The sequence below is a fragment of the Gossypium raimondii genome, chromosome 11, assembly GCF_025698545.1.
Source record: "Gossypium raimondii isolate GPD5lz chromosome 11, ASM2569854v1, whole genome shotgun sequence".
In the NCBI taxonomy this organism is placed as follows: domain Eukaryota; kingdom Viridiplantae; phylum Streptophyta; class Magnoliopsida; order Malvales; family Malvaceae; genus Gossypium; species Gossypium raimondii.
In genome coordinates, this window is record NC_068575.1 from 6,468,956 (window position 1) to 6,541,044 (window position 72,089).

A 72,089-nucleotide genomic window follows, 5' to 3' on the forward strand; every position below is an offset into this window, starting at 1 on the left:
GTTGTAGGTGTTGATGACGGTGGGCACGGTGGCGTTGGTGCGACGGCGATGACTTTTGCTTGCTGCTATTTTGATTTTTTTGGTTTCTTTGCTGTTTTTTCTTCCTTTTTTTTGTGTTGAGAACCCCCCTTGATTTTGGGGTTTAAACCCTTTTATAGTGATTTCTCTTTCTTTTTGCGGTAGCAAGTGGGCTAGGGAGAGGTAGGTCGACCGCATGCAATTCTGGCGCAAGTTAGGCTGATTCTTGTCAGAGGGACCAAAATGTAAATACAGTAAAATTTTTGGGGCCGAAACGTAATTTAGAGAAAGTTTAGGGGTTGAAATGTAATTTGAGAAAGTTTAGGGGTCAAAATGTAATTTAGAAAAGTTTAGGGGTTGAAATGTAATTTCAAGAAAGTACAGGGGTCAAAATGCAATTTTTTTATTTTTTTTAATTTTTTTAACACAAAATTATTCCCGGACAAAATTCAGTGACTACAGCTGCCCCTCTTTGCTCATCGCTGTGAAACAGGGATAGAGCAAAGACTTAAAAGCACTGAATTTTGTTCGACTGTCCAAAATTTTCTTTTTATTTGAAAAATAGAAATCGAGAATAGCTCAGTGACCAAAGCTCAACTCACCTCTGTATATGAGTTGATTTTAAAAAGACATAAATTAAAAATACCTCAACGTGACAGGAGGCTCAACTCACCTCAGTATTATGAGTTGATTTTTGAAAAAGCAAAATTAAAAAAATACCTCAGCGTGACCCGAGGCTCAACTCACCTCTGTATTATGAGTTGATTTTTGAAAAAGCAGAAATTAAAAAATACCTCAGCGTGACCCGAGGCTCAACTCACCTCTGTATTATGAGTTGATTTTTTGAAAAAGCAGAAATTTAAAATACCTCAGCGTGACCCGAGGCTCAACTCACCTCTGTATTATGAGTTGATTTTTTGAAAAAGCAGAAATTAAAAAATACCTCAGCGTGACCCGAGGCTCAACTCACCTCTGTATTATGAGTTGATTTTTGAAAAATAAAATTAAATTAAAAAAATACCTCAGCGTGACCCGAGGCTCAACTCACCTCTGTATTATGAGTTGATTTTTTGAAAAAGCAGAAATTTAAAAATACCTCAGTGTGACCCGAGGCTCAACTCACTTACAGATTATGAGTTGATTTTTGAAAAAGCAAATTAAAAAATACCTCAGTGTGACCCGAGGCTCAACTCACCTCTGTATTATGAGTTGATTTTTTGAAAAAAACAGAATTTTAAAAATATTTCTTGAAAGAAACAGGGTTTCAAAAAAAACATCAGGTGAAACTAAAAGCCTTCTTCCTTATTGATTCTGTGCAACTTTCTCCTAGTATTCCTTGCTCTACTGGTATACTTGTATATGTCATTTATGATGTTATTATGATATGCACATGTTTGTCCTAAATGCTTTTGTGTCTACATGATCATGCAATGCACCATGGGCTGTTTGTCACGTGCCCCACTTTTGATTTTTGTGAGGGTCCGTATTCATTTCCTCAATTCTTGACTTTTCTCTCCAGTTTTGTACTCATCTTCAAGTTTGGTGAGTAACCCACATTTCTTCGTATATCACCCTCTTGCCCCCTGTTGAACTTTGTTCTTGCTTCAGGGTCCTTGTATTTATGAAATTCTCATCCAGGTAATGCTCAACATTTCTTTTGTTTAGAGTATGACATCTTACTATTTATCATTTAAATGAAGCAAACACGAGATGCATGAAAAATCGCAAAGTAGGCATGAAAGAAACACCTCATATTCAAATTTTTCAAAAGCAACAAACAAAGAAAATTGACAAGGAAAAATTCAAATAAAAAAAACATCATAAAGAAAAGAAAGCGAATTCAATGGCCAGAAATGCTCTAGATATCCAATGCATGAACTTTCCACGTTTCTTCATCCTGGATCTTTTCGAGCACGGCTTCTTGTGTGAAGATTTTGAGCTTCTGAGAATGCTTCAAATATTGTAACCTCGCAATTCGACTCCCCGTTCAAGCCAATTGGCTTCTTCAAGCCCGAGCCCACTTCATTAGGACGCCCTTTTGGGTTTTCATCCTAATCCTTTCGTTTATCAAGACGCCCTTTTCGGGTTTTCATCTTGATTTTTCTTTTTCTTTTTTTTTGTTTTTTTCTTTCTTTTTTGTTTTGTTTTTTGTTCCTTTTTGTTGTTTTTTTTTGTTTTTTTCTCTTTTTTTTTCAGGCATAATATTTCTTCACAGCATCTGAGTTCACTAGATTAGGTAATTCTTTCTCGTCAATCTCGGTGAGAATCAGAGCCCCCCCTAAGAATGTCCTTTTTACAACGTATGGCCCTTCCCAATTTGGTGACCACTTTCCTCGAAAGTCCTTCTGTATAGGGAGAATCTTTCTTAAAACAAGCTCCCCTTCACGAAATTCTCTTGGCCGCACCTTTTTATCATGGGTCGTGATCATTCTTTTCTAATATATCTGTCCATGACAAATTGCCTTCAAGTGTTTCCCTTCAATAAGGTTTAGCTCGAGCTCGAACCCACTCTGATTCTTCTAATCTTGTCTCCATTAAGACGCGCAGGGATGGGATCTCTACTTCGATAGGCAGAACGGCTTCCATTCCATAGACCAGAGAAAAAAGAGTTGGCCCCATAGACGTCCGTACCGAGGTGTGATATGCATACAAGGTGAATGGTAGCTTCTCGTGCCAGTCTTTATATGTCTCAGACATCTTCCTAATAATCCTCTTAATGTTCTTATTAGCCGCTTCTACTACTCCGTTCATCTTCGGGCGATACGGCGAAGAATTATGATGCTTTATCTGAAATTGCTCACATATTTCTTTCATCATCTTGTTGTTCAAATTTAAAGCATTATCTGAAATGATTCTTTCGGGCAGACCGTATCGACATATGATCTCCTTTTTTAAGAACCTACAGACTGCAGCCTTGGTCACATTAGCAAACGAAGTGGCTTCTACCCATTTTGTGAAGTAGTCTATAACCACAAAGATGAATCGATGCCCATTGGAAGCTTTCGGGGAAATTGGCTCTATAACATCCATGCCCCACATAGAAAAAGGCCACGGAGAAGTCATGACATGAAGGGGTGACGGAGCTGCATGAATTTTATCACCATAAATTTGACATTTGTGGCACTTTCGTGCGTAACCAATGCAATCCCTTTCCATCGTCAGCCAATAATAACCAAGTCTCACAATCTGCCTGGCCATGGTGAAACCACTGGCATGTGTTCCACAAATTCCTTCATGAACCTCCTCAAGTATCTTTCTAACTTCAACAGCGTCCACGCACCTCAAGAGCACTTGATCTTTTCCCCTTCTGTATAGAATATCCCCGTCAAGAACAAATTCAATTGCCATTCTTCTGATTGTTCTTTTGTCATTCTCATTTGCTTCCTCGGGGTACCTTTGGTTCTTGATATACTCTAACATATCATGGAACCATGGTCGTCCATCTGACTCCTCCTCAATGCTAAAATAGTGTGCGGGGGTCTCATATATGCTCATTTGGATATGCATTATTTCAGTTTCTCTGTTTGCTTTGAACATTGAAGCCAGGGTGGCCAGAGCATCAGCCAATTGGTTCTCTTCTCGTGGAAAGTAGTTAAAAGTCACTTCCTTGAATTCTTTGACCAATTTCACAACGAGATCGTGATATTTGACTAATTTCAAATCCCTCACTTCCCAATCTCAACGAATTTGGTAAATGACTAAAACTGAGTCCCCGTGTACTTCTAAGATTTCAATTTTCTTCTCGATAGCTGCACGAAGTCCCATGATGCAAGCTTCATATTCCGCTATATTATTTGTACAAAAGAAATTCAATCTGGCAGTAAGCGGGTAATGGTCCCCATCAGGTGACACTAAGACTGCTCATATTCCATGCCCTAATGCATTTGATGCACCATCAAAGCTCATCTTCCATGACTTTCCTTTTGATGACTCGCCCTCTTTTTCTGAAATGCACATCAAATCTTCATCTGGGAACTCAAATCTCAAAGGCTCGTATTCCTCCGTTGTTCGACTTGCCAAGAAGTCGGCTATTGTGCTTCATTTTATCGACTTTTGGCTCACATATACAATGTCATACTCAGTTAATAGGATCTGCCATCAGGCCATTCTCCCTAAGAGTGCAGGTGACTCTATCATGTACTTTATTGGGTCCAATTTTGAAATTAACCATGTCGTATGATACATCATGTATTGCCTGAGCCTTCGAACCGTCCAAATCAATGCACAACAAAACTTCTCAATTGAAGGGTACTTTGCCTCATATTCTGTGAACTTCTTGCTGAGGTAGTAAATTACCTTCTCTCTTCTCCCTGACTCATCATGTTACCCCAGTACGCAACCCATTGAATTCTCAAACACGGTCAGGTACAATATTAAGGGTTTTCTATGGGTCGACAGTACTAGCACAGGAGGATTAGACAAATATCGTTTTATCTTATCGAAGGCCACTTGGCACTCCTCGATCCATTCTCCCGGGTTATGCTTTCGAAGGAGTCGAAAAATTAGATCACACTGATTCGTAAGTTGGGCAATGAATCGAGCAATGTAATTCAAGCTTCCTAAAAATCCTCTGACTTCTTTTTATGTGCGCGGGGGAGGCAATTCTTGTATAGCTTTTATCTTATCTGGATCAACCTCGATACCTCTTTCACTAACAATGAAACCTAGCAGTTTTCCTGAGGTAGCCCCAAATGTACATTTGGCCGGGTTAAGCTTCAACTGGAACTTTCTTAATCTTTCAAACAGCTTCCTAAGACTCCCAACATGCTCTCTTTCTTCCCGAGATTTGGCAATCATATCATCAACATAAACTTCTATTTCTTTGTGCATCATATCATGGAATAACGTCACCATGGCTCTCTGATATGTTGCCCCAGCATTCTTTAATCCGAACGGCATTACCTTGTAGCAGAAGGTTCCCCACATTGTTATGAATGTAGTTTTCTCCATATCTTCGGGAGCTATCTTTATCTAATTATAACCTTGCTGTCTTTCTTCGGTACCAGGACTATGTTAGCCACCCACTCTGGATATTTGGAGACTTGTAGGAAGGCGGCGTCGAATTGTTTCTTGACTTCTTCTTTTATCTTTAACAGCATTTCAGGTCTCATCCTTCTTAATTTCTGTTGAATGGGCTTGCATTTTGGTTTCAGTGGGAGCTTGTGGACCACAATATCCGTGTTCAATCCTGGCATATCCTGATAAGACCAGGCAAACACATCCTTGTATTCATGGAGCAAGGCGATCAAATCTTGCCTTGTGTTTTCTGAAATGGAAGTCACAATCTTCACTTCTTGTTTCTCTTCTTCATTCCCCAAGTTAACTACCTCAACAGATTCTTGATGGGGTAGGATTTGTTTCTCTTATTGTTCCACCATTCTCAGTAAGTCAGGAGACGAGACACAATCTTCAACATTTTCGTCAGCTTCGAATTCTCCTAAACAAACAACCTTCTCAAAATTGATTTCAGGGTTCATAACGGGATTATTCATGCCATTAATATCTGAGCACCTGAAAGGTGAATGGAAAAAGGCTATAGCAGAGTATTGAGGTATTGTAATCAACACACAATGATATGAGATGATATGAGATATATGCCAGAAAAGGATATGAACAGAAGGAGTAGTCGCAAAGTTAATGAAAAGAATATGACAATATAAAACAAAATGCATCTTTATTAATGTTCATTGAAATGATAAAGAGCAAACATAAGCTCTTACAAAAGGAACCCTACTGTTCAAGGACACACAAAATGAAGGGTTAACATTGAGCATTACTCTGAAGGGACTTAAAACTACAATGAGGTCCTCGGCAGTCCGATTGTTCAAAACATATCACGGAGGACAAGGCGTATCGTTGAAAGATCCTCAATTGTATCACTCTCATTGAATTCAACATCCATAGCCCTAGCCCTTAAACGCGTTCTATAAGAATGACGTGATTCCAGACTTGGAGTGTCGCAACTGTGGATTATATTGTTTTAGTCTCAGTGAATGATTAGGGTGATATGTATATGCAATGAATGAATGAATGAATGACCAATGGATGCTAGTCATGCGTAAATATGCAAAAAATGGTGTTGATTTCAAGATAGCCCCATATTTTGGCGTTTCAATTATCAAAAGAGTCGATTACAAAATATTTTGTCGATGAAGATGCTCATAGTGTTTGAGTCTCATTGTTTCCAGATCCTAGTCAAGTCTTCGAAGTTATTCTGTAAAGCGTTCGAAGTCATATGCTCAGGAAGATCGGAGATATATCTTTCTTTTAAACTATCCCCTTTTGCTTTTTGGGTCCTCAAAGACCAGTCTCGGACTACGGCATTTTTCTCAGTTACTTGTGTAATTGACTTCTCCATCAGAAACCCGTTTTTGGCAACCAATCTTTAACCAATACCTTCATAATGAGATGTCTATGATGCATGATAAAAAAATAAAATGAAGAACAAATAATCTTGGTTAGAGATCACAATAGAAATAAACAGAGGAAAAAAAGAAAAATAAAGACTATGGAAAATTTAACAAATTAAGCTATTCAATCATGCAATTTGGTGGAAAAGACCCACATTTTTCTTTTTCTTGCCCCAATATGCTTTACAAGAAACCTACCCACATACCATCGACAATCTATCCGCCCAATTTATTAAACAGACTCAATTCATTAAATAAGTGTAAATGCAAAAGAAATAAAAGGTAATAGGCGTTTCTCCGTGTACTTATTTTGGTGACTATTCGATGAGACGGAGGTTCGGCATGACTCTAATTGGGTGGCTCAGTGCGGTTCACTATATGTGGTTTTGGTTCTAGAAAGGTACTCGAATTGTCCATCTGTCACCTACTAAGGTTAGTACGAGCCTCGGTCATCACCCATCACAGCTCACGAGCTCAATTCGAGGATTACATTTACTTATGCCTATGCGGAGGGACGAGTTAACTCACGAAAGCATAAGTCATATGTAACCCGGAAGTATTTCATTAGCCTGTGCGGAGGGACGAGTTAACTCACGAAGCGTAGCGTTTACTTCCACTTAAACGGACGGAGCCCGGGTAGAGAGCTCATGTTATGCAAAAAATGCAAGTGCACGGTGTGTGGAGAGAAACTCACAAACCTTTTAAATTTTATTTTTACTAAAACAACTAAAAAAACGTAAAACTTAAAGCTGAAAAAAAAAGAAGAAAAAACAAGTTAGAAAAATATTAATTAAAAAAAACCGAATGCAAATGCATGACTTTTCAAAAAAAAATTCAAGGATCACGATTAAAAATTAATTTGAACAAAGGATTTTAAAAATTTGACAACACGCGTTTAACATCAGACTCGACTCTCAAAAACATTTTTTCCCCAGTGAGTCGCCAAAATGTAGCGACCTAAAAATTTTGAGTACGGGCGCTAATTGAAGTGATTATTGAAAATTTAAAAATTGAATCTCGACTTTATTTGAAAAGGAGTCGCCACCGATCTTTTTTTCAGGTGTGATCGGACACCTACAAAATTCTCTTTTCAAAAGAAAAATTTATTTTTAAACTTTTCTAAAAAAGAGGCAACTTTAGGTCCACGTAAAAATCCAGAGAAAATTAGGGTCCGGGAGTCGGTTACTCGCGAGGAAGGTATTAGCACCTCGCGACGCCCAAAATTGGTATCTCAGAAAGCAGGCGTTGTCTTAATTTTCAAAATACAAGTTCAATTTAATATTTAATTGTGATCCGATTGAAACTTGAGAAAACCTTTTTTTTTTGTTTTTAAACACGAGAACTTTGAAACAAAATAATAATTTTTGAAAACACGAAGATTTTTGAAACACGAAAATTTTTGAAAACACGAAAACACAAAATTTTTTAACACGGAATTTTTGAAAACACGATGACTTTTGAAACATGAGAATTTTTAAAACACAAAATTTTATTTTGAAAACACAAATTTTGATAAATTATGAAACACGAGGATTTTTTTTGAAACATGGAAATTTATGAAACAAGGTCAATTTTTTGAAAACACGAAAATTTTTGAAAGACGAGAATTTTTGAAAACACGGAGATTTATAAAACACGAAAGTTTTTTTTTTGAAAACAAGAAAATTTTCAAAATACGAGAATTTTTGAAAACAGGGGAAATTTTTGAAAACATGAAAATTTTTGAAACACTAGAATTTTGAAAACACGAAGATTTTTGAAACATGAGAATTTTGAAAACACGAGGATTTTTGAAATCTGAACATTTTAGAAACATGAAAATTTTTAAAACACGACAATTTTTGAAACACGAGAAATTTATTTTTAAAACATAAAAATTTTAAAACACGAGAATTTGTGAAACTCGAGAATTGTTGAAAAAAATTAAAAATAAAAATATTGAAAATACGAAATTTTTTTAAACACGAAAATTTTAGAAATATGGAAATTTTTAGAAAACACAAAAAATTTTGAAAAATGGATTTTTGAAAACATGAGAATTTTTGAAAACACGAAAAATTTTCGATTTTTCATTAAGCACGATCGCATTTAACACTAATCGGTGATATTCACTCAATATAGCAATGAAATCAACGAATTAGTGTCAAATCGATTCGTTACCTTATTTTGAAAACACGAAATTTTTTTGAAGACACGAAAATTTCAAACGCGAGGATTTTTTAAATACTAATTTTTGAATATTTTCGATTTTTAAAAGGCGATCGATTTTAACGCGAACCGTGATATTCACCCAACATAGCGATGAAATCAACGAGTTCATGTTAAATCGATTCGTTGCCTTATTTATTAAAAGTATTTAAAATAAAATAAAATTAAATAAAAATTGAATTAAATTAAATGAAATTAAAGATATAAATGCCAAAATATAAAAATGCATAAAATATTAATAATATTAAAACGGAAAAAAATACGAGCATTAAATTAAAATTAAAAAACGAAATTACCGAAAAATCTCGAGACACGAGCTTCGCCGAACGGGTAACACAAAATTTAACCCCTTTTTTCTTGTTTTTTCTTTTTTCTTTTTTTCTTTTTCTCTCTTTTTCTTTTTTTTTTTCTTCTTTCTTTCTTTTTTCTTTTTTCCTCTCTGCTGGGCTGGCGCGCGGGCCTGGGCTGCTGGTGCTGGCTTGGGGTGGCCTGCTTCTTGTTGGGTTGAATCTGCTGCTGGATTGGGCTGCACTGGGCTTGGTTTGGGCCTGCTTTGTTGTTGGCCTATTGTTTTTTTTGCTGTTTCTTTTTTGGTTTTTTTCTTGGAGCAGGCCTGCTGTTGCTGGTGTTGTGGCCTGCTGGCAGCACGGGTCGGGTCTACTATTCGGGTCGGACCCGGGTCGTCGGGTCGGGTTGACCCAGCTGTTGTAATTTTTATTTTTATTTTCTTTCCCTTTCTTCTTTCTTTCTTCTTTCTTCTTTCCTTTTTTCCTCTCTTTTTCCTTTCCTTCTTCTTCCTTCTTCCCTTCGACCTTGCTCTTCCTCGCCGTCGCCGCTTCCTCCGCCCGATGCGACGGTCTCCGGCGTCTCCTCTTCTCTTCTTCTTTCTTCTTCTCTTCTTTTCTCTTTTTTTTTGTTTTCAGTTGCTGTTTTTATTTTCTCCTTTTTTGCTTGTTGCTTTGCTTGTTTGAGTTGTAGGTGTTGAACGACGGTGGGCACGGTGGCGTTGGTGCGACGGCGGTGACTTTTGCTTGCTGCTATTTTGATTTTTTTGGTTTTTTTGCTGTTTTTTCTTCCTTTTTTTTTTGTGTTGAGAACCCCCCCTTGATTTTGGGGTTTAAACCCCTTTTTATAGCTGATTTCTCTTTCTTTTTGCAGGTAGCAAGTGGGCTAGGGAGAGGTAGGTCGGCCGCCGCCGTTGCAGGCGCAAGTTGGGCTGATTGCTGTCAGAGGGACCAAAATGTAAATACAGCAAAATTTTTGGGGCCAAAACGTAATTTAGAGAAAGTTTAGGGGTTGAAATGTAATTTTGAGAAAGTTTAGGGGTCAAAATGTAATTTAGAAAAGTTTAGGGGTTGAAATGTAATTTCAAGAAAGTACAGGGGTCAAAATGCAATTTTTTTATTTTTTTTAATTTTTTTAACACAAAATTATTTCCGGACAAAATTCAGTGATTACAACTTTTGGTGAAAATGAACTTGAACACTCAAAATCCTAAAACCTTAACAAAACTATTCGCAACATAAATTATTATACATATCAAAATCATGTTTATGACAACTTTTTTGTATATATCAAAATTATTTTGTTATAATTCTATATTAAGTTTTCTACAACAAGCAACATACATTTCAAAAGCTAAACAGAAAAAACTAGATAAATATAGCTAGAATTTTGTCCTCAAAGTTTTAAAAAGTAAATGAACAAATATGAAAAAAAAAAGATAACTAGCTTAGAAAATCATACAAAACTAAATTTTTTCAAAATTCAATGGTTGTTCTTGGGATTAAATTTTGAAGCCTAATTAAAATTTTCAAAATTTTAAGAGTTCAATTATATTTTTTTAAATGGAGAGTCGAATTAAAATTTCTCAAAATTTTGTAAGATTAACGAGAATTTCCAAAAAAAATAGAACCTTTTAGTTAAAATTTTCAAAAGAAAAATTGAAAAACATATTAGAAATTTTCAAAATTTAAAGTCTAATTAAAATTTTCAAAAAAATCTAAAAAATAAATCAAAATTTTGGTGGATTCCACACCATTACGGCTTGCCTGGCCCAAATTATTAATAAAATCACCTGCTTAATACAAGATCTCTTTATTCATCATCAACAAAGAAAATAAATAAAGACAAAGAATAGTAGAAACAAGATCGAATATTAAATGTGAAATGCTAAAAATGCTAACCCTTTTTTAGAAAAGTAACCATATGAGCCCATTTTTTCCCCATCTTAGCATGAAACTCAATAATAGCCTGGTCTTCTTCAGGAGAAGAGGATCCCTTCTTCATGTTTGGTCTTCAATGGTTAACCCCTCTAAGCCTACAACTATTCTCGCAATGTGCCAATCCTTTGTTCTTTTGCACAACATTTCAATTCCCTTCACCATGACTCCTCACATACTCTACCAACACCGCATCCTCCGTGCGGTTCACAGCCTCTTTTTTAACACTATGTCGACTTCTCATTCGATGTCAGATTACTTATTTTTCTTTTGAATTTGTCTTTAAAATAGTAAAGTACAACTTGACAATGAAAAGAGGACAGGTTCTACCCTAATATTGAATTGGGATAAAAAAGAATCAAATACAATAAGTACGAACTTTTAAAAAGAATCAAAATCATAAAATAACAATACTTTTTTTTTACAATACTTATTAGTGTTTAAAAGGGGTTTTTGATTTTGGAGGGCCTAAACTCTGTGCCATGAAAGGAAGAGTTTAAGACCCACTAAAAAAGAGATCAACAAAGTAGAGAAAGGTATATTACTTATTAAAAAATTTAGAGGTGAAATTCAATGGTAGGCCATAATGGGCGAGTTAATTTGACTTGAAAAGATAAGTTAATTTTTGTAAGATTAATGAGAATTTGCAAAAAAAAATTAGAACACTCAAGTTCTAACACCTTAGCAAAGCTATTCACAACATATATTATTATACATATTAATATTTTGACAAATACTAAACATTCTTGATTAAATTAAGTGTTATATTATGTCTATACAACCTTTTTTTTCGTATGTGTCAAAATTATTGTATTAGAATTGTAAGTTTTCTATAGTTAGACATACGACTTACATTCCAACAACCAAACAGAAAAGATTAGAAAAATATAGAATTTTTTTTGCTATCGAAGTTCTTAAAAAGTAAATGAACAAATTTAAAAAAATAAATTGATAACTAGCATAGAAAATCATAAAATATCACACCTTATACTTGGCCCAATCGTCGAGCCCGAGTAACAGGACACTACATCACCGTCTCATCATCAACAAAGTATAAAATATCTCATTGTCATGCGACTATCATGATCAAAACCAAATAAGAACATGAGGTTTAAGCGTAGTTTACCTTAGACGAGTTTAAAATTTACCAAACATACATTAATCGACCTTATAACAAGTTAAAAGCATGTTCAAAGACCATTTAACAAAAGTTGCCAAACAAATCACGTAGGTATTGATACACACCCGTAGGTATCGATGTTTCTCATATTGGTACCGATACCATTTAGAAAATCGTTACCTTTTCAGTATTCCGTTTCTCTACAAAAATTAAAACCCAGCAAATTATCAATAAATTCAATAAGTATCTATATTTTTACCCTGACTATTGATACTCGAGAAATGGTATAGATACCAAAGTGATCTACTGACTTCCTCCACATTCAAAATATCATGAAGGTATCGATACTAAATACCTAATTATCGATACCTCTGAATAAAAGACCAAAATTCACAGCAAAATAAGACATTTATCACAACCATACATAAACAAATTCAACAAGCATCTATAACTTCAAAATTCAACATAAAAAATATCTAAAATTACAACCTAAAGAATCGTTAATAGTTTAAGCTAAGCAAACCAATAAACTAATGTCAAACGTCCATAAACTCTATGAGTAATAAAAACCAACAATCATCTAAACATCATGACAATAATCAACCAACAAATCTACCACATTGCCTTATTCCCCCAGTTCAAAACAATAGTTATAAAATCATCTACTTAATCACTAAGTCTACTTGGATCACTCTACTGGTATTTTTGCACCGCTAACACCGCAACACTAATTGTCTACAAAGGTTTAAAAAAGAGTGGCTGAGCTTAAACAAGCTTAGTGAATGATCGAAATAACCACCAAATAAACATGATATCATGTGTTAAATGAAAACGATCGAAGCACATTTACTTTCATAATTTGTTATAATGACCTACTAAAATACTCATTTAATAACTACCAATTCATTTGGCTTTAGAATCACATAATTAAGCATACATTACATTTAGCGATAATTTGGTACTTAAGGCTATGAAACATAAAGGTGGGCTCTACCATCACACATTGGGTACTAGGACCACCAACACACCATTGACTCGATAAGTCGAACATATCCCAAAAGCGTAGCATGTAGTTAACACTTTCTAACACACACACACATATCCCGGTGAATGGAGCTGAGCTCACATTTCCTTATCTCTCCAAAATTGTTTCGGGCCTTAATGCCCTAGAAACACAACACAAGGGTGAGTACTCACAAATCCTATGGCATGCCGACCATATCCAACGGTCTCAAAGATTACAAGGTTAAAATATTTGCAATTAAACACACATTTTTAAGTATCTTTTTCTGCACACTTTCACTACATATTCACATTATAAGCACAACATCGTCACTGTCATTCAGCATGTATAACATAGCCACAATTAACACATTCACAATTGCCATTACAAGCATATTTCACATGTCCCATTATCACATCTTAATTTTCAATCCACAACACATAGTCAATTTTTTGCAAATTAGACAAGGGGTATAAGAAAGCTTACACTTAGAAGCTAGACTAGGGGTTTAGGCTACTCTTAAGATCCCAAATAACACTATGAATCGTGTTTACAAGCAGCGATTCAAAACACTCACCTTTCGCGCTTTCTCCCTGTCATCGGAAGCATCAACTAGTTAATTTCTTGCTTTTCGCTTTACTCGAAGAAGGTCCTAACGACTCTGAAGCTTAACCAAATTAAGTAAATAACACAATAAACACAATTAAAATTCAGCCATAGACTCACCTAAATCAACCAAAAACACAAGTCTAAATTAGATTCTCATGAAACTGAAATTTCGACTAACTTACCTGAAAAGCAAAAATCTCAACATCTACTCATTCCCTTTGCATAAAACTGATTTCAATCACCTAATTATACATCTAAGACCAATTCCCAACCTTCAAGCTACTCAAAACTACATAAATTCATGGTTCCGAAAGTTCGACGTACAATGACAATTTTCACAAAAACTCAATAAAACCTTAGAATTCTTCAACGAAACTTCTAATCACATCAAAACAAGTTGAAAAACACTTTGACACATAGTCTTCAATCAAAATCCTGAATTTCACCATTAATGACCCAATTTTTTGCATTTGTTCAAAACTTTTGATTCAATTAAGAAAAAACTCAATTTAAAAGGCTAGATATCATCAAAAAGTAATAGGAAAACAAATTATTACCTTGGATGAGAGAAAAAAAAGGTTTGACTTGAAACTCCGAAAAACCTACAAGTTTGAGAGAGTGTTTTTAGTATTTCTCTTTTAATTTGGGAGGGATTTGGTGTTTGTAATTTGATGGAAACAAAATATTAAAGTTTGGAAAATCAAAATAGATGGATGAGGTTTGGGGTTTCAAGGCACAAATAGGTGAGAATGCTCTCTTTTTTTTTTCTTTAATCGTCAAAATAGGGTGAAAAGGGAGGAAGGATTGGGTTGATTTAAAAATTGGTACATTTGCTTTAAAACTACTATTAAGTTAACCTCTTTTACAAAACAGTCCTCTTTTCAAAATTGAACATCTTTTCTACCTTGTTTACAAAAATTGATGTAATTTTCTAAAAGCCATAGAAGAAGAAATTTTTTTATTTACCATGCTTTGAAATTTTAGAACACATTTTGACCTAAAATCCCTAAATTACCCTCGAAACTACTATACCCAATTTTGGGGTGTGACATAAAATACTAAAAAAGATTCTCAAATTCAATAGCAGATCTTGGGATTCTGGTTTGGAAGCCTAACTAAAACTTCCAAAAAAAAATTTAGGAGTTCAAAGAGAATAAAAAAAATTTGGAGCGTTTAATTAAAATTTTTAAAAATTATGTAAGATTAATGTGAATTTCCAAAAAAATTAGAGCCTTTAGTTAAAATTTTCAATAATTTAGATAGTTCAATTAAAATTTTGGGGGCAAAGCCCCCTTTCCACCATTACGTTCCGCCTTGCCCTGATTATTAACAAAATCACCAACTTAATACAAGATCTCTCTATTCCTCACCAACAAAGAAAATAAAAAGAGGCAAAGAATAGTAGAAACAAGATCAAATATTAAATGTGAAATGTAAAAAAATGCTAACCCTTTTTTTAGAAAAGTAGTAATGACTACCTAGGTAGCCATATGAGCCCATTTGTTCCCCATCTTAGCATGCAACTCAATAATAGCCTTATCTTCTTCAAGTTTGGTCTTCAATGGTTAGTCCAACTAAGCCTACAACTACTCCGGCAACGTGCCAACCCTTTGTTCTTTTGCACAACATGCCAATTCCCTTCACCATGACTCCTCATATACTCCGCCAACACTGCATCCTCTGCGCGGTTCACGACCCCTTTTTCAACACTATCTCGCCTTCTCTTCCGATGCCAATACCGTCGTTGTTCATCCCATTGCTACCTAAGAACCCATTACCCTCATTTTGTGCAATAAATTAGTTGTTCCCTACCACCATCATTATCATCATCATTTTCCTTTGGATGTTATGTGCTAATATCTATACCTAAAAAGAAAAGGGCTAAAGAAGGGTTTTTGCAAGATCTTTGTAAATGGCCGTCTCGATATTGTGAATGTAACGAATGTGCCTTTAATTATGACAGACATAATCAAAACAGAAAGTTACCAAATATGAAATAATAAAAGGAAGAGTTTAAGACCCACTAAAGAAGATATAAGCAAAGTAGCAAAAGTTGTATTACTTATTAACACAATTTAGAGGCGAGTTAATTTAAGTTGAAAAGATAAGTTAATTTTGGTAAGATTAATGAGACTTTCCAAAAAAATTAGAACACTAAAAGTTCTAACACTCAAATTTTAGACTCATTTTTCAACGGTATCTTGCCTTCTCTTCTGCCGTCGACAGTGTCATTATTCATCTCATTGCTACCTAAGGACACACCACCCTCCTTTTGTGCAGTAAATTGGTTGTTCCCTCCCATCATTATCATTTTCCTTTAAATGTTATGTGCTAATATCTATAAGTAAAAAGAAAAGGGTTTTTGCAAGCTCTTTGAAAATAGTCGGCGTGATATTGTGAATATAACGAATGCATCTTTAATTATGACAGAAAGAATTGAAACAGAAAGTTACCAAATATGAAATAATAAAATGAAGTGTTTAAGACCCACTAAAGAAGAGATCAACAAAGTACCAAAAGTTGTATTACTCGAGTTAATTTAACTTGAAAAGATAAGTTAATTTTACTTAATAGAAAAAGTTGTACTACTTATTAACACAATTTAGAGGCTAATTAAAATTTTCAAAAAATTTCAAAAGAATAATGAAATTTCTTAAAAATTTTGGGGCAAAGCCCCCTTGTCCACCATTACATTTCACCTTGCCCTGATTATTAACAAAATCACCAACTTAATACAAGATCTCTCTATATCACCAACAAAGAAAATAAAAAGAGGCAAGAATAGTAGAAACAAGATCAAGTATTGCACGTGAAATGTAAAAAATCTAACCCTTTTTTAGAAAAGTAGTAATGACTACCTGAATAGCCATAAAACCCCATTTATTCCCCATCTTAGCGTGCAACTCAAGAGAAAAAGACCCCTTCTTCAAATTTGGTCTTCAATGGTTAGCCCCTCTAAGCCTACAACTATTCCCGCAACGTGTCAACCCTTTCTTCTTTTGCACAACATTCCAATTCCCTTCACAATGACTCCTCACGTGCTCCGACAACATCGCATCCTCCGCACGGTTGACGACCACTTTTTCAATACTATCTCACATTCTCTTTCGATGCCAACATCACCGTTGTTCATCCCAGTGCTTACCTAAAGACACACCACCCTCCTTGTGTGCAGTAAACTGGTTGTTCCCTCCCATCATCATCATTTTCCTTTGAATGTTATGTGCTAGTATCTATACCTAAAAAGAAAAGGGTTTAATGAAGGGTTTTTGCAAGCTCTTTATAAAATGCAGCCACAATATTACGAATGTAACGGATGTGTCTTTAATTACGATAGAAAGAATCGACATAGAAAATTACCAACTAATAATGATAATAATTTATCACAGTCGCAGATTAATTATTTTATTTAACCTAGAAAATAGAGAAAAAAATTAAATTTCACTGTCAGATTACTTATTTTTCTTTTAAATTTGTCTTTAAAATAGTAAAGTACAATGAAAAGAGGACAGGTTTTATCCTGATACTAAATTGCAATCAGAAATGAATCAAATACAATAAATACCAACTATTAAAAAGAATCAAAATCATAAAATAACAACACTTATTAGTGTTTAAAAGGAGTTATTTATTCAGGAGGGTCTAAACTCTGTGCCATGAAAAGGAAGAGTGGAAGATCCACTAAAGAAGAGATCAGAAAAGTAGCAAAAGGTGTATTGCTGCTTATTAACACAATTTAAAAGTGGAATGCAATGGTAGATCCTAATAGGCGGGTTAATTTGACTTGAAAAGCTAACCTAATTTTCTTGTGTTTTGTTAAATGCTTTTAACAAAATCAAAGCATATTGACCTGATGCATACAAGAACATTATAAAACAAAATGCATACTATGAACTCAACATAATGTATGGTAATTACACCAAACATCATATACTATAATCATCTTTCCTAAATTTATTATTAATTTATGATATTTATAAAGATAAAACAATTGTTATCCCATAATAGGAATTCTAATATTGTCTCCTAAGTCTAAAACAAAACAACAACTTGATGAACTTAAAATATTTTAAATTTAATTAAAATGTTACAAAAAAATGATATCGAAAAGAAAATAACTTGTTACTATATAAATTACCATGGCTACAAAAGACAATTTGATTTCTCGTATAAAGACTAATGAATTAATTTCTTCCCTTTTTGGTAGAAGACCAACTAGTTTTTAATGAATATAATTTTCATAATTGGGATATAATTTTCATGTTGAGAGTACATGTAGTTAGAATTAAATTGGAATATTTAATGATAAAATATTTGTAACTAAAAGTAAAATTTAATTTCATCATCATAAAATGATTATTAATATTAATTATTTGATATGTTGTCACTATTTCATCATTTCCTTAAAAAAACTTGGTGCCAATTTGAGCTTTTGTGGAATTGATCATATTTATACACTCATAGTTACGATTTATTTGTGAAGTAATTTAACCTATCACAAATACAAAAATTATGTAGTGACAAACTTTTATCATCACATTTATGATCAGTAATAGTGCATAATCTCTTGGTAACTTGGCCCAAATTTAGTATTTCATTAGTGATGGATTTGGTAACAATTACTCATTTATAGTGACGATTTATTGTGATGTAATCCATACAGACACCATTACATCATCACAAAGAGTGAATTTTAAAGTGACAATTTTATTGTCACAATATTGATAGTAATAGTGACTATTAGATATGTTGCCACTATCATACCATCTCTTGAGAAAAAGTTTTTGGCGTGAGTCTTAAGCATTTCATTAGTGATGAATTGGTTAGTAACAATTATATGCTTATAGTGGCAATTTACTTGTAACGTAATTTAAATTGTTATCATAATAGTGACAATATATTAATGAATCACACTTACTTATTTTTGAAGTGTTTCATACAAAATTCGTCACAAATAATTAACTATTTGTGACAAAATTCTATATTATCACAATTATATCTTCACTAAAAATCTTGATTGTTCTAGAGCCGGAAAGTTGTCCCAGGATCGAACGCTTGAAGACCTGGCAGCATGGTTGGGCGAAATATCAGCAGGGTGCAATGAAGCTATGTGATGCATATCAAGGGCTAAATGATTTTCATTATCTATTATAGCAGAGGGTTGCCGCTCGGAGCTTTCGCCATTGTCGTTGCACCATTCGGGGATCGCCGTGCCAAAGGAAGAAGGACCATCAATGTTGATTAGCCTCGAATAGTCTTCTTCATTTTGTGCAGCGTACATCATCTCTTTCGGTATTTCATTATTGCCACCGTTGCCATTGGCGGCTAGCGCCTGAGCTTCCTGCAGCATATTCTCCAACAACCCATCGTCGTTGATTTGGTTCGAACGGAGATCCATTTTCAACGGGTAAAAATCCCCAGAATCCTGATGAGGATGATGATTAAATGTTGTCCTCGACGATGAAGGGAGATCGAGTGTCATTCGATTCGAATAGTGCTGCATTGGTGAAAACGGCAATGTAAATCTCGAGCTGGTAGCATCAAGATGATTATTATTGTAATTGTTGCTTTGAAGTCCGTCATGCTTGAACCGCTTGTTGCTATGGAAGAAGTCGTCGTCGGCGGTGGTGTTGGGATAATTGATTAGAGGGAGAGTTGGGAAAGGAGGTGGGTTATGGGGAGAGTGAAGTGGGGAGATATGGTGTGGTGTTGAAGCGGAAGGGCTAGGGAGAGGCGGCGGCGTCGAGGCTGAATTCGGGCTTTGGAGTGGCGGAGGCGGCGTTGTTAAGGCTGAATGAGGATTGTAAAGGAAGTTTTGAGGTGGTGGTCTGTGAGGGATGTGGAGAGGGTGAAGAGGCATGGGATTTGAGGTGTGGGGAGACACTATGGGAGTTTGGAAGGAGAAACAGGAGTTGGGTGCAGTGGTTGGCGGAGGATGTGAGTGGCGCTGTCGGTGCTGGTGCTGGGAATAGAAGGGTTGGACGTGAGGTGGGTAAAGTGGGAGGCCTTGGCGTTGCCTTCTCTTCACCCTTGTGTTCCAATAGTTCTTGATTTCATTGTCTGTTCTTCCAGGAAGCTACATTATCATGCATTAACAAATGTTACTTTCTAGTTATCTATTTTAAACCATTTAATAGTAGAGAAATTAATTTAAACCAACCTCACATGTTCTTTCACTAAAAATTAACATAAATTATTTGTTTGAAGGTATAACTACAAGTAATACATCTCTATAACTTCAATCAACGTCATTAAATCAGTATAATTAATGTAAAAACGGAAATACAATCAGAACATCCATATAGCTACAACTAGTAGGGAGGCCTTCACCCTTGACTACTTGAGGCAAACTATCATAAAGCACAAATAATACATTCAAAGATACATTTATACTTGGGTAAAAAAAAACTAGACAAGACCCGCACATACTGAAAATCAAGAGAACCCTTAAATACTTTTGGTGAAAATGAACTTGAACACTCAAGACCATAGCAAAGCATGTCTTGATTAAATCAAGTGTTATATTCGTATGCATTGGAATTGTTGTCTTAGAACTGTATTTTAAGTTTTCTATAGCTAGACATACCACATACATTCCAAAATAAAAAGAAACTAAATGTCAAATATAAAAAGATCCTTTTTTATAATGCCTAATACAATATCTCTTTGTTCATCACCAACAAAGAAAATAAAAAGAGGCAAAGAATAGCAGAAACAAGATCAAATATTAAATGTAAAAAATACTAACCTGAGTAGCCATACGAGCCCATTTATTCCCCATCTTAGCATGCAACTCAATAATGATCTTTTCTTCTTCAGGAGAAAAAGATCCTTTCTTCAAGTTTGGCCTTAAATGGTTAACCCATCTAAGCCTACAACTCTTCCCACAACGTGCCAACCCTGTGTTCTTTTGCACGGCATTCCAACTCCCTTCACCATGACTCCTCACGTACTCCACCAACACTGCATCCTCTATCGCCGTCCACGGCCCCTTTTTCAACGGTATCTCGCCTTCTCTTCCACCCCCGACACCGCCGCTATTCATCCCATTGCTACCTAAGAACTCACCACCCTCGTTTTGTGCAGTAAATTGGTTGTTCCCTCCCATCATCATCATCATTTTCCTTTGAATGTTATGTGCTAATATCTATACCTAAAAAGAAAAGAGCCTAATGAAGGGCTTTGGCATATTGCAAGCTCTTTTGTAAATGTCCGCCATAATACTATGAATGTAACGGATGCTATTTCTTTAATTATGACAGAAAGAATCGAAACAAAAAGTTACCAAATATAAAATAATAAATATAATTCTAATGATAATAATTTATTACAGCTACAGATTAACTATTTATTTGGTCTTGTTGAGTGAAAATTAAATTTCACTCTCATATGACTTGGTTTCCTTTTAAAGGTGTCTTTAAAATAGTAAAGTACAACTTGACAATGAAAAGAGGACAGATTTTACTCTAATACTAAGTCCTGGTTAGAAACAAATTAATTACTATAAATACCAACTATTAAAAAGAACAAAATCATGTCTTAAATTTAGATTTAATAATTTCCGACATAATAAAAAATAATTAAAATAATATTATTTTTATATTTTAATTAATATAAATTCTTATGTATATAAAATCTGGTGTATGAGATAAGTCTATTAACTTCAAATTAGTATTCGATCCCTTTATTTTTGGGTCTTTGTTTACTCCTTTAAATGAATTCTACCTTCGAAAAAAAATATAAAGTATTAAAGTATTAAAGTATTAACATATATAATACTTTAAAATAATATAAACATATTAAAATATATAAATTATTTGAAAACTGTCTTTGGTTATTAGTGTAATAACATGACGAAAATATCTTCTTTTTGGGCCAAAGAAAAAAAGCTTATTTAATATAGACATGTCAAAATAGTTACACATATATAAAATAAAGAATGAAGAGTACAAATTTAAACTTGAAATTAGAATGATAAATAAAAACCCTTTGCCACGATCAAGTCATAAGAGTAACTAAAAACTACCATTTTTTATTAGTTTATAACTAGCTCGTGACTAAAACAAGTGGAAAAGAAATAATAGTCCCACCTAACATGGTATTATTGTTTCATTTACGGACAATTTTTTAATTTCTGACAAATTTAAACATGAAATCTCTCTACAATTCTCTCTCAAAAATCACAACTACCATAGTGACTTTTCTCAACTATCTATTGCTTTCATCACCATCACTTGTCACCGCACTTATTTTTCAGGATCTAGACTAATATTTATACCAGTCATCTATTTATAACACTCTCTTTTACCGATTTGTAACGTTTCTTCACTTAAGTAAAAACTCCTTATAAAATATAATTTATTAACTAATATATAATATCTATCATCATTGGAAGAAAATAAAGTTTAGTTCATAAAACATCACTAAAATATGTTGAAAGCAATCTTACATCAATATAATTTTTCTTTCCCTCTAAATGGGTTCTTTCTCATTTTTGTTCTCCTTAGAAGCTTTTAATCATGAATTTCATGAATATTTTGGTTTTGATCTTAGCTATCCATGGAGCAAAAAAATTTAGCTTAAGGGTGCAAAAAGACCTTAAACCTTTTTTAAAAAAAAACAATTAAGCCTTTATTCTTTTTTTTTTCTTTTTTTTTTTGCACTCATTTGGGTACTTAACCTTTCAAAATACATCAAAAAGGCCCTCAAACCTTTTCAAAAAAAAGTAATTAAGCCCCTACTTTTTTTGTACTCAATTCGGTACTTGAACTTTCAAAATGCATCAAAAATGCCCTCAAACCTTTTCAAAAAAAGCAATTAAGCCCCTACTCTTTTATTTGTACTCAATTTGGTACTTGAACTTTCAAAATGCATCAAAAATGCCCTCAAACCTTTTCAAAAAAAAAGCAATTAAGCCCCTACTCTTTGATTTGTACTCAATTCGGTACTTGAACTTTCAAAATGCATCAAAAAGGCCCTCAAACCTTTTCAAAAAAAAGTAATTAAGCCCCTACTCTTTTTTTTTGCACTTAATTGGGTACTTGAACTTTCAAAATCCATCAAAAAGGCCCTCAAACTTTTTCAAAAAAAAAAGCAATTAAGCCCCTACTTTTATTAAAAATTAGAAAAGAAAATTATAAAAATTAAAATAATAAAAGCTATAAATATTATTAAATTTTAATAAAAATTTCAAATATTAAAATTAGAAATAAATATAAAATAGTAAAAATATTAAAAATTGTTAAAATTTTATAAAAGTCGTAAAATTGTAAAATATATAGAAATATAAAATTTTATAAAGTCGTAAGAAAATTATACAAAATGTAAAAAATATAAATTTCATAAAAAATTAAAAAGTTATCGTACCACAAGAAACATTCTATATTTTTCTATAACTTTTATTGACTTTTATTTTTTTATCATTTTATGTCACATGTCACACTGTGTTACGGCATGTAATGACTTTAATTGAAAAAAACTAAGGTCGTTAATTTTTATTATTTTTACAAAAAATTTTACTATTTTTATTTTTTTATTTATTTTTATAAAAATTCTAATTTTAATAAATTTTATATTTTATTAATAATTTAATAATTTTTCTATAGTTTTTTAATTTTTAATTTTTATAATTTTTTCTAATTTTAATAAGACCAAGGGCTTAATTGCTTTTCCTAAAACTTTTGAAGGTCTTTTGATGCATTTTAAAAGTTTAAGTACCCAATTGAGTGAAAAAATAAGGGCTTAATTACTTTTTTGAATAAGTTTAAACACCTTTTTAATACATTTTAAAAGTTCAAGTATTCAATTAAATAAAAGAAAAAACCGACTTAATTATTTTTTTTTTAAAATTTGAGTACTTTTCAAAGCTATAAAAACTTTGGTGGAATGGATTGATTGCTACCAAATTTTTCACGGAAAAGCATGTTTCACCACTGACTTGGTCTAGTAGAGCTGAAAACTTCACTTGACCATTTATTGATTTATGCTCCAATTCTTTATAATAATAAAAAAAGCGATAATTTTTCTCTCTTTTTTAATAATTTTATTATAAGTTTTAATCATACTTGTTCTTTTTGACACAATATTTAGAACTACTCATAGTCCTTCCCCAACATATAAATAGGAGGATTATGCGTTTCAATGCACTCAATCCTACGTTCTCGTGTAGTGACAACAATACTCATGTGAAAGTACCCAAAACATTTCAAATATTCTAAAGCTTAAAGTGTTTAAAACGAATTGGGCCCAAAATTTATTTTAAAATTTCAGGGGTCCAAAAAGTCACGAATTTGTAAAATGAATCCAAATAGCTAGGCCTGGATCTGCACCAATTCATAATTTAATATGGGCTTTGATATTCCACGAGTTAAAATCGGATTTGTCGTAGAAAAACATTAACACTGTGTTTGGTTCAATGTATTAGGTAATCCATTACTGACCGATTACGCGCCTATTACATTACGCCCCTAATCCGGCGTTTGGTTCGCTGTAATAGGTATTACGCGCGTAATACAATCCCGACCTAATCCCCAAATTCCACGCTTTCTAATCCTTCCCAAATCGAGTAATAGGTATTACGTCTGGCTTCCCTCCCCAACTCTCTATTTTACCCTCCCTCCCTACCCGACCCTCTCCTCTTCTGTCCCAAATCCGCAATCGACGGAGGCCCGGAACCCGACTCTGAATCCGCCCTCCTCCTCCGCACATTCCTAAAACCAGAAGACAAATTCAATTTGGGTTACATCATCTACTTCACTTTGGGCGTTGGCTTTCTCCTCCCATGGAATAGCTTCATCACGCGTCGATTTAGGATGTTCATGAGCGATATCGTCATGAGTCCCATTCAAGTCATTGGGCGCTTTAATGAACGTTTTTGTTATCTCTTGCATCATGCAAAGCCTGTGTGGTCATGGATGATGAGCTAAATATATTACCAATTTCATCTCATATAAAATCAATAACCCAGCCCAGATTAATGAGGTATCTATCGACTTCTTTATTGAGTATGGGTCGATTGGAAATGTTCGGTGTTTTGTACTGTGTATCATGATTCTAGAAACTATAAACATTTTTTGTAGTGCTGTAGGAAACTTTAATTTAACCTTTTGTTTACAACCACATTTTCCAACATTCAATAGAAAAGTTACGGAGAATGTGAGTGCCGTAGAAATCTTTGAAGTAACTGCTTTCTTTGGCAACCACATTTCATCAACATAAGTTAGGAAAGTCACTTGGGAATGTGAAGGCATTTTATGCTCGTAACTTTTTCGACTCGATTGGCAAAAGGACCTCGAAGGGTCATTGAATCTGGCGGGACTCAAGAATTTAAAACAAGAACTAAGTGAGGATTTTCTGTTGGTCCTTTGATAAAGAAGTGTTGTACCTTTGGATCGTAGGAACTGTATCTCCTTTACTATTTTCGCATGTGGCTAACAAATTTGGCTAACTTTTCTGGAATATTTGATGGGTATATTTTTTCTAGGGAAAAGTGTTGTTACATTTCTTGATGCAATTTTGGACAAGAGCTGCAAGAAGACACAGCTTGCTTTTGCTTGCTGTTCGTGGTCGTGGGAAATCACCACTTTTCGGCTTAGCGATCATTAAGTGCTATTGTTCTTTGGGTAAGATGAATTTATGTTATGAAAATCTTTTACCTTTTATATAATTTCCTTTTCTTGTTTCCATTTCATCTTTGTTCAATCTAATGAGAGAACTTATTCTAATAGGTACTTAAAGAAGTCATTAGTACTTGAAAGTTGCCTTGATTCGCGGTATGTAATAAAGCTCTTGATGACACTATGAACTCGAATCTTGAACCACTTGTAACATTTTCCTCTACCACACATGGTCTATGGCTATGCTTTTTATATGGTGTAATAGAAATTAAACCATAGTTACTATTAGTACCCATGTGGTCAGAGTTTCACTTGAATATTCTGGATACAAAATTCATTTCTTTCATTTTTATCTTTTGTATTGAATCATATTATATGAAGAACTGTCTTGCTTCCTCGTCTAATGAAATTTTAATTTGTCAAATTGTTGGGCTAGGGTCCTTGTTTCAATGCTAAGGATCCTAACCAAAGTCAGTATTTCCACAATGTCTTGATGGCTTGAGAAAGAGTACCTACCTTTACTTTTTACTAGCATTGTATTTATGGTCATATGCATAGTCTTGTACAATGTGGCACACAAACTTCCGATTATGCAAGACTATGAGGAGTTAAAGGTGAGGTCATTAAGGAGGAAAAGAGAAAAAGTCCCATGACCGGCCTGTTTGGAGAGCAACCTTGTAGAATATAGTAGGAACAGTCAAGTGGTATGGATTTAGGATCGTCCTCATATATGTTGTGACTTTATCAATATTTCCGGGATACATCACGGAGGATGTGCACTCATTGGTTCTCAAGGACTGTATCTGGTCCTCCTTATAACAAGCTACAATGTGTTTGACTGGTTGGCAAATCGTTGATCGCAGTCTATCTCCTTGAAAATGCAAAGGTTGCTATTTCCGCTTGTGTTGTGAGGTTACTTGTTCTTTCCTCTCTTCATAGGTTGCTTGCACGGCCCTCAGCTCTTCCGAACGAGTTTCCGGTCTCACATCGACTTGCCTTCTAAGTCTAACTAATGGCTACTTGACAAGTGTGTTAATGATCATGGCTCCCAAATCATCCGGATACAACACGCAGAGACTTCGGCATCGTTATGGTGTTGTTTCTAGTAGTTGGTCCGCATCGGGATCGATCATAGCTTGGTTCTGGGTCATCTGATCATCAGCCAAGATCTCTCCAACAGGTGGCCGCTATGAATTTGTGCTAATGATGTTTTTACCTTTGTAAAGTTTATCTAAAAGCCGTTGTTTGTAGCAGTGTTTTTCTTCAAATTGTATGATGAATACTGTGCCTGAAGTGTGCATATCTGCTTTCAATGTATGCCTGTATCTTAAAAACATGAAAAAGAAAAAATGGAAACATTTGGCTATTATCTGCTTTTAGTCTAGTTTGCTTCCATTGGATGTTGCAGCAAATATAGTTATAGAGTTTAAATAGGAAAATTGGAGTGAGCTACGGTATTGAATTTCTATGATGTTGCAGCAAATATAGTTATAATATATTTAATAATAATTATGTTAATTTATATTTTACAGTATCATATATTATGATTTGAGCAAATTCATATAAGAATATTAATTATTAAGAATTTTATTAAATTATATATTTTAATTAAAATATATTTAATAATAATTATGTTTAAATATGATTAAATTATTTATTATTGATATTAATAATCTTATTAAAATTTAAATAACAATAACAATAATAATTTACCAAAACAAATTTACGCTAATTATTAAGAATTTTATTAAATTATATATTTTAATTAAAATATTTAATAATAATTATGTTTAAATATGATTAAATTATTTATTATTGATAATAATAATCTTATTAAAATTTAAATAACAATAACAATAATCATTTACCAAAACAAATTTATGCTAAGGGTATTCTAGTCATTTTAGTTTTTTCCATTATGCTATTACACCTCTATTCCATTCAACCAAACACAAGATTACTATTACGCCTCTATTCCATTACATTCAACCAAACATTTGATTTGCTATTACACCTCTATTCTATTACACCTCTAATCCATTACACCTCTAATCCAATACACCTCTAATCCAATACAGCGAACCAAACGTGCTCTAATAGAATATCAGGTCCATTCAACGCAAAGTCTCATATTTATTTATCTTAGAAACTAGAATAATTATTCACCTCAACACCCAGTCTATCTATTTGTTTTAGTTCAGTTAACATCAATATTATTGTTAGTACAAAAGAACATAGATTTGAGTGCGTTGAAGCATATTACCCTCTTATTTAAGAGTTGGGAAGAAGTTATGGATAGTTCTGAGTATTGTATCAAAAAATTAAAAAATAAGAATCGTGATACTTCACTCATATGAAAGAAAGTAAATAAATAAAAATAAAAATTATACTACTCGAACTCTTTATTTTTCTTAAGGTATTTTTGTTCGACGCGAGATATAAATATGATAAATTTTAAAATTCAAATTTGAATCAAGGCAGGTAAATGGCCTAACTCTCTAGAATGAAAATTTTCAAATTTAGCCTTTCAAAGTTTATAAAATTTTAAATTCATGCATAATAAAATTATAGTTTAATCCCAAAAATAATAAAATTTTTATTTAGTCATTTTAAAAACTATAATATATACGAATATAATAATCTCTTATCAAAATATATAATCCAATCTCGATCTTAAAAAAATTTCTAACTTCAACTCTAACCTAAATACGAAGAACTGTTCTCCGAGATGTTGATAACAATCAACAGCACTGCAAAGAAGGCAAATGATGGGACCGTATCAATGGCTGGTATCCCAATTATCAATCCTTCTCTGTTTAGTGGTCACAAATAGGAATGGCGAGGAATGAGTTTTTGTTCACCTCAATTTTCATCGGATTTTATACTTTTAATTCTATAAAATATAAGTTTAAACTTTAAAATAATATTATTAAATTTTGAGAAAAATAATTATGAATCTCAAATTGTAAAACCGAGATGAGATTGATAATTGTTTATTCAATTTGTGTTTTCTTTGGGTGAAAAAATGGTTTAAACTATTAAAATTTTAGCAACTGTGATGTGGTAGCCTATTATTGTTATTATTGTTATTATTATTATTATTAAACAAAATGACATTTTGATTGTATGCATCCAAATTTAATCAAGATTTATATTCATCCTCGTGTGCGAACCTAACTTCCATCGATTTGCATTTTTTGCCATCAAGAATATATTTCAAGAAATTAACAATTTGGGGTTCATCATCGAATCAGCCTTATGCTTCCGCTATGAAATTTGGATCGAAAGTCCGTTCCTTCCTGAACAAGTTACGTCGAAGCAACAGGCTTAAGTACTACTACTTCCGTTATCAACGCCTGGTGGAACATCATCTCTCCGATGAAGACGAGGATAAAGCTCCGAGAATCTACGTGACGGCAATGGTGGGGCAAGAGAGAAAGAGGTACGATGTGCCGTTGATGTATGTTTCGCTTCCGTGGTTCCAGCAACTGATGATAGGAGCAGAAGAAGAAAGGGATCTTGGGCAACCCATCATCGTGGATTGTACACCCGAGATGTTCGAGTTGTTTTTGGAGCTGTGGAGCTTTAATTGGGATTTCGACGAAGGAAATTACTTCACCTTCTTGAAGAAGTTCGAGAAATGGAGTGGAGTCAGAGATGAGTATTTGACTTCTGCTAATGCTGCAGTCATCCAAAATTCGAATCATTCTTCACCCGTTTCAATTGCGGAATCTTAGCTTCTTTATTTTCAAACATTCTTCAAGAAAAGGGATGTATATTCTTCCTACTTTTTTTCTTTTTTGGAAAATTTTCTTTTGATTTCTTGATATATAAAAGATGATTCCACATGCTCAACGCTTGGGTCCTTCCTTCAATTTGATGAATCCAGTTTCAACTATATGTTTTAAATTTAATAATAAAAATATAATTTATTTTATCTAAATTTAATAATAAAAATATGTTTTAATAGATTCAAATAGTAAGCTAAATAGGTAAAAAATAAAAATAAAAAAAAACTTCTTTGATCTCTCTCAATTTCGATATTAGGCAAATTGGTCCCTCTTAAAAGATCAAAGCAATTGATCCCTATCAATTTCGGAAGTAAGCAACTAAGGACAATTACTCACAACATTAATGTTTTTTGTCAATGGTACATATTTTTAGTTATATAATAACAAAATTAACCATTAAAGTTTACACATTTTCTCAATATGGTCCTAATTTAATAAATTTAGCACAAAACATTTACATATTCTATTAAATGGGTCTTGATTTATCAAATTTAACTTGCAAATTTTACACATTTTGTCAACATTTTACACAAGTATGTAAACTTTGAAAGCTAAATTTGTTATTATCTCAATCAAAATTAGGTACAATTAATAGACTACATTAACATCACGGTTAATTGTCTTTGTTTGCTCACTTTTGAAATTGATAGCCATTAAATTGCTTCATCTTTTTAAATAAACTAATTTACTCAATTTCAACATTGATAGAGGTTGTTTTTACCAACTAAATTTTATAGTCTAACAAATTGAATCTAACAAGCTTTAGTTTTTGTTGAGTGTTTTTATATGTCACTCTCTTTCAAAGGGGGTTAAATTCTCTATTTATATGATATGGTCCCTTGTTCTTGGATGTGATGTCCTAAGTAGGCTCCCATGCATGCCAACACATATCTTGTTCGAGGATTCTCTAAGTGTGGGTTGTCTGCATAGTGGTGCGAGCCCACCCTGTACAAGTTCATGAGATGATAAGAACCCCACGATGCGAACTATGCAGGCTACGAGTCAATTCTAGTTAGGTAACCAGGTAGCGGATCAATAATGACCAACACCATAATACTTTTAAATTTATTAGATTCAACTAAGTTGTAGTTTTAGAATAAATATTTTTTTAACCAATAAACCACCACTTGTATTATTTGATTAACTCTATACAATTCAACTGTAAACACGCATTAACATGCATGGAATAATATTTAGAGTAAACATGTATTTATTTTCGATATCATAATTGTGCTAATGCTACTTTATATTTATTATGTAGGACTACAATTATATTATTAAATATGCCTTTCACCACGGAAGCGAAACATACATCAACGGCACATCATACCTCTTTCTCTCTTGCCCCACCATCGTCGTCACGTGGATTCTCGGAGCTTTATCCTCGTCTTCATTGGAGAGATGAAGCTCCACCAGGCGTTTGTTGACACTATTTTTTGGATGAAAACGGGGTCGACTTGGGTTTTGAAAAATAAAAATGAAAACGAGAGTCGCCACCAATCTTTTTTGATGAGGTGTGATCGGGCCACCTCGTAAAACGGTTGTTTTTAATAAACGGTTTGGATTTTATTAAGACAACGATTTTGGTCTACGAAATTCAGAAAAATGGGTTCGGGAGTCGGTTACGTACGAGGATGGGTTAGCACCCTCGTAACGCCCAAAAATTGGTACCTAAGTTGATTAATTAATGTCTTAACGTCGAAGATTGAAAACTTTGAAGAATTTTAAAAATACGATCCTTGTATTAAAATGTTGAAAATGTTTGAGTAAAGGGGCATATTTCACGTTAATCGAGGAATAGAATCATATCCAGTAAGTTAGGACACGATGTCTCAAATTCTCAATACGCGAATGAATGCCAAAATTTTACTTATTTAAAAGATATTTTATTATCTCGGGTTTAGAAAACGAATCATGCCCAGTAAGTTAGGGCACGATCTTTTCTTAGTTCCCGAGATCATTTAAAAACTTGAGTTTGAAAAGATTCGTGTATTTAGATTTATTATAAAAATCGAAACCCAGTGAGTTAGGGTATGATCCTTTCAAATCTAAACACGAAATATTATTTTTTTAAACAAATTTTGTTATATCTAGTAATAACAACAATATAAAATAAATAAAAGTCATACTTACAATCATATAAGATAACAATGTATATAAACAAATAAATTAAAACATTCATTCCAAATGATAAAGAAAATTAAATGTAAAGAGATATATATGGACATATACCAAAATATGTGTGCATATGTATATGTATTTACAAAGGTTAGAGTATATATATATATCATAAGAAAGGTATACATAAGTATTACGAAACATAAAAATATATGTATGTGGGTAAAAATATATGTAGATTATAAAAATAAAATAAGATAATATATAATATATATATATTTTTAATACGTAAAAGGCATACGTATAGTTATAAAAGAAACCATATAAAATATGTAAATATGTATACATATATTCGTAAAAGAGGGTTATATAGATACACATATAATAAGGTATTTATATATATTATATAAGTCTAAAAGGAAATAATAATGACAATATTATTCATGTATGTATCGAAACTATCATATAATAATAGTATGATAAATAAAAATAATATAGATAATAATATTATAAATAATGGTAATGATAAATGATAATACATTGAAATAATAAAGAAAATGATGAAAATGCTAAAAAAAGGGGACTAAATCGAAGTAAAGTCTAAAATATGGGGGCGGAATCGAAATAAGAAAACAAAAAGGGACTAAAGCCGAAAAAAAAGGGGGACCAAAATGGTAAATACCCCGAAGCCCCAAAACGTTGCGCTTAGATGTGGACTAAAATGAATCAAAAATAAAATTTTGTGACCAAATCGCAAAATAAATGGTTCGGGGGCTGTAATGAAGCACGCACAAAATCTGAAGGACTGATCGGGCAATATGCCCAAGTCCTGCAGCGCGCCACTTATGCTCGGACTAAATCGGGACATGCAACAAATTTGCGAGGCCAAATTAAATAATGAAAAAACAAGCAGAAGGATCAAATTAAAACAAAACATTAATGAAAGGGACCGAGGGCGCAAATGGCCCATTCAACAGAAACGCGCGGATCCCCTGGAGCGGGTCGGTCACCATGATCTTAAAGGCCAAAACGGCGCCGTTTCATTTTTATTATTTAAACTAAAGATTTTTTTTAGCCCCATTTCTAAAAAAAAGAAGTAAACTCTCCCTTTTTTCTCTCCCCCTTCTCTCTAGGCTTTCAAGCCCTACCTATACTTCTTGCTGAAGCTTGCAGTGGCTCGCCACACACCGTCAGAGTTCGCCGTGTGCGGAAGGCCCAAAACCAGTTTTAGAGAAAGGTTCCCCCTTTTTTTAAAAAAAATAAATAAATAAACCCTAAATAAAAGGTGACCTTTCGGCCTCACCGTCTTTTCGGTCATGGTCCGAGCGAAACCCTAAAGGCTTCTGTGACCCCGACGAATGGAGAAGATCACCGACGGTGGCTTGTGGCTGAATCTCAGGTACGTTTCAAAACCCCTTTTCTATATTTAATTTGTTATTATTCTTATCTACAACAGTGCGCAAAAAGGAAAAAAAAAAGAAATAGAGGCTCGAAGAAAAATATCAACCTTTGATGCTTTGATTGATCTTTCTGTTTTGTATTCTCTTGTTGTTTTTTTTTCAAAATTACATTTTTCTTCAGGCTTTATAGCCGATTACAAAGGTTCTCTCTTTTTCTTTCTGTGTTTCTGTCCTCTTTTGGCTTTGTTTTGTAGGGTTAGGCAAGGTCAACGGAGGTGACCTTGTCATTTCGGTGCAAAGGGGAGGCAGACCTCAGGACGAAGCACCTCGGGTGGCCCGAAAAAGGGGGGAACGGCGCGAGAGGGGAGGGAGCCCTAGGGTTCCCTGGTGCTTGCTTGATTTTTGGGCTCCAATGGGCCTTCTAGGTTTTTTAGAATTGGGCCATTTTAGGCCTGTTGTACATGGGTTATTTAATTTTGGGCCCGGGCATAAATTGAGTCCTACAGCGTTGATAACGGAAGTAGTAGTACTTAAGCCTGTTGCTTCGACGTAACTTGTTCAGGAAGGAACGGACTTTCGATCCAAATTTCATAGCGGAAGCATAAGGCTGATTCGATGATGAACCCCAAATTGTTAATTTCTTGAAATATATTCTTGATGGCAAAAAATGCAAATCGATGGAAGTTAGGTTCGCACACGAGGATGAATATAAATCTTGATTAAATTTGGATGCATACAATCAAAATGTCATTTTGATTCCAATTATACCTTTAAACAATTATATTATTGTTATTATTATGATTATTATAGATTATAGATTATAGATATTGTGCACTCAAATAAATTCTAGTTTTAGGTATTTCTAGAAGCCAAAAACATGATTCTTTTGGAATGTGAATACAGAAGCTTAAGTATGCAAATACTATGGAGGCAGGAGTTGTTTATAAAAATTTTACCCAAAATAAGGTTACCTAATTGCTATATTTAAAACTTGCTTTAAAATATTGCTCTATATTTTTCAAAAATATTTGTTATATATGGTATAAGATATTATTTTTCTTTTTTTTACAAAAAAATTTATTTAAATTTTAAATTTCTTCATTTTATATCTAACTATTTTAATATATATATTAAATAAACTTATCTCTAAGATATAAAACTAAGCTTTTTTTGTGTTTTTAACTTCAATTCCTATTATACATGTAATTTAGGAAACATAAAAGAGAGTTTTACAAGTCACTTCCACTATTAAGTATTAAGTTTTACCTACTTAAGATTCTTTGCTATTTATATATATTAACAAATATTTAAACCTTCATAAAATGATAAAACATCTTTTCATACCAAATAGAAATCAAAAGACTTTATTCAATTAAATGGGAAATTTGTTTCAAAGGGTTCAGAAACTGTTAATACCATCAATGGTCGGGCTAAGGAAATTAGGCAACGGATGGAGGGTGTCGGAGTGCAGCATGTTGGGCGACAGATATGTGGATACCGGTTGATTAAACAATATTATCTACTTTTATAATTCTTTTAAAGAGTTTATTATGTAATTTTTCATTGATTCCATTCAAATGTACATATTAGTACTAAATTTTATATAAATTAGAATATAACCCTCGCTATTAAATTTTAAATAAATGAACGTAGCATTATAATAAAGTTAAATATGAGATTAATTAATACACCACATTAACACAAAATGAGTTAAATAATTAAAATGATATGTCATGAATATTAATAAAAAGGATAAATATATTTATTTAAATAAATTTTACAAAATATGAAATGGATTAAAACATAAATAATTAAAAATAAAAATAATATAAATACACAAACGTGTTAAAATATATGCATAAAACAAATTATTTACTTGTAAATTTATATTAATTTATAATAATTTAAATGCACAAAATTTATGTTTGGCTTCTATTCTTATATGTTATAGATATTTTAAAATATATATCAACATTATTGTTATATATTATTTGGTAAGTCTAAAATACCCTGGATAGTTATGTCTAAAATAATCTTTTAATCAAATTTAATGCCACACATTATGTGTCTTTTCAAGTGCATTTAAATTGGGTAATGTATAGTAGAAACTATATTCTTTCGGTAAATTAGTTTATATATGTTTTTATTAAACAATAAATTGATTATTCTGTTGAAAATTTCATCCATTTTATTGTTAAAATTGATTTGTATACTTTAATATGAGTTACACGTTGCATGTCACATGTCATTTTTATTATTCCGTCAACCACGCCAATTTTAATAGTACAAATGGAGAAAAATTTTAATAGAAAGGACTCAATTACTCTTTGATCTTACTTATAGGAATAGATTTATCAATTTTAAAATAAAAGAAATAAAATATAATCTCACTTCTAGTACATAGCTTCCATAGCACTTCTTTCTTTAAATTACCAATTACATGAATTAGAGGTAACTTTTAGGTTATAGATATGTTATCATTTATAATATAGTAATACAAATATAATAAAATTTTACTATTAAAAAAGTACTAGGATAATTATCTAAATATAAATAAATTTAGGGTTAATTACATTAAATATGTAACCTCCTTAACTCGGTTTAGACGTTAGATTCGAATTCGGAAGATTACTTCAGCCACTAAGATGGCCTAGTAACGATCATGGTTTATAAAATAGTCGATTTAAAACATTTGTTTATTTTAGAAGAGAACTTAACCTATTTTTAGAAAAATTCATGATTTTAAAAATAATTATTTTAATATCTTTTTTATAAGGAATGATTTTCATTGAAAAACTTAATTAATTTCTAGTTTATTTAATAGAAATTTTTATTTATAACCTTGCAGTGAAAAGTGATTTTTAACTCAGTTCTAATTAAATTTACATTTCATGCATATTTGATTATAATTCATAATTCAACATTTAAAAAAAATGCAATTTAATGCATGCTAATTAAAACCAACCTAAGTTTCATGTCACGGTTCAAAATAAACGGTAGTCTCTGGATAATAAAAATATCAAATAGTAATTTTAAAATATTTTTATGGTAGAACGGTCAATTTGAGTCGAGCCCTTCATATTCCACGTCTTAACCTAGTGAGTTATCTGTAAAGATGGAAATAAAAAGGAAAGTGAGCTATGAAGCTCAGTGTGAGTTCCATCACCAGAAAATCGATGCAAATAGTAGACAAAACATACAGAATATCAACTTCAAAGGATAAACACAATTTGAATAGCAACTCAAAATTTCGGTATTTCAAATTAACTCATTATCATAATATCTTTGTATTCACAGCAATGCAAATGCTTACAAATGCAATGTAATTTCAATTTATTAAAAAGGTTCCTATCTCACTGCTACACACCACAGTAGGAGTTCCCCAGAACTCCTCTACCTTTACACTATGTTGTGGATAAAATCACTCGTTGTGGATAAACCACTAGTAATAAAAAGGGTGGATGAACCACTAGGTTTTTTTATTAAAAAGTTTTGCAAACAAGCTGCCAAAAGGTTGTGGATGCACAACATGTTTGCAAATTGAAGTTGCTAATATGGTGTGGTTAAACCACTCAAACGGTGCAAATAAAAGCTTCTTAAACGATGTGGATAAACCACTCAATGGTGCAAATAAATTGCTCAACTTCCCCCGTTCACATTGTCCCACTCCATGCAATTCAATATGGCAAGCTCAAACAAATCAATACAATAGCATGTAATTATGCTTTTAACAGAACAATACGGTAACAATCAATATGCTTATAACAATTCAATACAGTAGCAAATAATATGCTTATAACAGATCAACTCGGTAGCCAAAAGTCATGCTTATTAATTATTTAGTTTATTAGTAACATAAGGCATGTTGTACACATAATCACAAATACAAATACAATAAACATGTGTATTTCATGCAAATATTCACATAACATTATTTTAGTCAATTAGATCATGGATTCTAGTATTATTCATATTATTAGGGGTTTAATTGAATAAAATAAAACACTAAAAATAGTTCAGAAACCATTCAGGGACTAAACAGAACAAATCATAAAATTTTGGATAAAACTATAAAATTTATAAAGTAGGGGACAAAATTATAAAATCTAAAAAATAGGGGACACACGGCCGTGTGACTGGGTCGTGTAACAGAATGAGGCCATGTGAAAATTGCAAAATTAAGCTACAGGGGAGATACAACCGTGTGGTCGGGCCATGTGGTTCACGAACAACACTAGGGTTTTCATGGCATATGGTCGTGTGGTCTACACACCTGTGTGGCCCTATCCTAAGCACAATTTTATCTCAATTTGCTTGTAAAAGAACACACACCTTTCACCGGGAGACCGAGCGATGTCCTTCTCGTTCAAATCTAATTTGGCATACCTAAAACAAGTCCTTCAAACGACATTTATACACTGGTTAACGTTTGTTTTCAAGAATTAATCAAGACTAATAGAGGGTTTCGACAATATTGTTTTAAAAAATGAATAGGTGGTCGAACCAGTCAAACTACTGATTCTCAGTTCGACCACCAGTTCAACAATAGTTAAATGAATAATTAAAAATCCATAAAAATTTAAAAAAAAAAGTTAAAATTTTCATAAACCGGTTTAATAGTCAAAATTTTTATCCCAGTTTTCAGTTTTTATAGGTTCAAAAGCGGTTTGATCTATATCTATTTTTATGCCACTGGTTAAACTAGTCAAATCACCGATTCTCGATTCTGTCTGATATAATTCTGGCATCATTGGATATGATATAAATACTTTAAAGACTCAATTAAAATATTTTAAATTTTAAAAATTAATTTAGAGTTTTAGTGCTAGTTTGAGGACGTCCCAATGTAATTAACGCAAAATAATTTTAGACACGTATCAGTTAGTCATATATTGACGCGTCAAAAATGAAAACATAGTTGTCGTTAGCCTATACGCGAACAAGAGACGGGTCCTTAACCGGTTAGAACTCAATGGGAAACCGGCTGCTGTCGGTTAAATTAAAAAAAAATGAAACTTTTCTAGTTTTTCCTCTCAATTTTTTTTCATTTATAAATACATTTATGTTTTGTGTTTTACTTCTTTTCTTCTTTCTTTTTTTTTCTTTCTAAAAACACTCTTTTCTTCTTCTAAATTCAAGAAAATAAAATAAAATAAAATATTTAAAAATACAATATATTTATAAGTTCGATTAGTGTCAACATTATTGTCAATATATAAATGCGCTAAAACGATTATCCCTTATTTAAAAAAAAACTACCATTGGTTAATTATAATAAAACTAATCTTACCTTTTTTTCTTCATGAACTTTAAACATAAAGTTTTATTTTGTGAGAATTATTTTATAAGTAAATTAAAAGAATGAATCACAAAATTATTCAAAAAAAAATAAGCATGGAACACCTTTGTCATAAAAAGAACAAATGGGCAACTTAATTATTATAATCCCTAATTATAAGTCCTCAAAGTCCTTGCCTTTTTAGAATGGGTTTTGGCTATAATCTCCAATTGTCACAAAATCCAAAATAATAATAATAATTAAATAAAAATAAAAGTTTAGGTCAAATTTTAATTCAAACATTTGATAGATATGAGACAGATGGACAGTAGCACTAATGATGAGCCATGATGAATGGTAGTTATACCTATACTTTTTAAAATATTTTTAAAGTTATTTAACAATTATTAATCAAGTTAATTTAAGCAGGTAAACTACATTTAATTAAGTTGACAAATATTCATTTTATATTATTATTATTATTTATGTCATAAAGTATGGTTTTAAGTTTTAACCCTCTTAATTATTTATTATTTAATTAAATTACAGTGTAAAAATTTTAAAGTTTTTACATTCTTGGTACATCTAGAATTTAATTTCTTTACTTTTATTTTCAAAAATTTCTCTCTATTTTTCAAATTAAAATTTAAATTCATTTGTTAATGGCATTTTGAAAAGAAATAAAATAAACTCGGTATTCATATAACAAAAATAATATTGTAACGAGTCTGAATTTAATAAACAATTTTAATTGTGCTAACATTTCTAAAAGATTCGCAACATCATTTTAATTAGAATAAAGTATTTAGACTACCTAATAGTATTGTAAAAGATGAAGTATCAAATTATGTTAAAATTAAAATATATAGGTTAAATCTCCAATTTGAACAAAATATAAGGATCAAATTGAAAGTTAATTATTCTTATAATCTAAAAAGTAAAGGAGTACAATTGAAATTTAGCCAGAATATTCTCATGTCAAAAAAAATGGAAAATAAATGTACAAGTGTCCATTGTGAGAGGCCTTCCTATTATAGATATATAAATTTTGATTTATTTATATATTCGTATTTAGTTTATCTTATTTAGTTTTTGTTGTGTGAAATTTTATGTAATATTTCAACTTAATTAATATTTATCAATTTAGCTTAACTCTATTGAATTTTTGTTGTTTTATTTATTTTATTGATTTTTCCACTAAAATACATTTTTATTTGTCATTGTTCGTTTATGATATATGTAATTTTATTTTATTTTTCTAAGTTTTTATTTCAATAAATAGGCATTCTAATTTAATTTATTAATTTTAATATTTATAAGTTAAATTAATTTTAATTATTAAAATAAATTATTTAAAATAATTGTCCTTGTTAAATTATGTTTTCAAATCATCAAAATTAATCTTGAGTGGTAAATTTTAATTAAATAATCAAAGTTGGTGGAAATTTTAATAAAATTCAAAGTTTAGTAGTAAAATTCAATCACATAAAAGTTGACAAATTTGCTCATACTTTTAAAAATATAATACAAATATCAATAAAACAAAATATAGTGGCAAATTTCAATATTGACCTATAATATGATGGCAAAATTGCACTTTAACCCTTAAAATTTCCAAACCTACAAACTTGTCTTTAACCCCAAAATTATGGCTTTTTGAATAAAAGAGAATATTCTATTCTATTAAATATGATAATTAATAACTTTTATTGTTTTTAATATGTTTAAATAAAATTAGATTATGATATGCATACGAGGTAGGTGGAAAATTTTATATAATGATATATTTATAAAAAATTATACAAAAATAAACGAAAATTTGGTTGAAATGATAAAGTTAAGATATTGACCATAGTAATTTAAGTTCAAATCTTATTATGTGTATTTTTTTAGATTTTACATAAAATATGTGAAATAACAAAATACCCCAATAGTAATGTTTGTTATTTTATAAAAGAATTGGATTTTGGTCATTTCTCAACTGAATCAAAATTACATTAATAGATGATACCAAGTCAATTAACGCTTCAAATAATATATGGAATACCCACAAAGTGGGTGCAAAAATTTATGTAACAAATTTAAAAAAAAAGAAGTTAAAATAAAGGCCAAATGTGACTTCAATTGAAATGTTACATTTAGCACTGAACATTCTTTTCTATATCAAATACTTATAATTTGGACTTTTATCAATGTTACATTACCCCTTTTCTAATTTAATTAGACTAATAATAAGGTTTAATTCCATATCAAACTTGTTTCAAGTCTCTTTTGGTTCAACTAAAAATTTTCAATTCTAGGTTCATGTCTCAATAAAAAGGCTTGAATGTCTTGAGAAAGTGTCATGTTAATGTAGAACATCAGTTTCAAAGTTATACTGTCTTGACACAAATAACCGAATGTCTCAAGATAAAGGGGTTTATCTCTAGAGACATGACCTTGATACTGTAACTTTTTAACTTTAAAGTTCTTATGTCTTGAGACATTTTCGTTTTTCTCAAGACTTAGGATAGGGGGCCAAAAAATGTTGTTTTCAAACACCTCCAAACCACACCAAAACTATCCACGATTATTCCAAACAATAATCAAAGCTCATAAACAATGTAATACCTATGTACATGTCATACTTTATACCATAACATTTATTCCATACCCCTTTTCTCCCTAGCCTTCATGGTGTCCTGAGATGTGTTGAGGTTGCTACTTCGAACAAGAACTTCAATCCAATCTTTCACATGCCTGTTGAAAAATAATGCATTAAGCTCATGAAAGTTTAGTAAGTACCCGTGAATTCAAACCTTACCGTTACTTAGTTCATTCCACAATAATTCATGAATTTATCATAATAATAAAAAATGTATTCAATATTTATAAAGTTCGCTAATACTTTGATTCACTACTTTGTCATTTCACGATATAACAGGAACACATGGAACATATCATAATAAAATAAGCACAAAAGTGCTAGAAATATAGGCACTGAAATGCATAACAGAACAAGAAGCACCGAAGTGCAATATCTCAAATATCACGATTAACACGGGAACGCTCAGGTTCCTATAGCATGCCAACTATATCCACAAAGTTTGATTTCAAACTTTGTTCTTTTGATATTTAAAACATTGTTCTCTTGATTTCAAACCTTAGTTTGATTTTCTCTCTCCTCCAACATGAAAACACATCTTCTCTCACTTGAAAATCACCTTGCTATGATGTTGTATTCTTTATTTCACTGAGGATTTCTATGGAAATTTGATGGTTTCTAACTTGGATTTGATGATAATGGTGGAAAGGGACCAAATTTAAAAAAAAAAAAAACTTTTCCTTTCATGAATGGTGGTGGCGTAAGATGGATGAGTTTTCTACACTTTTCCATAAAAAAATATCCTAATAATTTAATAATTAAACCATTAAAATCATTAAAAATCTATTTAAGAAAAGACCATTTTGTCTCTTATCAATCTCTTCAATTTCATCAACAATTCATGACAGTCACTTGGTATATTAACACTTTTAGTCCTTCCTCCTTTTCAACTCAATTCAATTTAATCATTTATACTTTTATCTTTTACACTTTTACCCCAACACTTTTCACTCTCTTACAATTTAGTCTATACCCAATTTATTTTTCTTAACACACGAGTCTCTTCAATTCCATCTAGTATCCATTTGCCTTCTCTACTAACAATGTTAATTATTATTTTATTTACTTGAAAATTCTAACTCCTATTTATATATATATATATATATATATATATATATTCTGAACTAACCTTGTTCAAGATTCGGGGATTTAGGGACGTTACAAATACAATGAAATCTCAAGAACATGTATTTTCTATGTAATTTTTAATAAAAAAACTATACTACCTCGACCTTTATAGTATTTAACATTATAATTTACCATTCACCAAAGTGTTATTTGCAATTTTAATCAATTTTTGTATAAATATATTTATTATATAATTTTATTTTTTACTCACATTATCAACATGTTATAATCTAGTATAAATAATATATATACTAAATAAAATATATAACACAATGATGTGTTTTAAATAATTGAGTTTTTAACTTATAGCTTCAATTGGTCAAAATATATTACAAGCCTTTTATCTTTTATAAATTTTAGATTTAATATCTATATTTTTATTTTAAAAATTTAGTCCTTCTATTTGTCATATTTCAAATCCAAATTCAATTTCATTAATACATAAATGTTTTTTTATTTATTTAAAATGTTACACCAACAAAATTAAAAATGTAATAATAATATTAACAGTGGACTTTGATTCTAAAATCTAAAAATAGAATAACTGAATTTCTAAAAATCAAAATGTAAGACTAAAATTTAATTTTACAAATAGTGCAAAGACTTGTTCAAATTTATTAGAATAATATTTCATTGTGGTCGATAAGAAAAGATCATATTCACATTTTGGCTGCAATTCCAACAAACACTTTGTCCATTTCCTACCCTTTTTTTTAAATAAATTTGAAAAAGAATATATGAGACTTTTAAATAAGAAAATTGTATGGTGCATCCAAGTTGCTTAATGCTTCTTTTCTCTTTGTTTTCTATTTTTTCCACCATTTTTGTAATTAAAAATAAAATAAAACACATACAAAAGTTTTAAATCATTATCAACATTAAAATGAATTCAAAAGTTAAATAATTTACTTGGGGAATGTCTGCTTTATCACAAGTAGCAAAGGTAAAACGTGATTAATTAGAGATACTAAATTTGACTAGTATTTTGTTATAAGCATAATAAATATTATAATAGACGCCGATAATGGCAATAGAAGGTTCGTAAAGCAATAAGAAAAGGAAAAATAAAATATACAGATTTTACGTGAAAACTCTTTCGAAAAAAAAATCATGGGTAGAGGAGAAAAATTTACTAATGTTGAAAACTGAATGATACAATAAGAGTTTCAACTACATCTATTTAAAGGTTGAAAAATCTTATTTTAATCAATGTCACTGTATTTATTTTTTTAACAAGTGACAGGATTCGGGTCACACAAACTCTAACATAAGAAATTTAGCTTTAATATTTATATTTTTTATTAATTTGACGCTTATTTTGTTGGGAGTTAAATTTGGTTTTAAAAAATTAAATTTCATCATTAACTTTTCAAAAATAGTTGAATTACTGTTTTTTTAATAAAAATATTGGCTAAAATATTAAAATTTTAAATATAGTAACCTACATGGTTATTTTTAAAATCGAAAACAACAAGAATCAAATATACACATTATGGAGAAGAAAAAACATAAATTAATAATTATAATTTTTAAAACTTGTGGATAATACCTAATTGTAAATTCTAATTGTGGTGGTAGGTTGCTTAAAGAAGCAAAATGTGGAATACTTGCACAACTTTAAGCAACTTATTACTAATAATCATGGCTATAAGTTATTTTTCCATTATTTTCTTTATCCAATATTATCTTTTATTTTTACAAAAAATTAATTTTTGCACCTTTTCTTCCTTTTAAGAAAAATATCTTTAAAATAGTACTAGTTAATAACAAGTAATTTAATTTTTTTCCCTTTGTAGATTTTTTGCAATATCATAATTTAGAGATTCAAAATCAGTAATAGGTTTCGATATATAATTATTGATTGAGTTTTAATTTAGTTGGTACCCATACTATTAGATTCTTGAAAGTTGTATGTTCGAATGGATTTTCATGTGATACTATTATTTGATAGTTTGATTGAATAGGTGTCACCTATTAAATCGAGGTTTGAACTCAATTGTAAAATTATTAAAACCCATTATTTTATAAATTAATAAATATTATTTTGAATGTATTTTTGTATTTTATATAAAAATTAAAAAGTGTATATGCATGATAATATTTGAACCCGAACATCATTATTTTTATTGTCTCAACTTTACCATTTTAACTAAAGTCACTTTTAATTTTCATATTAATATGAGTGTGTTATAATCTAGATTTACTCAAATGTTGAGTAGAATTTGAATTTTTTATTTTAATATTTAGAAGATTTTTATAATTAATATATATATTTATAATATTCATTAAGTATTTTATTTAGTTGGTGTCACCCTCAAACAGGTCACCAACTCGGTTAAAAATTACGAAAATATCTTTCGGTAATTAAAATAAGTATATGGTGAGTTTGAACACGCATTAATTGGATTATTAAAACCTTAAATTTGTCACTCAATCAAAACTTTATTTCTTTTTGGTAAATTACAAGAGGAGGGTAAAACCCTAAAATAGCAATGCGACTCGAGCTCAGGCCACGCCTAAAGCAGTGAACACCCTAGCAATTAGGCCAACACACAAAATTCCAATCAAAGCTTTATTTAATTTATTTTATACCATTTTATTTTAATATGCATAATTTATTAAATCTATGATAAATAACTATAATGCATCTATTATTGTTTATCTGATGTATTTATATATTTAAGAGCTATACATTTTATTATTTATTTATATTATTTTTGAATTAACATCTATATTTTAAATTAATAATTTTCATATTAATTATTTGAATAAATAATAAATTTTAAACGAATTGAAACGGACATACGTGGACAGATGTAAGGCCGAGTAAGTATTGTGGGGACAAGAGAATTGTAGACAAATCGAGAAAAGTAGGGGAAAGAAAAAACCATTTCAACAAAAGAGAGAAAAGAAATATAGAAATTACTATGCTAAAAAACAAGAGATTTAATTATTTTATTTTAATTTTGGTCCTCTACATTTGTAATATTACTACTAACTCCAAGTTGATAATATATTTAAAATGTAAATTTATTATTACCTGAAATTTCAGGCAATCTTAATTGTGTTACTAAATTATTACAAATAAATTATTTCGCCACTTTAACAACATCGATTAATGATATTATCAATTTCGACATACTAATAACATCAAAGAATATGTCAATTTAAAGTAAAATGATTAGATCTCGATTTTTAATATGATTAGTGATAGGAAGAAGTGGCAGTAGACCTATTCCTTGAGCATTTGAATACTAAAGTTATCATTGTTGGGAAGACTTTATTTAAATATCACTTGGCTTGAACAGATTAAGCTTAGACCATAAAATTGTCGGGGACGCCTATGGTTATAGGAAAATCATAATTAGTAGATGCATTAACGTCACTTTGATGCTATGTTTGGTAGGAGTATTATTTTTTATACATGTTTAGTATACGAGTTAGAAATAAGCTAATTTGATCAGTAATATTTAATCACTCCCACGACTTATTAGCAAAGAAACGGAAAACTTTTCGCTTATTTTGAAGAAGCCTTAGTTTTTACGAATGATTTTACTAATCTTTCTAATTTCAAGTATAAATTTGTACTCTCTTTTTTATTTTAGGCTTAACTATTGTAATAAATATGTAAGAAATAAGTATTTTTCTCGTATTATTACAATGGTAAAGAGATAATAATATTAGGTTAAACTAGAATAAAAGAAATAAATTTCAAATTTTAGTATGGTAGAAGGACTAAAACCACAGTTAGACCTTTGGAAAATAAAATAAAATCGAACACCAACTCTCTCGCAAATAAAAAATCAATATCAGTTTATTGTGTGAACTCTCTCCTCTTGGTGGTGCCATCCACTTCCCAATCGCCCCTATCTTCTTCCTCCCGCCACAATTCTCTCCCTTTTCTTTCTTTCCCATTCCCTTTATTTGCTTTCTTGATCTTGCTGCCTTCTCCCTCAATCTTTTTTGTCTTTTAAATTTCGATTATAGATTAGATTTTTGTGGGATGATTTGTTCGGGTTGCTTCGTTTTTTTTTCTTTTAATTTGTAATCTGTTCATCTGAGTTCTTCGATTCGCATTGACCCTTTTAAGGAATTTGTGTGAATCTAAAGTTTTGATTGTTTTCCGATGAGGAGGGGCCGAGTTGCCGCCGCCGTAGCTGAGAAACCGGCTGTAGAAAACAACGGATCTTTAAAAGAACCAAGATACAGAGGGGTTAGGAAAAGGCCGTGGGGAAGATTCGCGGCCGAGATTAGAGACCCAGTGAAAAAGACTCGAGTTTGGCTAGGCACTTTCGATTCGGCGGAAGACGCCGCTCGAGCCTACGATGCGGCCGCGAGACAACTCCGTGGACCCAAAGCGAAAACAAATTTTCCCGTAAATTCCTCTAATATCCCAGCTTTCGGCGACGACGGCCGCCGGTTATATCCGATGGGTGATTTTGAAGACCCGGAAGTGAACCCGCAAAGACCGACGAGGAGTAGCATGAGTAGCACGGTGGAATCTTTTAGTGGGCCGAGACCGGCTCAACTACCGCCACAGAAGTCGACGGATTTCGCGGCGGTTTCGACCAGGAAGTATCGTCCGAGGACTCCGCCTTTGGCGCCGGAGGATTGTCACAGCGACTGCGATTCGTCGTCGTCGGTCGTTGATGATGGGGTTATCGCATCATCTTCACGTCGGAGAATGTTGCCTTTTGATCTCAATTTTCCACCGTTGGATGACGCTGATGATCTCCACTGTACTGCTTTATGTCTTTGATCACGATGATGATGATGATAAATTATTAATTTTCCCTTTTTTTTTCTTAAAAAAGGAAAAAGAAAAAGAAAGAAAAAAAAAAGAACACAAGACATGATTGATGAAACTGGTACTAATTCGTATATGTATGAAACCTGGCTTTGATTTTTATCACATAATGATGAACTTTGTTGTTAGAATTATGGTTATTATGAATTTATGATTTAGGGTTTGTGATGTTATACATATCAAGTATTGAGTTTATTCATCCTTTTCTTGAACATAGTTTTCTCTACAAACTGGATTAAAAAGTTAAAACCCTAATTTCCAGATTTTGAGCAGTTCATTTGGATTAATATGCCAGGTGGATCCGGATCGATTCCAACAACACTGGTATATTGTATTTATGTTATTTAAAATTAATGTTAAAAAGAAGAATAAAATAGATAAATATGTTTTTTATCGTAAAATTAATGTATTTTTCATGTTTATTTTACTATATATGAATTTTTTAAACTCGTGATTATTGATCTTAAAATTTAAAGGCATATAGTTGTGTATTTAAAATTTTAAAATTAATTTCTTTTGTAGAGTTAATCTATCCCAATATGGCAGAAAATAATCTTCAAAACACATCTACTTAATTTTATATATATAAAATCTAAATAAAAGAGAAAAATCTAGTCAGTAGCAATATTTTGTTTTGTGCTCAGTTGGGGTGTTTTGTTTTCTTAAGAGAGTAATTATTTCTTCATTCAATCACTATAAAGTGTTGAAAGATGAATATTGAAGAAAGAGGAAAAAAAAATCATAATACGGCATCTAGGATTTTGGGTGAAGAAAGATAATTTTATTTGTGCAATTAATTCAATCACAAGATGGAAGAGAGCTTTTTTTTTCATTCCTTAGTTGTGAATCAATTTAATGTACCAATTTAGAATTTATGAAAAAAAATCTTTACTGGGAATTTTTTTTACGAAAATTTTTAATATCAACGATTGGTTAAATGTAATGATAAAGCACATTGTATTCTAATAGAAAGAACGTAGGTTCAAACTTTAGAGATAATATTAGAGGAGCAGTCATAAACCCTTAAATATATACCATAAAACAGACATGTATAATATCAAAAGAATTATCAGTTCAACTTTGATTGTGTTGGCTAACATAATATAGTTTTGATTGTTCAATTTATCTCCCAAGCCGAAGTAAGGAGAAGACAATACAACAACACACTAAAATGAATCAGATTAATAGCCTATTAAAAATTTTAAAATAAGTATGATTAATTATTTTTAATATTTAATCAAATTCATATTGATAATAAAATTTTAGAGAAAATTTAAAAATAATATATATTTAATATTTTATCAAAATAACATGGGATTATCTTTTTCCAGAAAGAAATTTATTAATTTATTATTTAATTCGAATCAATGAAATAACAGAATCTATAAAAATAATCGGGAGTTCCTATGAAAATTAAAAATCCGATGCTTTAATTGAAAAAGAGATCAAAATGAAATGATTTTAAATATCAATTTATTAATAAAAAAAATATTTTCGCACATTTAAATTACCGAGACAAGAAGTTTATAAAAAAACAAAGACCTCAAATTTTTCTATAGTAAAAAGGGAGGGTGCGCTAATCTAAGCCTGATGGTTCCGATTTGGCCTCCTCGAGATCTTCTCACCTTCCATGGACAAGACATATACTGATTTGGGCTTTGATAAAACTAAAATTTTTATTTACGATTCAAAACATATCATTTTGATAAATAAATATAAACTAAAAAATATTAAATATGTATTATTATAATTAATACTCTACTAATTTATTAAATAAATATGTATAGATATATGGTTTGGGTTTCTGTTGTAGGCTTGATTGATAGTGGCAACTTGAGAATTAGGATAGGATGATTTTCAAGGATATTTGGCAATTGTAATATATATCTCATATCCATTGCATTTGCAATTTGACCACTTTTGGATGGTTCATCCACTTTTTCTGTATTTAAATTGAAACATACAACAATATAAAAAAAAATTATATGTATTGGTATTTGGAAAAGACTATTTTTTGACATTAGAACCAATGAAGCTTTTGCAGCTGCTCTGACCTTCCATCCAGTGGGCTATAAAGAAAAACAATAAAATAGATAGGCATGAGATAGCTCATGACCTATGTTTATGCTAAGTTTTTTTTTTTTTTACACTTTTGGAATTAAGATATTTGTTCAACTCATAAAAATTAATATTTTGAAATTTATGTTTATTTTAATAATATTATTTTCTTAAGTTTTACTGTATTCAATAAGGCTTAAACAACTATATTAGTTTTTCCAAATTAGTACCTAAATTAAAACTAGTACATAAACTATTAAATATTTATCTATTTTACCTCAACTGTTAGTCCCGTTAGAAAAAGAAATTTGCCAATCATAATTTGTCACATAGATTTCTATTTATTTTACTCATCTTCTTATATTTTCTTCTCATCAAATAATTTTACTAGATTTTCTTACATTTTCTTATCAAACAAACACCAATATATATATATATATACTTCCTTGTACAAAGCTTCCTCCATTTTATCATTTTAGGCTTCCTTGTAGAAGAAGTTGAAGCTTGAAAATGATAAAATGGTGGAAACTTTAATACCAGAAAGTAAACAATAATTTTTTGGGTGTTTGATTAATGAGAAAACGTAAGAAAATTTGGTAAAAATTGTTTGATGAGAAGAAAATATAAGACCATGGGTAAAATAAATAAAGATCTACGTGACAAGTTATAATTGGCTGAAAATTTTTCTCTAACAAAACTAACATTTCGGGTAAAATGGGTAATAGTTTAATAGTTTAGGTACTAGTTTTGATAAAAAAATTTAGGTATCAATATGAAAAATTAGTATAATTTAAGTACTATTTTATTGTATAAAATCATTGAATAATTATTAATAATTAATAAAAGGGTTGGGTATAATAATAAAACATTAAATGTGAGTTCCAACATTATTAAAAGAGATAAAACACAAATAAAAAATAATAATTATTAATAATTTATTCACACTTATCAGTGCAGGGATTTCCTCCACTTGCCCTCAAAATGTTGTCTAAATGGCCTGCACTACCATTCGGCCTTATTCTTATGTTATTCAATTTTTTTTTAAATATTCATGTTTATACATTTTTAAATATATTTATAAAAATATTTTAAAAAATATAAAAAAAATTGACATTCTCAACTGGTTTGAAAAGAGAAGAAAATCTTGTGATTGAAGAAGGATTAGGGTGCTATTCTATCACTCTAACCTTAGTGAAGTAGGATGAATGGCATTTTTTTGTTCTTTCTTTTTGCAATAATTCAAAGAACAAAATTCAGATAAGAATATGAGAAGATTTAGGACAATAATAGTTATACCAAATGGGTGATTTCATCATAACCAGCTGATTTGGTCTTGAGAAAGTTCCTTTTGTACCATTTGACCATATATAAGGGTCACTTTCTTTCTTATAGGCCATATTTTTTTTGAATATTGTTTATGAAAATTTGATCTAGATTTATCTAACCAACGAGAAACACCACGGTCCACACTCGAGACTAATGTTGAGAGGGGAAACTGATCAAACGTTGATTGATTAAGTACTAGACTTAGTAAAGGCCGCATTCTTTGCGTGAATTGTCTTTTCTTAAAGGCCAAAATTATGATGATGATCTTCATCTCCAAAATGAGTAATACCTCATTGGGAGCATAATTTGACAATACTTGCATTAGTAACGTGACTTGAGAAACTCTTTATAAATTAAACATAAAATCTCGAAATTGATTTTGTTCTCTCGAGGACAATAATATATTTCTATACACTGATTATTACCATTCATGTTTGTAGAACCGATCTTGATCCCTTGAGGAAAAAGATATATTTCAATACATTGGTCATTATTATTCATATCTGTAGAATCATTCATTAATTTTGTAAAAAAATCATACTTGCAAATAATTATTAAAAATGATTATAGGTTTCAATTCAAGAACTTTTGATATTTGATACTCACATTGAGTCCAAGTTAAATTTAGAGTCTAATTAGGTCAAACCTCTAAATAAAAGATAAAACTCTTTCAGTACTGATCTCCATGTACAAGACTTGAACTCAAAACTTTTTTTAAGAGAAATCGAACGAGCGATCAAACGGGTGTCCCGTAAAAAATATAATAATATAGATTGAAAAATAATAAAAAGAAAACCGAACCCGTCTTCGTTATGTTATGTTTAGTCCAACGGGCCTAAAAATAGCCTTTTTTTTTTATATGTATCAGCTATAAATAAGCCCATGAATGGCCGTTAGTAAGAGGAGATTCCCGCTGGCAAATTCAGTTAAAAGACCGGTAAACACATTGTATCCATGGCGAAGGATTTAATTTCAAGTTTTAAGTTTTAAAAATCCCAAAACATAGCTCCAAAATTTTCTCTCGTCTCTCTTTTCTTCCTTGTCTAAATTTTCTCTACATTCATTCCGCCATTGTTCATCCTCAAGTCAAGTGTTCATTATCCAGGAGAGGACAGGCTCCGATCTCTGGTTTTATTTGATTAACACAATTGTTCTCATTGGAAAATGGAGATCGGAGCCCCTCGGATCGGTTCATGTTCCAAAGAACACCAGAAAATTTATAAAGAATGGTTTGACGTAGCTGATTCAGGTAGTTTTTTAACTTTTTTTTTCCTCAAAAAATATTAGTCGCTTTTAATTTATTTGTTTTTTTTTTTGGTAGATAATGATGGCCGCGTTACTGGAAATAATGCAATAAATTTTCTTTCTATGTCAAATTTATCGCGACAAGAGCTCAAGCAGGTTATTGATTTTTCTTAATTTTAATTGAAACTTCAGTTTTTCGATACATATTTTCTTCATTTGTTTATTTTGTATTTGTTGATTCCTTAAAGGTGTGGGCGATTGCGGATTCTAAGAGGCAGGGATATCTTGGTTTCAAAGAATTTGTCATTGCTATGCAGGTTAGAAGTTGTAATTTCGTTTGGAATCTGATTATACCTACTCGAAGTGAATGTGAAATACAAGCATGTGTTTGATATAATATATCAAATATGTTTAATCATCTTGCCATTCTCATGTTCGAGTATGTATTAGACGCAGGAAATGCTTTAAAGAAGATAAAAGAGTCTCAGTAACGTATAGATTCTATAATGGTTGATTTCTTCAAATCTGACCTGTTATTACCTGTAACGTTTTAGCTGGTTTCGCTTGTACAAGATGGCAATGAACTATCACATGATATCTTGAAGGGTGATGGTATGATGATTTAACTTTTCATGTTTATTGCAGTAGACTTTGAGAAATGCTTTGAAATATTTATTTATTTCTGATTTTAAGAAATGCTGGTATACTACAGTGGACTTTGAGAATGTCAAACCTCCTAAAATGGAGGGTTTGGATGAATTAATTCAGGTAAGATGCTTTCTTTTACTTTTCTATGTTTCATATGCTTCACAATCATGAAATCTTTACTATTTTGCTTGATTTATGCAGAAGAAGAAAGATCCTTCTAATTCAAGTAAACCTGATAGCAATGGTATGGATCTCTCGTTATAATTCAAGGGATTTAAATAACAATTACAATGCGATGTTACAATTATAATTTCTGGCTTCTACTTTCACATGATATTTATCATAATCGATTGCAATAACATTTTTTTACATACGCAACTACGATAAATGCAATTGAAAATACATATGCAAATACAATTTAAATCCCTGATTTTGTAACCTTTGGTGGTTATTTTACTCTGTTTTTTTTCCCGATATATATTCACTGTTTGAGGAACAATGCAGGTAATTCTCCAAGACAAGCATCAATTACAACTCAATGGTTTTCGTCAAAACCATCAAAGGTTAATTTGTCATTGTTTATTGAAATTGTTTTGCTTCTAGTACATTTTGCTTTCACCTGCTTTTATGTCGTCTTAGCATAGTGGCTATAAGTAATTTCTTTATTTATATCAAATGCTTATTTGATTCTTTATTTTACTTTCGAATATAGATTTAAAAACATTTGAATTTGATTAGTTTAATTTATCTAATATACGATATATAAACATATATGGGTATTAAAAGTTTATCTTTTAATTCATCCAGAATCTAGAACGGATTGAAAGAGTGTTATATTTTTTTACTATTCATTACTATCTTTAAGTCTTAGTTATACTATTATAATGTTAAGGATGTCTTTGTGAGCAAAGTTAAAAGCACCGAAGATGAAACGAAGATAAATAATATTATTTTAGTAATATTCTTAATTTTATTTCAAGTTGTAAAGGTTTAAGACCCTCTCGAGTCTAAGGTTAGGATCTTCCTTCGACGAGTTTCATATATTATTAATCATAGGTTCTTCACAATCAACCACTGAATGTAATATGTACACTGTGATTTAATGATGCTAATATTTTCCATTCCTTTTTAATTGTGTTTTTATTTATGATCTGCATTCATAGCATATGGTTAACTAATTTTCTTTTTCTGTATACAACAGAGGTACTTGTCCAATGTGACTTCAATCCAAGATGGCTTAAAGAAATTGTACACTCGAAAGTTGAAGCCATTAGAAGTTACATATTGTTTTAATGATTTTGTATCCCCATTGTTGGTGAGTGGTAGATGTACTTTTCTCTTAAATTCGGTTTTAATCTGACATGATCATGCCTCTTTTTCTTAATACTCGTGCATAAACACATGTATCCGGATACGTTTAGACATAAATCTGAGAAATAATTTTTCAAATATATAAAATTTTAAAAAGGATTGAATATATTCCTTATTTAACTGTTGCTCGAGTTTGAATATCATATGATTTAATTATATCTTTAGATATGTGCTGAAGTTTTATTTAAAAGCTGCTTTTGATTTTGGTTTATTGCAGACGAACAGTGATTTTGATGCCAAGCCAATGGTTATGCTGTTGGGTCAGTATTCCACTGGGAAAACAACCTTCATTAAACACATGCTTAAATGCAGTTATCCAGGCAAGTGATCCTCGTCACACGATAAGAATGTAGTATAAAAAATAATTAAAACATGACAGAAAATATAATTATAAATATGAAAATACACGAATACAATAAAAATATAAAAATCTACTTCCAGCAATTTTTCCCCCTCTCATTTAGTTTACCTTCATTTGCAGGAGCTCACATTGGACCTGAACCTACGACTGACAGATTTGTTGTTGTTATGGTACTTAAGTATTTCTATTCTGTGATAATATCATCGATGTAGTATGAATAGTTCCCATAACTTCCTCAATTTGACTTTGATCATGGAAATTGATTCTCAATTTTCTGTATGATTAGTCCATACTCGTTAGCTTGTTGTATTGATCACTTGATGTTATTATCATCTACCTTACCTGCAGTCTTTATTTTCCTTGAAAGTATTTGTATCCAATATTTGTGTCCAATTCATATTTTAACATAATCGCAAGAGACCTTCCAAATATATAAATAAACTTAAAAAAACGAAGATTTTCATATCAGATATGCATTCTTAACAATCACCTCTAAGTCCAAGTACTGTGTTCTAATCTCATGTTTCATGTACTGCCTTTTCCATTTCTGCAGTCTGGAACTGATGAAAGAAGTGTGCCAGGAAATACCATAGCCGTTCATGCTGACATGCCATTCACTGGTCTCAACTCTTTTGGAACTGCATTTTTGTCAAAGTTTGAGTGTTCTCAAATGCCACATCCCGTGAGTTAATTTATCAAACGCTAATTTACTTTTGTTGATCATTAACTCTCAAATCTAATATATTGTGGTTTTGATGCATGAAAGCTATTGGAGCACATAACATTTGTAGATACTCCAGGAGTATTGTCAGGAGAAAAACAAAGAACACAAAGAGCCTATGATTTTACAGGTGTAACAGCATGGTTTGCTGCAAAATGTGATCTTATTCTTCTTCTGTTTGATCCTCACAAGCTAGATATAAGTGATGAATTCAAGCGTGTTATTTATTCTTTGCGTGGTCACGACGACAAGATTCGTGTCGTTTTGAACAAAGCCGACCAAGTTGATACCCAACAAGTAAGCACTATATGTATATCTGCCCAGTTTCATCCATTTGAGCTAATACTGAGTCTAGTTGACAACAATGGCAATTATAATGTGATGTTATCATCCTATTCACCATCAAAACTTATCGTAGATAACATCAAATTTGTTGACAATTTTGATGGTAGGATTTTAATTTGCTAATATTTTCCTTTTATCATAGTTAATGAGAATTTATGGAGCTTTAATGTGGTCACTGGGGAAAGTCCTTAACACTCCTGAGGTTGTGCGTGTATATATTGGGTAAGTTCTTTCTCTCTATCATCTTAAAGAATTAAATGAATTTTCTCTTCTACCCAGTGATTTAAATAATAGTCACGATGTAATATAACAGTCACTATTGTGATATTTTAGTTCCTTTTATATTTACAGCGATTAATCACGATAACATTCATTATGTTTGCTGCATCATATTCTGAATATATTGATTCCCTGTTTCATATGAAACTAAGGTGAATTTTGTCTTGCATTTTGATGGCAGATCATTCAATGAGAAGCCTGTAAATGAAGGTTTCACAGGTCCGATAGGGAAAGCACTGTTCGAGAAAGAACAAGAAGACCTTCTTACTGACTTGAAAGACATCCCAAAGAAGGCTTGTGATCGTCGAGTAAGTTCATCTTTACTATATATATATATATATAAATATTCTTCCTTGGGAAAACAAAAGAATTATTTAGCATGTATTGACGAAAAGGGTTGAATGTTATTACATGGACTTAATTACTTGCAGATAAATGAGTTTGTGAAACGTGCTAGAGCTGCCAAGATACATGCTTATATCGTTGGTCATCTTAAGAAGGAAATGCCTACTTTTATAGGGAAAGCTAAGACTCAACTGAGACTTACTGATAATTTGGAAGAAGAATTTGTAAAAGTATCTTCTCTCTCTCACGTCTGCTTGAGTTGCATATATGTGTATATATATATATATATTAGAAATCACACACTCGGGTAGAATATTAAAAATATACAAAAATGGATTATTTTTACAGTTAAAAAATAGGTTAAATTATGGTTTTGGTCCCTATACTATGCTCAATTTTGGAATTTACTCTTGTACTTTAATTTCACATAATTTGGTCTCTCTAATTTTATAATCTCATTTGTCAGTCCAAATAATTAACACAATTAACTACTCGTTAAAATACTATCTTGGTTTAGGTTTTTGAAAATACCTCTTCTAACTCATCATATTGACATTAATTTTTTGCATTAAAAGGGTATCTTTTTTAAAAAATCACATAAATAATTAAAATGTTAATTATTTAAACTAAATAATAGGGGTTATAAAAGTAGAGACCAAATCAAAATACAGGAATTGAATCCCAAATTTGAGCATAGTAGAGGAACCAAAACCACAATTTGACCAAAAAACGAATGGTTAACAAGATATATATATTTTTAAAAATTGCACATCCTTATGAATATAATTTCACTGAGTCAGATGATTCTTGATTAACTTATAATATTAAACTCGGTCAAGAATTTTAAGTTAGAATATAGATATATGCTGAAATGTGTATGAATGTGTTTTATATATATAGGTTCAAAGAGATTATCACTTACCTCCAGGGGATTTCCCAGACGTGGAAAATTTTAAGGAGGTACTAAGAGGTTACAGCTTTGACAGATTTGAGAAGCTAAAGCCAAAAATGATACAAGATGTTGATGAAATGTTGGGTTATGACATCCCAAATTTGTTGAAGACATTAAGGAATCCTTATGATTAGTTAATTTAATTAATGACGGCCCCATACTAATTGATTCATCAAATCTTCACTCAATTCTTTTTTTAATCAACAAACAACAACAGATATCTCAGTTCCAATACTCTCTCCAATTTATTGTAAACCCATTTCTAAGAAAGGAAGAAACAACATTTTAGATGTAGATGTGTTAATTTACATAGTTGTATGGTGATCTATAATTTTGTATTTATATAATATTTTTATATCTTCACTATTTTTGTTTACATCGTTTTTAAATATAATAATTGTGTAACAAAAGATATTTTAATATTATTCAAATTTTATTAAACGAAAATACAAAATTATTTTCATATTAATATTTTTTGCCTTTTTTATCCCGTCACTGGAGGATTCTGATTGAGCAGAAGGAAGACTAAGATGATAAAACAAGTCTCTACATGAGTTGAAAGGAAGCCTGATGGTTGAGATGATTAAAATTTTCTCTGCATGAGTTGATGGAAGCTTGATGAGTGCAATGATAAAACAAATCTCTGCATGAATTGATGGATGCCTGTTGAGTAATAGGTAAAACGGAAATATAATAATGGCAAAGGTGGGGAGGATGAATATCATATATAGACACATTCATAGCAGATTAAGGGGAGAAGCAAGTTTTTTCACCTTCATTCCTTTGAGCATTGTTAGCTTTTTCTTGGTTTTATCTTTCAAATCCGCTATAAAATGAGAGATGTTTTATACTGTGGTGAACTATAATGATCGAATTCATAATACGAATATTGATGTAATCTTCGAGTCTGAAAACCTGATTATATGATGTTCAAAAAGGACATCAAGTTAGTGGAGATGAGGCGCAAAATTGGTTGAAAAATTGGAGATTCAATTGGGTTGTTGAGGTATAAATTTATTACATGTGACGATCCAGTTAGATATTCAACAGTTCATGTAGCAGATGATGATGATATACAAACAATGATTGCAGTTCATGAGACTAATGGTATTGGAAGAGTTGAGTTGTATGTCAAGCTCGACAACATTGTAGAAGGACAGAGGGGGATGATATTCCAAGCTCGTCTACGACCCCTTTAGTGGATCGCAAATGGGAACACCAGGCCCGACATATGGGTGGATTAATAGCTTCGTATCATTGTTGGAAACTCCTTTTATCTTTGATGAATACAACCAGATGGAGATTGCAATTAGGATATTTTGCATCACAATTTCTACAATCTAGATTTAGTAATGCTCCTAAGCCATACAAGGTGCCTTCAACTTTTGCTGGTATACGCCATTCCCAATGATATGAGGGGCTGTCAACTTCTACTAGAATACACCAGTCCCAACCAAAGCAAGAAGTGCATGAGAATTTGACCAATTTGTTGTTTGGAGAACCCGCTGGTGATTTCAACGAGGCTGATTCTAAGACTGAAGAACTTATAAATGTTGATGATGTTGGACAGGATAATCTGGAATTAGAACCTTTAGCCTGTATGCTGGAAGTTAACTTTGATAGGATGGGAGTGCTTGAGTTTCTGGAATATCCGTATATCACTCTAAGTCATGCCGCCTTAACCAATACATATTCAGAGTAATTGGCTGTTGGTATTCAGTTTCCAATGAAAAAGGATATTATATTAGCAATTTAGGAGCACAATGTTAAGATATTCACAAATTACAGAGTGTATGTATCTACAACTATAACATATGTAGGAACATGTGTAAAATTCGATGACAGATGCATATGGCGAGTACGAGCCTCATTTCTAATGAGGAAACAACTGTGGGAGATAATTGAATACAATGGTCCTAACACTTGTACGGTTCCAATATTATCTCAAGACCACTGTAAATTGAGTTCAAATATGATAGTTAAAGAAATAGCATCACTAGTAATATAGAAGATTGTTGAGGTTGTTGGCGACATTGCAACAACGGGTATCATGCACGACCACCATAGTTGAATTGGAGACTTTGCCTACGTATGATGGTAACTGACTAGCCTGGGGTAAGAGAATTTTCAGTCACATCTTTTGGACGTTCAAGTCTTGCATCGAAGTGTTTCCGTTATTGTAAACTCATTGTCCAAATGGATGGTATGTGGCCATACGGGAAATACAAACAAATTCTTCTCTTGGCAGTATCACAAGATAGGGATTGAAATGTTGTCCCACTTGCCTTTGCCATTGTCAAGGGTGAAACAATTGAGGTATAAAGTTTTTTTAAAAAGAATTTACGATAGTACGATGTGAAGAAGTACAATGTATGCCTCATATCTGATAGAGCCTTCAGCATCTTTGCTACTGCAAAACATGAAGAGAATGGAATTTACTCCTCCACATGCTTAATTACCATGTTTTTTTGCATCCGAAGCAAACTTTACGAAGGAGTTCAGGAACAAGGATTAGTGTAAGGAAGCTGTTAACATTATTTTCAATGATTTAAATATAATAAAGAAAAACTTCTTAATATAAAATTACAAAATGTACAAAATTTAAAAATATCTTAACATTTAAACAAAAAATAGACCAACTATTCTACAAACAATTAATAAAATACTAGACTATTCTTATCACATGCGTATGCATGTGGAAACCATAAATTTAGAACACAAATGTGTGTTTAAAAATAACATGCAATAAATAATGAAATGCATGTTTTGAGACTAACTAATAATAATACATGAAATATATACGATATTAAAATTTAAAAATTAGATTAAATAGTTTATCATAATAAAGCGTGTATAATAAAATTAAAGTATAGATTTAGTTGAATGGTAAATTAAATGTTTTACTAATGCAATTGGTTTGTGTTCAAGTCTTACAATATGCATATTATTATTACATAAAAACCAATGTACGTGCCCTTAAATAATATAACTTATTTTAGTTACTTAAATGGCGTTTTCATAATCTTTCTAACCAAGTTGATGACTAGGTTGAGGTGACACCAACTCAATTAGAAACTTAAATAATAGTATAGATAACGGTATATAAACCATCAATCAAACACTATCATAATTATCAATATACCAATATTTTCCCTTTTAGAAACAATAAAATTAAATTTTAAACAAATTTAACAATGATAATTATTAATATATCAACCTTTAAGCAAACAATATATTAAAATGTACAATTTAGTAAGATACTAACATCTAAAATAACAAAAATATCAAATATAATAATAAACATTTAACTGAACTCTAAATTTCACATTTTTCAACTAAATTTTTTGAAAAATAACTGACTTGTTAGTGATGGCTTTGTAGAGAATTTATTACAAATATGTCGTGTGGGAGAAAAAAAATATGTTGGGAGAAAATGGGAGAAGAAAATTAGGATGTTGGGATAAAATGAGAGAAGAAAATTTTTTGATAGAAAATTAGAGAAGAGTGGTTGTGCATTTATATACACCAAACTAAAAGGACTAAATTGTATAATATTTAAAACTGTTATTCAAGAACAATAATATACCCGTACTTACCTACCTCGATTATTTATCTACTGCATGCTTCAATAATTTCCTTACTTCTACATGCTAGTATATACTTTTTCTACTTCCTTCATGCATGCTTGTTCACGAGTTCCATCATTTCTTTGCTCTGCTACATGCCAACAAAGCACTTCATTTTCCTGCTATCATGCATGCTGCCATGGGTTCCTACATTTTCCTGCATTTTCACGGGTTACAAGTTAGAATAGTGAAGTTGACACCTTGGAGGTCCGAGTCGGACCCTCAAGATGTCGACTTCATCTACTTTTCTATTAATCCATCACGTACGTAGACTATTTTACTAATTAAATCATCAAACTGGTATATTTGAAAAAGAAAAAGGCAATATTTGTTACTGATTTTAATAATTGGGACACATGCCATTAAGGCTCGCTGTCAACAACGAGGAACTTCCACCTTTCTCCATAAGGCTTTTGCTCTTTTTACTTTCCTTACACTTGGCTCTTATCACTTGATATCCTTAGATCATTGTTATAATAACATCGAGACCTCGTCAAGAACAGTGCCAAACTCCACTTCGCTAGGACTTGACTTCAGGAACACACAAATGCATGGCACCTAGAATATTTTTGATCTATCTCATCAAGGGTAAGTGTTTTGTTTACATGACTCACATGTGAACCTTATTTAACTTTCTTTTATCTCATTATCACGCACTTAAAAGATTATTTTATCTCCTAAATGACCAACTATAATAGAATTTATATAGTCTACATTCTAAAACCTCAAGTTAATAGAAGGGCACCACTTTGAAGAAGGATTTCTTCTTTTGTCACTTTCTCTTCTTATGTTTCTTTTTTCCACTATCTCAATCAGACATTCTCAATCTTTTACGACATTTTGCATACTCTATATGGATTTGTTGCTTAAATTTCTCATTTTCTTTTATCCTCAACCATATAAAATAAAATTCTTTTGTACTTTAAACCTTTTCGAAAAATTCAACATAGAGTTCAAAAGTTAAGAATAAGCCCCCAAAACATAGAAAGCTGAGCACATTCATGAATGTGCTCGAGAAGGTTCCACATCCCACATAGGAAGCGTACATTATACATATTGAGTTTCTTTTAAAAAAAAAATTCCAAGGAACAAAAATAAATAAATAAATAAAATCTAAACTTTCTTGCACTCCACGCACACTTTTTGTTTCCCGTTCATCCTCTAAAACCCCATTTCGTGTTTTCTTTATTTCCAATATTGGACCCTCTAAAACCCTAAACCCTCTTTTCTCTACCTGATTCATCTTTCACAGATGTTGATGTCTAGGGCATTCTCACGCGTTCCCAGGACGGTCGTTGCACGCTCCTTGCTTCTCTATGCTCCTAAGAACCTTCATACGCCAACCATTTCCACTCAATTTCACTCTCTTGTTCCTGAATATCATAGTAAGGTACTAAAAATTTACAATTTTTGGTTAATTGTGAGAAGGGTTTTGCTAGGGTTTAAGGGCTTTGTTTACTTTAGCTTAATACCATGATTTTTTTCTTTAATCTCCGTATTGTTGTCTTATTGTATCTTCTTGTTTTATCATGTTGGAATTCTGTGTGTTTTATTTGGAAGTTAAAATGGGTTAAAATGGGTTAAAATTTCTTTAAAATAGGTTCCTTTTAGGCTATTTTGCTTATTTTCCCCTTAAAATTTGATATTCTCACTGTTAAGTAAGAGATTTAATTTTTGTTATCTAATATAAGAAAGGAGAAATTTTTACTACTTGCCTTGCAGTTATTACATTAATGATTTATAAGCTGTCACCTCATTTTTAATTTTTAATTAACAGGTTCTTGTTTGGTTTAAGGTTGTCTTTTATTTCAGTGTTTGAATGATCATGTAGGATTTTAAAATCCATATCTTGGTTCCTTCAGGACATAACTGATTCCTTCCCTTTCTATGAATTGTTCTATCTTAGTGCAATTTCCTTGAAATTGGGTGCAATATTACTGATTTTGTCTTTATGTGCCCTTGCTCTGTCTGGACAGTTGGTGACAAGTGATGTGTCTCTGCTACATCATTCAAGCCTCAATTTCTATGCACTCCAACGATTACATATCTCCTCGTTTGCCTCTCCCAAGCCTTCCGAAAAGGAACATGAGGGCGATGTAGAAAATAATGGTCAAGAGCCTATAAAACCAGGTGGGGATACAAATCCTGGAAAGGCTGAAGTTGCTGATCAAGCAAAAGAATCAGATTCTAACTCGGAATATCGAAGTACTATGCCTCAGTCTGATAAAAGGAGAAGAGTCAATTAACAAACTGCATTTTCTGATTCAGGTTCTGAAAGTGATGGTGAACTATCAATGGCCGATATGGTCAAACTTGTCCAGGAGAAAGAAGGACTCTTGGAAGTCAAGCAAATGGAGATTGAACAAATGAAGGACAAAGTTGTTCGTACTCTTGCAGAAATGGAGAATGTTATGGCTAGAACAAGACGTGAAGCTGAGAACTCGAAGAAATTTGCCATACAGGTATTGTTGGTGACCCGATGACCACTTGATTTCTGTTATATTTGGAGTTCTCTAATCATTTGTCAATTTGCTGCAGAATTTTGCAAAGGGCCTACTAGATGTTGCAGACAATTTAGGAAGGGCTTCTACGCATGTTAAAGGCAGTTTCGCTAAGGTAGATGAGTCCAAAGACACTGCTGGAGCTGTACCTCTTTTAAAAACACTTCTAGAAGGAGTTGAAATGACCGAGAAACAGCTTGGAGAGGTAAGCCTTTTGTTACTCACTGAAAGTCTTTTAACAACTTCCTATGGTATTTGGAGTTCTCATGAAGATAAGTTGTTAGAGATCCTGTACTTCAATTTGCAGGTTCGACTTCCACATTTTTTCTTTCGTGAAGGGGAAAAAATGGCAAACTGAATTCCCTTCAACCATTGCACATCAATGAAATTTATTACCCCAAGTAGTGCACTTAGTTATTGTGATCTATAACATATTAAATTTGTTACTAATGGGTTATAAATGTTTTGCTTTCAGGTATTTAGGAAGTTTGGAGTGGAAAAATTCGATCCTACAAATGAACCATTTGATCCACACAGGCATAATGCAGTATTCCAAGTACCAGATAATGCTAAGCCTCCTGGCACGGTTGCTCATGTTTTGAAGGTAATCTTTTCTTATCTATTTTTTATTGAAACTGTTCCTTTTGTTCATCGTCTGTTATAGTTAAAAGCAAATTATTATTTGGTTGAAGAAATATGATTTAAGTTTTAATTACTGTTAAGATTTAACAATTACCCACTCAACTTATCTTGTCTATGTCTAACAAGAACAAAAACAAAATGCTGTTTGAACATCTTAAGTGGTCATAGTTCACATTTCCCAGACTTAGATACGTGTTTGTGTCTGACATGGATATGTTCTATTTTTTTTTTTTCAGTTTTTTCAAGTAGTTGAAGAGTCGTATTTCTGTACCTATGAGTTGGACAGAAGTATTTCATGAAAAAAGAATTAGAGTAACAAAAATCATAATTAAGTTAATGATACAAGTGTTTTCTTGTTTCGTTATTACAGGCGGGGTACATGCTCCACGATCGGGTAATTCGACCTGCTGAGGTTGGTGTTACTCAAGCACTCAACAACGATTCCAACTGAAAACAATATAAATGACAAAAGGCTCTGATGCTTGATGATAAGCTAGTTAGAGTCAGTGGCAAATTTTTCAAAAACCTTGCCTTATATACATGCATAGTCATTCAAAACTTCTTTATTTCTTTATTTCTATATTTGGCCATCAATTTCTTGTTTCACTACTCATAGAAGATACCGCTTGGTAAAGAGGGCATTTTGTACGTTTTCCTCTTTCTGAAGTAAAATAAAAAGTACAGTTTGCTTGGTGAAAAAGATGAGTATCCGGACTACATTGTAGATTCAAGACAGGTAACCTGAACTCTTTTTCAAGTATTTGTGAGGGAAACATATTCAAACATAGGTATAAGAGTATTTCAAACATAGATACGAGAGTATGATCTTTAATTTATATATCTATATACGAGGATGATGATAATTATGATTATGATGAAAGTGAGCATATTCATATTGGATATTTACAGGATATTAGAGTAACATATCTGAAATCACAAGAGTAAGCAAATGGCCATTTCAAACAGTGAGGTGAGAGCAACTGTAAGTAACATTCCTTTGACCTGTACTAGGGAATCTATCACATTATATATTACTTCGCATTGCCATGGATTTGAACTAATCACAATGTCTAGCCATTGTTGACATCAAGATTCAGCTGATTTGGCTGAAAGAATATAACAGAATAGCTTTTCACAAATTTTCTTTGGCTGGGAGCATTTTGAACAAAAGTGCATTTACAAATCCATCCTTCTAAATAGCCTTGTCAATAGATTGCATTTCATAGAGCTGGAAATTCCCATTTTCAGATCATGCATCTCTGTTGTACCACAAAGTAAAAACGCTTTTATATCTTCAAAAAGCAGGTCTACCATTTACAAGCTCTGAAGGAAAATGATGTGTGTTCAGAGAGTAGCAAGGCTTTCTACATAGTGAAAAACATTGTACCATTTATATTGCATACAATCATAAACATTGCTAGCCCTCCAGCTTGACAATAACTTAGAAGTGTTTAGCCTGGGATTGTGGGATATGATTTTACCTGGTATCACCATCACCACTTCAACGTCTTCATCTTTTTCCCCTATCACAACACTTAGTATTGAATATGCATAATACTGAACTTCAATCTCCTCCACATTATTCAGTGCTAAAGTAGGAAACTCATCCATATACCTTCTAGCAATCTCTGGGAACTCAGATGCCACATTGTTGAGATTAACACTGTATTTATCACACCAATGGGAGTGATCAGGTTTCATTTCCAGTATATGGAACCTTGGTTTGCTTATGGAGTCAACTTCAATAAGGTGTAAACAGCCAGCACACTGTCCAAAATAGGGGAACCTTTGAGAGCTCCAGTAACCAGATGGTCCTCCTGTCTTAATCCTTGGCATTGCCATTGTTTTCAGGCTTTCAGTTTCGACATCAAAGTAAAGGGAAACGTCAGTGGGGCTAAGCCAATGGATTGCACCGTTGCAAAACACCCCGTGCTCGAAGTCTGTATAATGTGGTGCTTCGAATGGACCACCAGAGTCAGTCCAAGCTTTATTTTCTGATGAAAAGATCTCAATCTGATATGTAGGAGAAACAAGGTGTTCAATCTCATTGAGATTTGGGTATTGCATGTTATTCATCAAGACACAGATGACTTTATAATGGGTGGATTTTGAAGGATCAAAAGCTAAATTAATACCGGCTATGGACCTGTTTGCAGTTGCATTAGGTAAAGGAACAGTGACAAAGTTCTTGGTGGTGGGATTACAAACACAGTAAGTAAAACCAGAATCATTGTCTGAACTAAAACTGCAGAGAAGCAACAGCAAGCCATTGCATGACTGCAAAATTTCAATGCCTGTAACATTGAGAAATGACAGAGATGGTACCTTAAGCATGTTGTGATTTGTGTCAAAGTTAAGGAAACCAAATGGGCTGCCATAGAAGTAGAGACCAGAGGGACCAAGGTTGACGTTCAAATGGCTGATTTTAGCAGCAAATTGAGGATCAGAAATGAGAGAAAGCCATCTTTTGGAGACACATCTGGACTTGAGAAGAGATTTAACAGGGAAATGCAAGAGAATCTGTGTTAAAAGATCTTGGTTACATTCTACCATTTCAGCTGAAGATGTTTGATTTGCTGAATTGTTATCAGCCATTTTTATCTCTCTCAGTTTATGTCCCCTCAAAGTCTGGTGAGTGAAAGTGAAAGCTTGAGAGAGAAAATGGTAAAAAGAAGAGATGGACTTGACTGCCATGTAATGCACCCCACATTTGGCAGCCATGCACATTAATGCTGGCAGAACCGGATTGGTTTCAACAAACGTTTTCAGACAACGTATAAGACAAAATTGGAACCATGTTTAAACAGCATCTTTTTTTATATTTTTTTCGCTTTCATATATATGGCATTAGCAATATCTAATTTGATCGACCTATCAAATCTGTCTTTTGACATCTTATCTAATCTAATCTAATCTAATTAATATTTATTAAAAAGGATAAAAATCCCATTTAATTGATTAAGCTTCTAAGATAAGTGAACCTGAAATGGTTTATCCATCAAGTCTAATTTGACATTGAACTGGTTTTTTTGTCTTTCTTCTCGTAAATTTTTGGGGCCTTTTAAGAGTTGGGTTGTATTCTTATAGCAGATTCATTGTTTGAAACATGTGAATGCTCAAAAAACCATAAGCAGTATCTTTTACATGAAAATGGTAATAACAGATGAAATCCCAGAAGGGAAAGTATAAATTAACTCTGTTTTTGAACAATTCATCAATGTATCTCAACATTTGAAAGTTCGTAAGTAATGTTCCAAAGCTAAAACGCGGACTATTTTTGTTGCACTCTTCTCTGCCAACATTTGAACAGTTTTTAGAAATGGAAAAAAGGAAATGAGCCAACCTGCCCTTGATTAGATTAGCTTGACATATAACATGAATTTTTTTGCTGACACGGGGGAAAAAAGAAGTATATTGTAAATAACTTTCATGGAAAAAAATGGATGATAATTGAAGAAAGGGGACTGGTTTGGTTGTTCCTTTGTCCTCTCGTCTTTTCCTTGGGGAGTAAGATTTTCATGGCACCAACCTGGTTTCATTCACTTAGATGATTAGAATCTGAAATCAGGATCTACATCCATTGCCCAAGCAAACTTTGCCAGAAGTGATTTGTTGAATATCTGTGAAGCAACATAATGAGAAATGAATCTCAATTGAATAATGTGTCATCCTAACAATTGTTAACAAATAGTGTTTACCTTCTCGATGGGAACCTCATGCCGCTTGCACCATGCAACTGTAATCCGGGGGTCAAGGTAATTAATTTTGGATGTGCCTAATGCCACAGTTTTTAGATCCTCTTTAGTTTGCATGTCTCTTTCCATCTTCTCAATCTTGGCATTTGTTTGAGCTATCTTTTTCTCTAACCTGCATATATATGTTGATGAATCGATAGTACTAGCACAACAATAGTATTAAAGCTTAAGAAAAGCAAGGAACGAGTTATAATACACTTCAGGGGTCAAGTTTCTCTTCTGCTTCCCGTCAGCATCCTTCAATGGGGGCTTTCCTTTCTTAGCCCTGTCCAAATCAATTTTTAGCTCCTTTAGAACACCCTATAAGCAATAGGAAAAAGGTCAGCCCGATGGACGGAAATTAAAGGCACCAAATTGTGAGGAAAAGAATTTTAAATTTGAGACCACCATGCAGAACATATCCTGAGTGCATGAAGTTAAAAAGACACAAGTCCTGAGAAAGGACTACTAAAATTTTAAATAAAGCATGGGCATAAGATACATAGGGAGCAACCCGACTAACAAAACAATGGTGCTCCAAGGAAAGCCATTGAAGTTTTCTAAGAAAGTTCTATAAAGAGTTATTACCTTGAGTTCTGTTATTTTCTCAGTCAACCTTGACATCTGTGCACTATGAGATTTTGAAATACTCCGCTGATGATTACATATGATTGCAACCTGCAGCAAGAACAATGAAAATTTAGAAGCCAAAATGGTACGTCGAACTAGACTCCATTAGCTTAAGATCTAGTAGGGAATGGTTCTTACCTCTTTGTTTGCGCGCTGATAAATTACAACTTTTTCCGCCACATCCCCATCTTTGGTTTCTTTATTTAACTATTATCCAACCAAAGAAAATACAAATGAAAAATAATGTTAAACAAATTTTTCTAAAAATTTATCCATTCAAATCACATAAGAAATACTGGAAAAGTACATAAAGCATTAAGACAAGCATATTAGAGTGAAATGCATGTTTGTCATACATAGGCTGCAACTTACCATCTCATCCAATGTAATGGAAGCATTGTAGGTACGGAAGACTTTTGCTGTAAGCCCTGGCATGAGCTCCTTCAAATGTGCATTTAGTTTACTTGTATCAAGCTTGTCAAAAAGATCATCACTTTTGCTTTTCCCTGCATAAAAGAGAGACCATACTCTTTGGCTTAAGTCAATCATCTGCATATGAATCCAAAAATGGGAGATCATAAACTGACCAGTGTGAAACTGTCCAATTGCATTGTAGACAGGAAGCTCAACCTCCACTGTGTTCACATATTGAATCGAATCTTTACCAAGGAAGTCAAACTAAATGATTGAAACAAGAAAAAAAAAAGTTACCACCAATATGAACCAGAAGGTATGACTAGCTTCCATAGAATTCCACAAAAATTTTCAAAGAACTAACATTAATTGCAAATCAACTAAAACTTAAATAAAAAGTCATAGGGTCCATTCCAACAGTTACCAAATTTAGTACAAAAGAAATACTGTATCTTTTCCAGGAACATAAACTGACTTTACCTTCAATTTATTTGGTGGAATACACTCCACATTTCCTACTTTAAGTGTGCAGCAACCAACAGTATCAGCTTCATCATCATCCTGCACGTTTGCCCACCATAACATGAAAATACCTGAAAAGAATTGCCTGAAAGCTTCTTCGATAACTAAAGGTTATAGGACCTAACAACATATTAACAACTGACTATCAACATATTTCAACCTATGCATCTAGCTCGTCCTGAGTCCCAATTATTTTTTGAGAACAGAAGTTTTAACTAAAACAGAAAAGAACAAACAAATCCTTGGACACAGATAAACCAAACACAATGATGAGCACAGCATTATTGGTTCGAAGTCGAAAGAGTTAAAAAGTTAAGAGAGCAGCCAGAAAGAAAAAAAAAAGCTACTACAGAAACAGTAGCAAATGATTTAGTTGATGATGCAAACCATTTTTGCCCTTTTTCTGTTATAAGGACCAGCCACTAACATTTTCATAAATATCAGCAGAAATCCATGTAGGACCTAACAGTCTACAGCAGCTCCAACAATCAATTTCCTCCATTCAATTCAATCCTAAACAATGGTCAACATAATTGTATACAAATTCAAAGAAACAAAAATAGGATGTTTCATGTTACATGTGCAACATACCTTCTCATTACCCGCCCTAAGAGCTAATTTATCAATAAGATAGGTAGCAACTGCTATTTGCCTCTTTGTAACATCTTTAGACGTAAAATCCTTGGTATATGCTGCTCTGATGTTCTTGATATATTCCTACATTTAAAGTACAAACATCCATTTATACATGGTTCAGAAAACAAAAACTAAAAGCATCTATCATATTGCTTATTACCTTCAGCATCCTAGCTTTCTCATATTTCTCCTTGTCACTTTGACCCTTCAAAGAACTGCTAGCAGCCAAAAATACATATTTGAATTCTTTTGGATTAATGGGATCATTCCAGAAAGCTAACCATGTGACAGTATTGTCATGTTTTATATCTTTCCAACTGCCAATCAAACAAAAAAGGATCAAAGTTAAGATAATCTACTTGAAAATAACCTCCAACCCTTTGATATGTTCAAGAAAATGAATGCTCTCTGTCTCTTAACCTTTCACCGGGGATTGGACATTCTGGAATTGGGGCATTCTTTCCAATATTAATTGTAATGTCACTTGGGCGAATACGTCTTTTCAACTTTCCCATCTGATTAAAAGAGTAGTAAAAGAATCCCACAAATTCAACTCTCAGAACAAAGCATATTATTTTCTACAGCTTTAGAGTAATCAAGCATGTCAGCAATACCTTTGGATGCTCTCCCCGACCTCGAAAAAGACCAGGCGGTTCAACTCTGAAATTTCCTACCTGCAATTAAAACAATTATCTGAATTAGCAGGAACTTCATAGGAAGCAGAAAAGAGACTAATAAATATGAAGCAAACAGTTCAATTTTAATAGATACTGAGGAGATTGGTGGCAAAACAAGAAGTGTTGGGACAAGCAGTAATCAAGTAAATTATATCAAGAAGTCATAAAACAAGTCATAAAAAGGGATAAATAAACTTCTAATCAAAGCTAAATCTTCACCTTCTCTTTGACGCGATCAACAATAGCCCACATATACTTTTCCTCCTGCTTCAACTTTTCTTCTTTCAAAGCCTTCTTCTCCTATACCAACAACGATCAAGCTTAACGATTATAAAACTCAATGATGTTATTGAGAATTTGCTTCGACGAACAAGATGTGAAAATATATGGAGGTTCTAAGACAGATATAGTACCAGAAGTGATTGTTTATGTTGAAGCCAAAAATTATTTTCAACCAACTTACTTCAGAACTCATTTGTTTCTTCTTCTCTTTCTCCTGCAAATGCCACTCGTATATTGGAGTGAAGTCACATTTGTCCAAGTCCTTAATGGTATGGTTTTTCCCCAGTAATTTACTCCAATCTTCCCAGAAATTCTTCTTGAACTGTGGTTTATTCATGTAATCTGTATCTTTCATCACAGCAAACATTGTTGCAACCTGCAAAATGAACAGATTAGGCCATCACATCTTTCAGCAAGTTGAATGAGAACTTTGAACTTCCCAGGCAATTACAGTGACAACCTTGACTTCACATAAGCACAAGAAATTACAATAACATATAAATGTTATAGCATATATATACCTCCTCTTGTTCAGGAGTTAGATCAATAGGCCGTCCATCATACAGCAACTTAATCCCATGAGGCTTGTATGGGGGTGGAAAAATGACACCATTATGAACCAAGGTACTCCACTTTTTCTGCCCATCACCAGAACTAGGCGACACTTTTGTTGACTTAATATATTTAGAATTTTTGAACTCTTTCTTCGACTTTTTATTTAACTTTTTAAGTGAAGAAGATACAACCTTGGCTGCTTTTTGCTTCATAGACGATGTTTTACTGTTTGATGGAGGTGACTTTTTTATTCGTTGTGAAATTGGAATATCATCATCATCATCTTCGTCAGCCTTTTCCTTTTCAGCTTTCACTGTTAATTGCTTGGATTTCATTGCTGTAGGTGTATCTGAGATCTTTGGCTTTTTAGCTGAAGACTGATCTGAGCAATTGCCCTTATCAAGAGGCCTCTTACCTGACAACATAGAAGACTTTTCCTGCTTGCCCTTCACAGTTGAACACTTCTGCTCGCTGTTAGATGCCAGAGGTTTCTTCTCATCAGAATCATACAGCTTACTACTTGATGTCCCAGCACTGGACTTCATGTTGAACCTCACAGACAAAGGAGCTTCATCATCTGGATCTTTGGTGGATCCCTTTATTTCAGTCTTTGATACTAATCGATGTGATTGGGCAGTACTAGAAGTGCTCGCCCCTTTGGTACCTTGGTTTGAGATCCCCTTAAGCCGGGCACTCAAAGGTTGTAAATCATCGTCGTCGTCACTGTTTGCTTCAGTGGCACCTTTAATTGGGCTTTTCCCTTCATTGACAACATTACAATTATTCTGCTTCAAGGCTTGTTTTGAGTGATCATTTAAAGATGCTGGTGTCTTAAAATTCGCCACTGGTGACTTCACGGGTGATGTCCTGGCAGATGATGTTGATGCTTTTGGGCTCAAAATAGGAGATCTCACAGGCAGAGACTTAGAAGATGGGAATGCCTTGTTCTTCTGAGAACTGGAACTTTGACCATTCAAAGCTTGTACATAGAAGGCCCGACTACCAGAATGCCCATCAGACCTTTGAGACGATGCCTTCTTTATTTCGGAGTTTAACTGGTTTTGCTTAGAGGACAAGGTATTATTCCTCTTGAACACTACAGGCCCATCATCATCATCGTCGTCGTCAAAATCAAAAACATGTTTGGCAGGAGCCTCAACAGCCATTATCCAACCACGGACAGTGTTGGCATGTATATTGAATAAAAAATCTGATTAAAACAAAATTCGAATTACTTTTGGGAACAAAGCATACTTTCCATATAAACCCTTATAAGTCGGCAACTAATTAAATTCAACAGAGTGTACTTCCAATACAAGCTCAATGAAAAAACCAATAAAACAATCAAAAACCCCAATCAAATCCCACCAGATAACAATACCTATTATGCCACATACCTTAAATTCAAAAATGACCCCAGTAAGTAGCAAAATAGTCAGAACACACATCACAATAGAGCTTTTTCCTCTGAAACCTAAATGTTTATCCGTGCATATTCACACAAAAAAGTCCATAAAACCCTCATATAATATCCCAGGAATTAAACTAAATTGATAATGAAACAAGCATATAGCCCAAAAAAAGTTCTATTAGATTAAAAATACCCACTATGCCAAACACCCCTAAATAAAAAAGCAACCTAATGATTGACCCCATCTCAAAAAACCCAGAAAAGAAGATAGTATTTTCCTCTAAACCCAAATGTCTGCGCATGCAAACAGTTACCAATAAGAACAAACTAAATAACCTTCATCTAACTTACAGTGCTAAAAATTTAGCCAGAAAAACCAAAGCGATTAAATTAGACGAATTGAACCTTCGTTTTTCTGAGGAGAAGTAGAACCGATT

The 72,089-nt window shown here is 32.0% G+C and overlaps 6 protein-coding genes, 2 long non-coding RNA genes and 1 pseudogene across 11 annotated transcripts in view; 5 read left to right on the forward strand and 4 right to left on the reverse strand.

The window, feature by feature from the left end:
* Positions 1-6,083: 6,083 nt before the first annotated feature.
* LOC128034590 (uncharacterized) lies at positions 6,084-9,406 on the reverse strand. The gene is made up of 2 exons (XR_008190668.1): positions 8,933-9,406; positions 6,084-6,430 (listed from the first exon to the last, which is right to left on the reverse strand). It is a non-coding gene; the product is annotated as an uncharacterized LOC128034590 (long non-coding RNA).
* Positions 9,407-9,511: 105 nt separating this feature from the next.
* LOC128034589 (uncharacterized) lies at positions 9,512-10,050 on the forward strand. Its single transcript, XR_008190667.1, has 2 exons — positions 9,512-9,656; positions 9,795-10,050. It is a non-coding gene; the product is annotated as an uncharacterized LOC128034589 (long non-coding RNA).
* Positions 10,051-18,583: 8,533 nt separating this feature from the next.
* On the reverse strand, positions 18,584-20,710 carry LOC105801631 (transcription factor MYB120). Its single transcript, XM_012632848.2, has 2 exons — positions 20,339-20,710; positions 18,584-19,666 (listed from the first exon to the last, which is right to left on the reverse strand). The coding sequence occupies exons 1-2, from the start codon at positions 20,708-20,710 to the stop codon at positions 18,584-18,586; spliced, it is 1,455 nt and encodes a 484-aa protein (XP_012488302.1).
* A 4,678-nt stretch (positions 20,711-25,388) lies between these two features.
* Positions 25,389-26,589, forward strand: LOC105761178 (equilibrative nucleotide transporter 1-like; annotated as a pseudogene).
* An 18,772-nt stretch (positions 26,590-45,361) lies between these two features.
* Positions 45,362-46,502, forward strand: LOC105761177 (ethylene-responsive transcription factor 3). The gene has a single exon (XM_012578913.2). The coding sequence runs from the start codon at positions 45,691-45,693 to the stop codon at positions 46,321-46,323; it is 633 nt and encodes a 210-aa protein (XP_012434367.1). The 5' UTR covers positions 45,362-45,690; the 3' UTR covers positions 46,324-46,502.
* Positions 46,503-51,843: 5,341 nt separating this feature from the next.
* Positions 51,844-56,251, forward strand: LOC105761174 (EH domain-containing protein 1). Its single transcript, XM_052624495.1, has 11 exons — positions 51,844-51,892; positions 52,153-52,211; positions 52,850-52,963; positions 53,237-53,343; positions 53,484-53,550; positions 53,934-54,062; positions 54,147-54,398; positions 54,589-54,668; positions 54,907-55,033; positions 55,157-55,300; positions 55,971-56,251. Exons 1-11 carry the CDS (start codon positions 51,844-51,846, stop codon positions 56,154-56,156), a joined length of 1,314 nt encoding a protein of 437 aa, XP_052480455.1. The 3' UTR covers positions 56,157-56,251.
* A 4,515-nt stretch (positions 56,252-60,766) lies between these two features.
* Positions 60,767-63,491, forward strand: LOC105761176 (grpE protein homolog 2, mitochondrial). The gene is made up of 6 exons (XM_012578912.2): positions 60,767-61,038; positions 61,625-61,778; positions 61,917-62,110; positions 62,187-62,354; positions 62,625-62,753; positions 63,162-63,491. The coding sequence occupies exons 1-6, from the start codon at positions 60,901-60,903 to the stop codon at positions 63,240-63,242; spliced, it is 864 nt and encodes a 287-aa protein (XP_012434366.1). The 5' UTR covers positions 60,767-60,900; the 3' UTR covers positions 63,243-63,491.
* A 169-nt stretch (positions 63,492-63,660) lies between these two features.
* LOC105761175 (F-box protein At5g07610) lies at positions 63,661-65,650 on the reverse strand. Its single transcript, XM_012578910.2, has one exon. It carries the CDS (start codon positions 65,516-65,518, stop codon positions 64,136-64,138), a length of 1,383 nt encoding a protein of 460 aa, XP_012434364.1. The 5' UTR covers positions 65,519-65,650; the 3' UTR covers positions 63,661-64,135.
* Positions 65,651-65,948: 298 nt separating this feature from the next.
* The window catches only part of LOC105761173 (DNA topoisomerase 1 beta), a 6,549-nt gene continuing 408 nt past the window's right edge, over positions 65,949-72,089 (reverse strand). The window contains exons 2-17 of one of the 4 annotated variants that reach the window (XM_012578903.2): positions 72,004-72,089; positions 70,208-71,451; positions 69,868-70,062; positions 69,624-69,704; positions 69,342-69,401; positions 69,148-69,242; positions 68,888-69,044; positions 68,683-68,808; positions 68,050-68,130; positions 67,743-67,833; positions 67,528-67,661; positions 67,294-67,362; positions 67,114-67,203; positions 66,743-66,846; positions 66,490-66,658; positions 65,949-66,411 (exon numbers count right to left, since the gene is read on the reverse strand). The exon at positions 72,004-72,089 is cut by the window's right edge and continues 25 nt beyond it. In XM_012578903.2, coding sequence (XP_012434357.1) covers positions 66,343-66,411; positions 66,490-66,658; positions 66,743-66,846; positions 67,114-67,203; positions 67,294-67,362; positions 67,528-67,661; positions 67,743-67,833; positions 68,050-68,130; positions 68,683-68,808; positions 68,888-69,044; positions 69,148-69,242; positions 69,342-69,401; positions 69,624-69,704; positions 69,868-70,062; positions 70,208-71,407 — 2,721 coding nt within the window. In that variant the 5' untranslated portion in view covers positions 71,408-71,451; positions 72,004-72,089 and the 3' untranslated portion in view covers positions 65,949-66,342. Of the gene's footprint in view, positions 66,412-66,489; positions 66,659-66,742; positions 66,847-67,113; positions 67,204-67,293; positions 67,363-67,527; positions 67,662-67,742; positions 67,834-68,049; positions 68,131-68,682; positions 68,809-68,887; positions 69,045-69,147; positions 69,243-69,341; positions 69,402-69,623; positions 69,705-69,817; positions 70,063-70,207; positions 71,452-72,003 lie in introns of those variants that run through there. The other 3 variants (XM_012578902.2, XM_012578904.2, XM_012578905.2) reach the window with 3 other exon arrangements.

What these genes read in the sequence shown, in the direction of transcription:
- LOC105801631 (XM_012632848.2), bottom strand. Translation starts at nt 20,710, where the DNA reads ATGATGATGATGATGGGAGGGAACAACCAATTTACTGCACAAAACGAG. An exon ending in GGGCTCGTATGGCTACTCAG is followed by an intron (nt 19,667 to 20,338) that starts GTTAGTATTTTT and finishes ATGATAATGTAG; the next exon opens with CTTCCTGGAAGAACAGACAA.
- LOC105761177 (XM_012578913.2), top strand. Translation starts at nt 45,691, where the DNA reads ATGAGGAGGGGCCGAGTTGCCGCCGCCGTAGCTGAGAAACCGGCTGTA.
- LOC105761174 (XM_052624495.1), top strand. Translation starts at nt 51,844, where the DNA reads ATGCAGAAGAAGAAAGATCCTTCTAATTCAAGTAAACCTGATAGCAAT. An exon ending in AAATGCAGTTATCCAGGCAA is followed by an intron (nt 53,344 to 53,483) that starts GTGATCCTCGTC and finishes CCTCTCATTTAG; the next exon opens with TTTACCTTCATTTGCAGGAG. An exon ending in GTTCTCAAATGCCACATCCC is followed by an intron (nt 54,063 to 54,146) that starts GTGAGTTAATTT and finishes GATGCATGAAAG; the next exon opens with CTATTGGAGCACATAACATT.
- LOC105761176 (XM_012578912.2), top strand. Translation starts at nt 60,901, where the DNA reads ATGTTGATGTCTAGGGCATTCTCACGCGTTCCCAGGACGGTCGTTGCA. An exon ending in CGAAGAAATTTGCCATACAG is followed by an intron (nt 62,111 to 62,186) that starts GTATTGTTGGTG and finishes AATTTGCTGCAG; the next exon opens with AATTTTGCAAAGGGCCTACT. An exon ending in CGGTTGCTCATGTTTTGAAG is followed by an intron (nt 62,754 to 63,161) that starts GTAATCTTTTCT and finishes TCGTTATTACAG; the next exon opens with GCGGGGTACATGCTCCACGA.
- LOC105761175 (XM_012578910.2), bottom strand. Translation starts at nt 65,518, where the DNA reads ATGTGCATGGCTGCCAAATGTGGGGTGCATTACATGGCAGTCAAGTCC.